The 72,089-nt window shown below is 35.2% G+C and overlaps 2 protein-coding genes across 4 annotated transcripts; one reads left to right on the forward strand and one right to left on the reverse strand.

Annotated features, from left to right (window-relative positions):
* Positions 1–23,699: 23,699 nt before the first annotated feature.
* LOC136210616 (SNARE-interacting protein KEULE) lies at positions 23,700–42,856 on the forward strand. Of its 3 annotated transcripts, XM_066001960.1 has the most exons (21): positions 23,702–23,995; positions 25,980–26,038; positions 28,568–28,649; positions 29,269–29,347; positions 31,498–31,548; positions 31,659–31,755; positions 31,894–31,926; positions 33,003–33,128; positions 33,207–33,398; positions 33,475–33,558; positions 33,655–33,753; positions 33,826–33,902; positions 37,942–38,035; positions 40,610–40,735; positions 40,820–40,915; positions 41,070–41,186; positions 41,268–41,348; positions 41,893–42,083; positions 42,164–42,254; positions 42,352–42,441; positions 42,528–42,856. In XM_066001960.1, the coding sequence occupies exons 1-21, from the start codon at positions 23,923–23,925 to the stop codon at positions 42,579–42,581; spliced, it is 1,992 nt and encodes a 663-aa protein (XP_065858032.1). In that variant the 5' UTR covers positions 23,702–23,922; the 3' UTR covers positions 42,582–42,856. The 3 variants fall into 3 exon arrangements, with proteins under 3 accessions (XP_065858033.1, XP_065858032.1, XP_065858034.1); XM_066001961.1 differs by lacking the exon at positions 31,498–31,548 and having other exon boundaries at positions 23,700–23,995; XM_066001962.1 differs by lacking the exon at positions 23,702–23,995 and having other exon boundaries at positions 26,007–26,038; positions 28,546–28,649.
* Positions 42,857–43,594: 738 nt separating this feature from the next.
* On the reverse strand, positions 43,595–47,314 carry LOC136210617 (deoxyribodipyrimidine photo-lyase). The gene is made up of 9 exons (XM_066001963.1): positions 46,851–47,314; positions 46,156–46,499; positions 45,833–46,073; positions 45,441–45,598; positions 45,288–45,324; positions 45,001–45,059; positions 44,496–44,577; positions 44,336–44,407; positions 43,595–44,077 (listed from the first exon to the last, which is right to left on the reverse strand). Exons 1-9 carry the CDS (start codon positions 47,169–47,171, stop codon positions 43,904–43,906), a joined length of 1,488 nt encoding a protein of 495 aa, XP_065858035.1. The 5' UTR covers positions 47,172–47,314; the 3' UTR covers positions 43,595–43,903.
* Between the last annotated feature and the right edge of the window lie 24,775 nt (positions 47,315–72,089).

Raw genomic sequence — 72,089 nt, forward strand, 5'->3', positions numbered from 1 at the left:
ATTTATAAATATTAATCCTAATTCTATTATTAAATTATAAAAAACATGAAATCTTTTTTTTAGAATGAATTGATATGCAATTGGTGCAGAATAAGGAACAAAAATATCTATGTTTTATAATATTGTCTGAAATTGATCCAAGTTATCAATGTTATGGGTAAAATTCCTATTGGCTACCAACGTTAGAGGTAAAATTGCACCATTTTAGACGTTAGGGGTAAAATTGCTCCTGATGTAAAATGTTAGAAGTATTTTTACATCTTAATCTTTTTTTTGGTAGACGGTCAAGCCGCCCGACCTTTAGGTCCTGGCTCCGCCACTGGCTACCTTGTCATGTATGGATACATACTTTATACTAGCTTCTTTACGTGCAATTAGATCTCTTACAAAATGATACTTAATCTTTATGTGTTTAGTCTTGCTATGAAATCTCCGATCCTTAAAGAAGGCTATAACATATTGACTAGCACTATTTATTACACCTGGGCCTTTAGAGGTATAACTTTTAGGTGTTCTAAGAACCTATTTAACCAAATTGCCTCTTGTACTACTGACGAGTAAGATATGTATTCTGCTTCCATGGTGGATAGAGCTACACATGTTTGTTTCTTGCTTCTCCAAGATATTGCACCATTTCTTAGCAAGAACACATATCCAGACGTGGATTTCTTTTCATCCGAGTCTCCAGCCCAATCAGCGTCCGTGTATCCTCTATGATTCAAGTCATTACCTCTGTAACACAAAGAATAATCAGTTGTTCCATGGAGATATTTCATTATTTGCTTAACAACGGTCTAATGTGCTTGCCTAGGGTTGGATTGATATCTACTCACTATTCCTATAACATGACAAATATTCGGTATTGTACACATTATTACATATATTAGACTTCCAATGACAGTTGAGTAGGGTACATTTTTCATTTAGTCCATTTATGTTTGTGTTTTAGGTCACATTTCTAAGCTCATGGAATTTCCTTTAGACATATGGCTAAATATGGGTTTACATCCTTGCATATTGAATCATTCGAGAATATTGTTAATATAAGTCTGATGAGACAAAGACAACATTTTCTTAAAACAGTCTCTTGAAATTTTCACTCCAATAATATATGTAGCCCCATGCATATCCTTCATTTCAGAACTTGAGTTCAACAAGCTTTTATTTGATTGCATATCCAATGTCATTCCCTGCTATGAGATTATCATTTACATACAATGATAAAATGACAAACCTTTTTTCAGAATGCTTAGTATAGACACAATTATCCTGTCACGTCCGTGTCTAAATTTCTAAAATTTATATTTTGATATCAGTATATATTATAATTATTGAGTGTGTGAAGTTAATTCTGGTGCTATAAAAAAAGGTTGGAGTTAATTCGATGGATTTATGTGTAAATTAAAAGTTTAGGATAATTTTTAAAGATTATAGAAAGATGGAGGATTAAATGTGATATTTACCAAATTTGGATATATATTCCAAATCTTTCCGGAATCATCGTGATCTTCTTATATATATATATATATATATATAGGGATCAAGTGAGAACCCTCCCCTAGGTGAGAACCACCCAAAAATACGTAGTTTTGGGTGTGAAATTTAATAAAAAATTGCTGCTGTTTGGGGGGTCGAACCCTGGCCTCTTGATTTCCACTCCACACTGCTTACCACTGAGTCATTTACTTTCCTTGTGTAATTTGCCGAGCGCTAATTAATATACCAATGCCCTTGTAGCTTCTATTGTTTAATATTTAATGCATGCACTTATTAATATTGATTAAATTCGCATAATAATTATTAATAGAAAAAAACAAATGTGCATAATAATTAATTATTAAAAGAAAAAAACCAAGAACATGCTCTAATTTCTTATTTATTTAATTTCTCTATATTTTTGTAATTTATATTTTAAATTGTTAAAGACGATGTTCTAAATATTGTTACATATGTTCTAAACTTTATAATTTGTGTTCTAAAAATTAAGATAATGTCTTAAAAAAATAGTAATTATATGGGCCATTTTTTTGTTCAAAAAAAAAACTCACATTCTAAATAACATAACGTATGTTCTAAAAAACATAACATATGTTCTAAAGTTTATAGTTTGTGTTCCAAAAATTAAGTATAATTTTCTAAAAAAAGCAGTAGATATCTGGATCGTTTTTTCACTTGTTCTATAATATAATTTATAACTCATGTTCGAAAAAACATAACACGTGTTCTAAAAAAACATAACGTATGTTCTAAAAAATATGTCGTACGTTCTAACTTCATAGTTCGTGTTTTAAAAGTTAAAATATATGTTATAACGTATGTTTTAAAAAATATATAGTTTGTGTTGTAAAAATTAAGTATAATGTTCTAAAAAATCAGTAGATATCTGGATCGTTTTTTCATTTGTTCTATAATATAATTTATAACTCATGTTCGAAAAAACATAACGCATGTTCTAAAAAACATAACGTATGTTCTAAAAAATATGTTGTACGTTTTAAACTTCATAGTTCGTGTTTTAAAAGTTTAAAATATATGTTCTAACGTATGTTTTAAAAAATATATTTTCTTATATAACATAAATTACAAAAATATAAAGGAATTAAATAAATAAGAAATTGGAGCATGTTTTTGGATTTTTTTTCTATTAATAATTTATTATTATGGACATTTTATTTCTATTAATAATTCATTATTATGCAAATTTCTTTTTTTTCTATTAATAATTTATTATTATGCACATTTAATCAATATTAATAAGTGAATGCATCAAATATTAAATAATAGAAGCTAAAAGGGCATTGGTTTATTAAGCAGTGCACAACATAATACACAAGAAAAGCAAATGGCTCAATGGTAAGGAGTGTGGAGTGTAAGGGAGGAGGCTAGGGTTTGACCCCCCTAAGTAGCAGCGTTTTTTGGCGTTTTTTTTTTAATTTTCTACCCAAAACGACGTAGTTTTGGGTAGTTCTCACCTAAGGTGAGTTCTCACCTAGGAAAGGGTTCTCACAAGAGCCCTCTCCTATATATATATATATATATATTTATATATTCTTTTCTTTTTCCTTTTAAAATTCATCAGTTTTCTCTGAACCGTTTTTTTGATTTACGAAGTTTCGACCGTCCAAATCACTTGAAATTTAAACTATAGTATCCTTATACATAGATCTAAGTCCTAACCGAAGAGTTTTTGAGTTTCGGAAGTGTTTGGAGGGGAAACGTCTTAGACAGAATTTAGAGGAGAATTGAACGGGTGTATTTTCTTCAATTAATAGCCTAGGTAAGTAACTATCAACTATATTTTGAGTTTTATGTATATAGATAGATATATATATAATCAAAGAATTTTCAGAAATTGATATTTTAGGGTTATGCAGGAATTTTGTAAAATTGGGATTTTTCATGATTTTGCTTTTTATTTTGAAATTATGGTTTAAATGAAGCTATTGACTATGCTTCTATATGAATTTTAGATTTTACTTGAGTATGTTGATTTAAGGCTTAATTTGGTTGATTTACATATATACATATATGTTTTTGGTTTCAATGTATATATAGTGAATAAAATGAATTTGATGATTTTTTACGAATTCTTTTTGGATTGAGAAATCTGTTGCGGTTATTATTGTTATTATTTTGGATTGAAGTCCAAATATGATTTTTATGAGTTGTGATATTTTGAAAGATAAAATGGTTTTGTCCATCTAGGATTGCCCGAGGTAGAAGTTGTATTTGTAAGACCATATCTAATGGCGGTATAGCCAGAGTGCACGGCTGGTAGTCTTAACTGTTAGGCAAGGAACGAGATATAAATGAGATATCTCGATATTGTTATGATTGATGTTATGATCTACACGGGTGGAATTCGAGGATGGATATACATACACAAATTTTATTTTACGAACTTAAGTTTTGAGAATATTTTACAAGGTTTTGATGACTATCTTATAAGCTTAAGTTTTGAGTATATTTTATAAGGTTTTGATTAAATCCCTTTATAACCGTATATATGTAGCTATGTTAAATAAAGCTAGTTTTTATGGCTGATAGTTTCTTACTGAGATTTTTGTCTCGCGTTTTTAAATGTTTTAATGTTTTTAGGTGAGAAAGTACAGGATATAGAGAAGGTTACCGACCGCTTAGGCGAGATTTGGAAGTTGGTTGCTTATTGTTAGAATTATGGTTAGAACTTTGGTATTTCAAGTGTAATATAATGGAGGGTTGTAAATATATGTTGAGGTCCTCGAATGACTAATGTCGTAGGACTATGAATTATTTTAGAATATATATTGAAGAGGAAGGCCAAAATAAATAAATAAATATGATATAATGATTTTTGGATAAATTGGAGACTCTTAAGTATTGATTATGATCTTTCTATTTCACGTCTGATACCGATTGAGGTCATCTAGGGTCGGGTGTGACATATCCTCTTCAATTGTCTTGAAGTTGTTTGATATCATCTCGGTATGATATTAAATGTACTATTGTCTAGAATAATGTTTAAGGCTATAGATCAACTTGATCAATTTACAAACCTTTTGTTCGCTGCCTTTTTCGATAAAACCTATAGGTTGATCTATATAGATTTCTTCGTTCAATTCTCCATTGAGAAAAGCAGTCTTTACATCCATTTGGTGTAATTCTAGGTCTAAACTTGTTATGATTGTTAGAATAAAAGAATTGATGTAAATCTCACAACATAAGAGAAGGTTTCCTCTAAGTCGATTCCTTCTTGTTGTGTGTAACCTTTAGCAACAAGACGATCTTGTAGCTTTTGATAATTTCGCCGACCTTTCATTTTATCTTAAGGACCCATTTATTCCTGATTGTCTTTCTCCCTTTAGGAAGATTAACTAGTTCATAGACTTGATTCTTTCTCATAGAAGGCATCTCTTCTTCTATTGCTCCCATCCATTTATCCTTATCAGGACATGATAATTCTTCTTTCATATTATTGGGCTCCACATCATCCCTAAGGGATACTAAAAGAGTTGTGCCTTCGATACTGAATCTCCAACATTCAACTTTCTATTTATAGTATGCCACAATTTCTAATATTCATCATAGTTTGGAATGCTCCTACTAGGACCAAGTTTCATATCTTCAAAAGATTCAGAAATACTCCCGCTTAAGATCGGATCTGGATCATTTGAAACGTTCAAAGGATTTTGAACATTCTCTTGTTCTTCCTCTAAATTTCTCCCACTCGAATGATGAGATCCATTCGATTCTAGTTCCTCAAATAAAGTGAGATTTTGGTATATGTCTCCTAACTTTGGAACTTCATTTCCAAGAAAACAACATCACGTGATTCGAACTTTGTAATTCTACCATCTTCAGTTTCTCCCACTAGAACATATCCCTTAGATAGTTTAGGATATCTTAGAAAGATACTCTTTCTACCTCTTAAACCACAAGTTTCCCAAACTTGCTCAAGGTTTCGTGAGCGAAAATGGTGCAACACCATGGTTTAAGTTCACTTAAATCAGGTTTACAAACTTTCCATAATTCATATGGGGTAGTAGCTACAAATTTGGAAGGTACTCGGTTTAGGACATAATCTGTTGTGAGCAAAGCATCACCCCAATACGAAATTAGTAGATTTTCAACAGCCATAATTGACCTAACTATGTGAAGAAGAGTTATTTTTCTTCTTTCAACAACACCATTTTGTTGCGGAGTACCCGTTATTAATAACTGATGTTCAATTCCCTTTTCATCACATAAAGTTTGGAATTCATCTGAAAGGTATGTTGGTCCCTTATTTAGTTGCAAGTATAGTTCCAAGGGGGGGGGGGTTAGGAACTATTTAAACTTTTTCGCAATTTAGGCAGACTTCTTTTACTAAAGAAAAGGTTTGAACAGCGGCGCTGAGTAAACAGCAAGATACTAGCTTAGTCAACAGGTGACTAGGTCAGTTTCTTAGCTTGAGTCAGGAGATAGCGCTTAGAGTCTATTCTTGAGCTCTTACGTTTTAATGCGCACAACTCAACTTGACCTCTTAAATTGGTCAGTTTTGATTGTTTAAGCAAGCAATATAAATAAGGAGTCAAAGGTTTAGAAATACTTCACTCAGTAGATTTATCCAGGTTCGGCTTCTTCTAAGCCTACGTCCTGTCCCCGGAACACGTTCGAGATTTCAAATCCTCTACTGAGCTCTTTAAAGGTAGAGCCTCAAACCTTTTACAATATCAGCAATTGAGTATGACAAGAGTACCTTCCTCTATACTTCTACTCAATCCTAATCTCTCCGCTGAGTACTTAAAACCGAGTACTCAGCCTCTCCTTTCTATCTCTAGAAATGATAAGTGTTTTTGTCCTAATACAAAGATGTGCTAAGACACTTTAGACGATTTACAATCACTCTAAACTTTTACACAGATATGAAAATGTAGTGTAAGAATTTTGCTTTGCTTCTTGCTTGCAGAACTTGTAGAGATTTGGTCAGCGTAATGGCTTGATCAAGTTCTGTTATTAGTGAAGCTTGTGATGGCACTATTTATAGAGACGTCTGGTCATTCAGTCATTTCGAATTTCGAAATAACTGTTGGAGGGAAACGGCTATGTGTCGTTGTCATCCTGACTTGCACAGAGCTCTTAGCCAATCACAATCGTGTATCTTCTGTCCTCGGTCAGCACAGCAGATGGTCTCTCCTTTTATGGTAAAGTCAACTGGACAGCATACTGTGTCGTCTAAACTTTGCCAAAAGAGGAAACACTTTGTCTGGAAGTTTTCCTTTGCCAGCTGCTGTCTTGTACGCTTTGTCGAGACTACTCAGCAGCTTCATGGTGAAATTGTTCCTGAAGGTCTTCTAGATCCTTCTGATTGCTGAGTTGTGTTTTTGTTTAAAATGGCAACGTCTTGACATACGCGGGCCGAGTGTACTGAGTTGTTTGACTTGGGCCTTGGCTTCCGTATTGGGCTTGGGCCTTCCAATCCTTATGACTTATAACATTTATACTCAACATTGAACAAACACATTAGTAGAATAAATCAAAGCATTTAAACTTAGTGTGTTTAGAATATGTATTTTAATTTATACTTAAACAATTTTGTCAAATCAAAATTATGTAGAAAGGTGTTTCAACAAACTCCCCCATTTTGATGTTGGCAAAACTGTTCAGCAAGGAACTCAGTATGAGCTCCCCCATAACAATTGACCTAGTATAATTAAGCAAACTCCCCCGTAAGGGTTGAGCTACTGACTTAGTTTTTCTTAAGACATTTAAGGATTTAAATGAGTAAGTCTAAGGTCAGTTTTTAGATATAGGTCAGCTATATCACATATTCTATTTACTCAGTGTTAGGCGGAAGTTTTTAGACATATAGAGCGCGCTGAGTAATTTGTTGTTCAATGAGTTCTTATCAGAATATTTCATAAGTGTATAGGTTCATGTCAAACATGTTATCAGCATATCATTTAGTCAAATATTATAAGTGTTAAACAAAGCTGATATAAATGAAGATACATAATAACTCAGTACTTATTAGCATATATCATAACTCAGTATTTGAATAAGAAAAGTAAGTATGATATATAAGTTGAAAGAAGTCAGCAGTTACACAGCAAAAGAAATAAACATAGCACATAGATTACAAATGTTAAGACCTAGCCTATCTATTTCTTTTTCTTGCCCTGTGACTGACTTCGCTCGTACTGACGTCGCTCATGCTGAGCTCTGGCAGCTTGCGCTTTCTCCCCCGTTTTGTCAACTTCAGGGAGCTTGAACGCATCGGTTAAGACAGCACGAGAAAGTTCTTGTGAAAGCTCTTTTAGTTTGTCAGCACTTTCATTTACGCCATCAAAAATGGCAACTCCATCAATTGATACTTCTACTGGTATATGAAGATCGGCAGCACTGAGCATATTTACACTGAAAGCTTGAGCTTTGGCTTGCCAGATGAGAGCTTCGGAGAGGCCAATAAAGACTTGGTGGAAAGTTTTCAAGAGAGCTGAGTCATAATGATGACGCTGGATATTATTATGACGGATGTGATTGAAGGATTGCTGTGCGAGAGATAGCAACTCATTCTGTTTCAACGCGTCAGTATCCATCTCTTGTTTGTTGAGGTTAAGTAGCCTGATGGCCTCACCGATTTGCTCGACTGAGCACTGACTATAGGACACCATTTGCTCATTTGTCTTAAGTTGCTCAGTATAAAGCTGAGCAAAAAGCATCTTGAGTTCTGAGGAAGTGGCGTAGTCAGTGTTCACAGCAGATAACTTCTGAACTTGCTGATGGAGAGAGTTCAGATGTTGAATTGTTGACAGCTGTATCTCTGCCAACTTGGCAAGTGAATCCTGCTTAGCTTGCAGGGCTTGGAATGACAAGACTACATTCAGCAGATCCTTGAGTCCCTTGACTTCGTTGAGAAGTAGAGTGACCTGGGAGAGCTGAGTTGTCTCAGGAATTGAAGATCCAGCAGCAGGCGAAGCGGAATGTTGAAGATCGTGGATGAGTGCTTGCACTGAGTCAATGAGCTTTTTCCCGGACTCAGTGGCATCCCGATGTACATCAGTATGACCAGAAGAAAGTGGAGTGAAAGGAGTACCCTGGTCAGTGACTGGATGACTTGGCTCAATCTGCACTTGAGTTTGAGGTAAGGTTGATTGATCAGCAGAGAGGTTGGTGATGGAAGTCATAACCCGAACACTGTCTGTGCTGACGGCAAAAGGATGAGGAGTCAACACCATGCTTGAGGAAACAGCATGGACAGTGCTTGGTTCAACCTGAGTTGTTGAAGTGGTGGAAGTGGTATGCTCGGCATGTTCCTGTTGAGAAGAAACAGAGGCTTGTTTTTCCAACGGCGTTGTAGTAGAGGAAGTTGAGGGCCATTTGAAAAATTTTAATTGGACGGTAGAAGGATCCTTTGTTGTCTTGGAGAGGATAAGTTCAGGAATGGATGGTGATTGCACAGGGGGTTCACTGACCATTTTCTCACTGGCCTTAACCAGCTTTCGCCTTCTACGTGGTGGAGTGGTATGATGAGCAGGTTCTTCTGAGTGAGTAGGAGTAGGTTCCTTTTCCTCAGTATGGGTCTGGTCAGCTTGATCAACTTGCTCAACTCCAGCAGTTAACTCAGTGTCAGTCTACACAGCTCCACCAGCTAACCCAGTGTTAGCGTCCTCAGCTTCAATTTCGCTGTCATACTCTTCAGACTCCTCAGCGTCATCCTGACCGCTGGTTTCATCATCTTCTTCTTCCTCCTCAGTATTATCTCCATCAAGTTCTTCCTCAACTTGGGAGATGAAGTGGTCATCTAACTGGACCTCAGGTTCCTCAGCATCAGTACCTTGGCATTGAGTGAAATGAGAATCACCCGGTACAATAAAATCTGTCGGCATGACGTCGAGAGGTGCCAGTGTTGAAGACTTCTGCTTCTTCTGAGGTAGCTCAGCAGCTTCCTTAGTGTCAGGCTCATCTTGCCTGCTTCTCTTCTCAGCTGACTTTCCAGCTGACCTCTGCCTCTTTGCTGGAGACACAACATTGGTTGTTTCAGCAGATTTTCTCTTGCGAGAAGCTGGGGCCTTAGTTCTTCGCCCTTTCTTAGGCTCAGCAATAGTCTCCTCAGTCTGATCAGCTTGGCCAGCAGCGGCAGCTTTTCCTTTCTTCAAGGGCTGTCCAAATTTAAGTGCCCTCAGCGAGGCAGCTGTGATTTCGGTTCCTCTGAAAGATTCCTCACCTTCGAGGTCAATCTTGTGGTCGATGAGGATCCGGGTGATGATTGATCCCAACCTCATTGTACCCGTGCTGCGTAGGAACCCAGCAACTAAGAAAACCGGCATGTTGATGGGGGGTGTACATCAGCATGTGCCATATGAAGCACTGTTCAAAGTTGGTTACTGATGTAGTGCAGTTGATCTTTGGGTAAATGAAGTAGCTCAGCAGGTAGTGAGCCATCTTCTGATGTTGTCCCATCGAAGATGCTGAGATCTCTCCTGAGTGACCCTCAGGTTTGCAGAAGGTATGGACGTAGTCGGTTTTGTCCTGATCTCCTGACTTCCTCAGCCTTACTCCCTCAGTTTTGAGCTGGAGGAGATTTCCTATGTACAGAGGGTTGATGAAGATGGTTTTCCCTTTTACTTCAGTGCTTAGGTAGTCGGCGGAGTCACTGGCAACCTTGAGGTTGTGGTAAAATTCCCTCACTAGGTCAGGATATATCTCATTCCTGACCGAGAACAGCCCAGTCCATTCGTTCTTGAAAATCCACTCAGCAAATGGTTGTTCGTTCTGTACAAAGTGCTCCGAAACCCATCTGGAGGGTTCTACCTTCCATTCACGTACATTGTCGAAGACCTTGGAGTAGGTCCTGATCTTAACAGCTTTCCCTTGGCCAGAAGTTTGGCCAGTTTTACCCTTGCTTGGTGTAGAAGGGTTTCGTGAAGGTTTATCGGAGCTGGACTTTTGGTTGCCGGCACCGGAGACGTTGAAAGACAACTTAGTCATTCTTCGAATATGGAGGAATTAGAGGAATTTGAGAGAAAAGAAGTTCTAAGTGATTTCTTTGCCTTAAGAATTGATTAAGCGTAAAGAGTAAAAGATGGGAAAATACTCATAATTTATAGACGAAATGAACGGTGTGGATCTTAATCGAATCCATGTGTCAGTTTTGCCTTGGGATCATGTACCGACAATGATCCTGACATTCATGACACATTACGGCAAATACGTCATCCTAGGCTATACGCGTGCTTTGCATTTATGCTAACGGATTAATCACTCAGTATTTAGAATGTCAAGCGTTTGATATTCTGAGTGGTCAGTGCAGTATTTAAGGATGATTTTAAGTTCAAGTTCTAAACTAATTTACTCAGTATGCAAGTTTTACTCAGTTATTGTATATTCAGACAGTTCCGATGAGTAACTCAGCAAACAATAAATCATTCAGTATGTAATTCACTCAGCATTCATATTCATTTAGCACAGGAATTTACTGAAGAGGATTAAACATACCAATTGCTTCTCTCAGTATGCTGAACTGCTCACGAGCCAGTGGCTTCGTGAAGATATCCGCAAGCTGTTCGTCCGTTGGGACAAAGGTCAGCTTGATCTCACCCTTGAGTACATGGTCTCTAATGAAGTGATGTCTGATGCTGACATGCTTCATTCTGTTGTGTTGAATTGGGTTCTTGGATAGATCAATTGCATTTTTGTTGTCACATTTGACCTCAATTATCTTCGTTTGAACACCATAATCTTCAAGTTGTTGCTTGATCCATAGGACTTGAGCAACACAATGACCAGCAGCAATGTACTCAGCTTCAGTGATGGACAAGGCTACTGACGCCTGCTTTTTGCTGAACCAGGATACAAGACAGCTTCCTAAGAAGTGGCATCCTCCAGAGGTGCTTTTACGTTCCAGCTTATCTCGTCCATAGTCAGCGTCAGTGTATCCGATAAGTGTAAAATCATGAGTATTTGGATACCACAAACATGCATTCACTGAGCTTTGCAAATATCTAAGGATTCTTTTTACAGCAATGTAATGAGATTCCTTAGGGTTAAATTGATATCTAGCACAGTAGCATACTGAGAACTGAATGTTCGGTCTACTGGCTGTTAAGTAAAGTAGAGATCCTATCATACCTCGATATAACTTGCTGTCTACTGACTTACCATTCTCATCAGCGCAGAGGACAGTGTCAGTGCCCATAGGAGTGGATATTGGCTTGCAATTTTCCAAGTCATATTTCTTTAAGATCTCCTTGGCATATTTGGCTTGACTGATGAAGATGCCATTCTTTCCTTGTTTAATTTGAAGACCGAGGAAGAAGTTGAGTTTTCCATCATAGACATTTCAAACTCAGTCTGCATTTGTTTGCTAAACTCCTTGCACATTGATTCGTTAGTTGCACCAAATATTATATCATCAACATAAATTTGGGCCAGCAGGGTATCTTTACCCTTTTTCTTAATGAATAAGGTTGTATCAGCTTTGCCCCTGGTGTAATTTCTAGTCAGCAGGAAACTGGTCAGCCTCTCATACCAAGCACGTGGTGCTTGTTTGAGGCCGTAAAGAGCCTTTTTGAGTTTGTAAACATGGTTTGGGAACTTAGGGTCCTCAAAACCTGGAGCTTGATTTACATAAACCTCCTCGTTTATAACTCCATTAAGAAATGCACTTTTGACATCCATTTGGAATAATTTAAAATTCATGTAAGATGCATATGCACATAATATTCTAATTGCCTCTAGCCTCGCCACTGGGGCAAAGGTCTCACCGTAGTCTATACCTTCTTGCTGACTGTAGCCCTGAGCTACAAGCCTTGCTTTGTTCCTGACTACGTTTCCTTATTCGTCCATCTTGTTCTTGAAGACCCATCTTGTTCTGATGGTCTTTTGACTCTTTGGATGAGGCACTAACTCCCATACATCATTTCTTCAAAATTGATTGAGCTCCTCTTGCATTGCGTTCATCCAGAATTCATCGTACTCAGTTTTAGCGAAATTCTTCGGTTCTTGTACTGAGGTACTTTCTGAGTTGATTCCTCGTCATCAGGGTATTCCCAGCAGAATCAAGGATTGCACTTTCGGAGTGCCCTCTTGGAATCCTTATTTCTTTGGGTAGATTCATGTCTTGTGCTGTTCCTATTTCAACAATCTCTGCAGAAGTAGATGGGTCAGTAAAAGTAATCTTAGGTTCACTCTTACTCTTGGTCAGCCTTTTCGTGAATGACTCAGTAGCTGGTTCTGAGTCAGCGATGGTTACTGAGTTTGGATCATCTTCGGTCAGCGGCTGGTATCTACCTGCAGGGTCAGTTTCATCGAACTCTACATGTATTGACTCTTCTAAAACTTGAGTTCGCTTATTAAAAACTCTGTATGTTTTGCTGTTTGTTGAGTAGCCCAGAAAGATAGCTTCATCAGCTTTTGAATCAAACTTTGCTAAGCTATCTTTGGTATTTAAAATAAAACATCTACAGCCAAAGGCACGAAAGTATCCAATATTGGGCTTCCATCCTTTCCAAAGTTCATAGGGGGTTTTCTTGAGTATAGGTCTAACTAGAGCCCTATTAAGAATGTAGCATGCTGTGTTAACAACCTCTCCCCAAAAATACTTTGGAAGCCTATGCTCATCCAGCATTGTCCTGGCTATTTCAACCAGAGTTCTGTTCTTCCTTTCTACAACCCCATTTTGCTGAGGTGTTCTAGGAGCAGAAAAATTATGGTCAATGCCGCTGGCTTCACAGAATTCAACAAACTTTTGGTTTTTGAATTCTCCACCGTTATCACTACGGATATGAGCTAATTTTAGGTCTTTTTCATTTTCAATTTTCCTAACCAAATTTGAGAATGTCTCAAAGGTCTCATCCTTGCTGGTCAGCAAGATAACCCATGTATACCGAGAGAAATCATCTACAATGACCAAGGAAAATCTTCTTCCACCCAGACTCAGCGGCTGGACTGGACCAAAGAGATCCAAGTGTAGTAATTATAACGGACGTTTAGTTGAGACAATGTTTTTACCGTGAAAAGATTGTTTGGTTTGTTTTCCAGCTTGGCAAGCGTGGCATAATTGATCTTTTTGAAATTTAAGTTCAGGCAGTCCCTCAACCAATTGCTTTCTTGCTAGTTTGGCCAGGAGGTCCATGCTTACATGACCAAGTCTCCTGTGCCATAACCAGGAATTTTCTTCCTTTGTTACTAAGCACACAGTTTTTGAAAACTTTTTCTCTAAGTCTAGCATAAAGACATTATCTATCCGAGGGGCAGTTAAAATTAACTCATTAGTTTTACCCTCGTATATTTTACATCCAGTAGCATCAAATATAACTTTTCTCCCATTGTCACATAGCTGAGCTACGCTGAGTAAGTTATATTTGAGTCCGCTGACTAGGGAGACAGATTCAATAGTAGGATTACCTCCGATGGTTCCTGAGCCTACTATCTTACCCTTCTTGTTGTCTCCAAAACTTACACTCCCTCCTCGTTTATGTTCAAACGTGATGAACTGAGTTTCATCACCCGTCATATGCCTTGAGCATGCGCTGTCAATATACCACATCTTTGACTTCTCGGCACATCTCAGGCTTACCTGCATTGTAACTAGTTACTTTTAGGTACCCAATTCTTTTTGGGTCCTGACTTGTTAGGTGCAACAGGTATAACATCATATTTTATTTTATGGCGACATACATGGACAGTATGGCCATTCTTTCCACAGAAGTCACAACTGACCTTCTGTTTAGAATTTTTTACTGACTTGTCAGCACCACAGTGCTGAGCGTGCCAGCACACTTTAGTAGTGTGTCCTAACTTCCCACAAAAGTCACACTGGATTTTTCGCTGGGGATTCCATCTCTGCTGAGTACCTTGGTACTGAGTTCTCAGAGGAATGTTATTTTTCTTAGGAACCTTTAGTTGGTTCTGGATGGTTGTGACGTCCTTCCTCAGTTTCTTTGAAACTGACTGGACTTCAGACACATACTCATGCATGATCTTCATCTTATCATGCAGAGTTGAATTGTCCTGAAGAAGGTATCTGAGGTCACTCAGTTTGACCTCTTCCACTTCGTCACAGCGCCTGCTGAGTGCTCTAACCTTTTTATTACACTTCTTAACAAGTGTATAGAGATCACTCAGGGCATTAACCATATCGTTTCTGAGCTGGGGAAGAGAAATTACCTCATTTGATTGCTCTTCATCATCTGATGCGATGGATGGGTCAGCATGCTCAAAGACGCATGGCTCAGCAAGTTCGTCAGCCATAAAGCATATCTTCGCTGACTCGGTGGCCTCAGTTTCTGTTGATGAGGATTCATCACTGTCACTCCAAGTAGCCACCATTGCCTTCTTCCCACTCTTCTTGTCTTTGCTCAGCGTGGGGCAGTTCGATTTAATATGGCCAGCTTGATGGCACTCAAAGCATGTAATGGGCTTTGATCTGTCCTTTCTGTATTTGCTGTCGCTTGAGTCAGCCTTATACTTATCAAACTTTTTGTAAGGCTTTTTAGAATATTTGTCGTTCTTCCTGAACAGCCTCTTCATCTTTCTTGTGAACATGGCCATCTCCTCATCATCAGTTGAACTCCCGTCAGTGGAGTCAGCCTTCATGACAAGTGACCTCTGCTTCTTGTCATCAGATTTTTCCTTCACCTTAAAGTTTTTCATGGATATCTCATGGGTCAGCAATGAACCGATGAGTTCGTCATATTTGTAGGTGGTTAAATCCTGAGCTTCCTCAACTGCTGTCTTCTTTGCTTGCCAGTCTTTTGGAAGACTCCTGAGTATCTTTTTAACTTGTTCTTCCTCAGTGAAGATTTTCCCAAGTCTCTTGAGCTCATTAATGATGTTGGTGAACCTTGCGTTCATGTCTGAAATGCCCTCATCATTGTTCATCTCGAACAGCTCGTACAGTCTCATCTGCTGATTCACCTTGGATTCTTTTACTTTGTTTGTTCCCTCGTAGGTGACTTCTAGCTTCTTCCAGATCTCTTGTGCCGACTCACAACCTGAGATTTTGTTATATTCTGCAGCATCGAGCGCACAGTGAAGCATATTGATAGCCGAAGCATGGTTTTGAAGCTTCTTGAGATCATCCTCTGTCCATTTGGCCTCAGCTTTTATAACTGTTTGGCCAGCCACAACCTCAACAGGTACAAACGGCCCTTGGACTATAGATAGCCAGGCACTCATGTTTGTAGCCTGAATGAAATTTTCATCCTATTCTTCCAGAAGGTATAGTTTGACCCGAAGAATAGGGGAGGCCTAGTAATGGACAGCCCCTCAGGCAGTATTTGAGTTGTTTGGTTTCCAGGGAGAAACCGAGTGCTGTTTTCGCCCATGGTAGGGATCAGCTCAAGGTTGTTAGACCTTTTACAGTGAGCTTTTAAGCTCTGATACCATTTGTTGGTCCCTTATTTAGTTGCAAATATAGTTCCAGGGGGGGTTAGGAACTATTTAAACTTTTTCGCAATTTAGGCAGACTTCTTTTACTAAAGAAAAGGTTTGAACAGCGGCGCTGAGTAAACAGCAAGATACTGGCTTAGTCAACAGGTGACTAGGTCAGTTTCTTAGCTTGAGTCAGGAGATAGCGCTTAGAGTCTATTCCTGAGCTCTTACGTTTTAATGCGCACAATTCAACTTGACCTCTTAAATTGGTCAGTTTTGATTGTTTAAGCAAGCAATATAAATAAGGAGTCAAAGGTTTAGAAATACTTCACTCAGCAGATTTATCCAGGTTCGGCTTCTTCTAAGCCTACGTCCTGTCCCCGGAACACGTCCGAGATTTCAAATCCTCTACTGAGCTCTTTAAAGGTAGAGCCTCAAACCTTTTACAATATCAGCAATTGAGTATGACAAGAGTACCTTCCTCTATACTTCTACTCAATCCTAATCTCTCCGCTGAGTACTTAAAACCGAGTACTCAGCCTCTCCTTTCTATCTCTAGAAATGATAAGTGTTTTTGTCCTAATACAAAGATGTGCTAAGACACTTTAGACGATTTACAATCACTCTAGACTTTTACACAGATATGAAAATGTAGTGTAAGAATTTTGCTTTGCTTCTTGCTTGCAGAACTTGTAGAGATTTGGTCAGCGTAATGGCTTGATCAAGTTCTGTTATTAGTGAAGCTTGTGATGGCACTATTTATAGAGACGTCTGGTCATTCAGTCATTTCGAATTTCGAAATAACCGTTGGAGGGAAACGGCTATGTGTCGTTGTCATCCTGACTTGCACAGAGCTCTCGGCCAATCACAATCGTGTATCTTCTGTCCTCGGTCAGCACAGCAGATGGTCTCTCCTTTTATGGTAAAGTCAACTGGACAACATACTGTGTCGTCTGAACTTTGCCAAAAGAGGAAACACTTTGTCTGAAAGTTTTCCTTTGCCAGCTGCTGTCTTGTACGCTTTGTCGAGACTACTCAGCAGCTTCATGGTGAAGTTGTTCCTGAAGGTCTTCTAGATCCTTCCGATTGCTGAGTTGTGTTTTTGTTCAAAACGGCAACGTCTTGACATACGTGGGCCGAGTGTACTGAGTTGTTTGACTTGGGCCTTGGCTTCCGTATTGGGCTTGGGCCTTCCAATCCTTATGACTTATAACATTTATACTCAACATTGAACAAACACATTAGTAGAATAAATCAAAGCATTTAAACTTAGTGTGTTTAGAATATGTATTTTAATTTATACTTAAACAATTTTGTCAAATCAAAATTATGTAGAAAGGTGTTTCAACAAGGTATTCCCTATTGGTTCCAAATACGGTAGATTAGTTCTAAAGGGGGACGAATAGAACTAATGGATAATTTAAACCTTTAAAACTTTTCTTAACTAAGTTAATTGCAACACAGAGGGTAATTCTCAGAATCAGATGCAACTCTAGTCTACTGAGATTGATTCTGCTTCTGATAATTCCACTCCAATGAGAACTCTTTTAACTGAGGCTCTGAAGACCTTTAGACAAATGATATTTACGATATGCACAAAAATTTCAGAGTGAGTCCGTGTCTAAATTTCTAAAATGTATATTTTGATATTAGTATATATTATATACTATTGGATGTGTGAAGTTAATTTGGTGTTATAGGAAAAGTTTGGAGTTAATTTGAAGGTTTTATGTGTAAATTAAAAGTTTAGAATAATTTTTAAAGATTATATAAAGATGGAGGACCAAACGAGATCTTTGCCGAATTTAGATATGTATATGCGAAATGTTCCGGATGATGACCACATTCATTATTTTCTTTTCTCCTTTTTCTTTTTCTTTTTCTTCTTTCATCTTTATCAGTTCTTCATCGTTCTTCGATCGTTTCTCCACCGTTTCTTTGATTTACGGAGATTCGACCGTCCGAATCACTCGAAATTTGAAACATAGCATCCTTATGCATAGATCTAAGTCCTAACCGAAGAGTTTTTGAGTTCCGGCAATGTTTGGAGCGAAACGTCTTAAACAGGATTTAGACGAGAATTGAACGAGTGTATTTTAGCCGAGGTAAGTAACTATCAACTATATTTTGAGTTTTATATATATAGATATATATATATATATATATAATCAAAGAAGTTTCAGAAATTGATATTTTAAGGTTTATACAAGTATTTTGTAAAATTGGAGTTTTACATAATTTTGCTTTTTATTGTGAAATTACGGTTCAAATGAAGCTATTGATTATGCTTCTATGTGAATTTCAGATTTTACTTGATTATGTTGATTGAATGCTTAATTTGGTTGATTTACATATATACATATATGTTTTTGGTTTCAATATATATCTATATTGAACAAAATGAATTTGATGATTTCTTACGAATTGTTTTTGGATTGAGAAATCTGTTGCGGTTATTGTTGTTATTATTTTGGATTGAAGTCCAAATATGATTTTTATGATACAAAAGGGCTAATTGAAGCCAAATGATTTATGGTTATGAAATAGTTTGGAATTTGATTGTGAAAAGAAATTTGAGCACGTTATGATTTTATGATTTTATATCCATCGAGAGTTATCCAGATCGGTGGTTTTATATTTGAAGACCATGTTCAGTGAGGGATATGGCCTGTGTACACAGTTTGAAGACCTATTGGGTATGGCAACGAAGTGTTGGGTAAGACCATATGGGATAGGCAATGTTAAGAGACGTCTCGACTATATATGTGGTTATGGATTGATACTTCAGGGGAGAAACTCGAGGATGGATACAATGTTTTAAGTTCAATGGATTATATTTTCGGTTATGATTGATTTTGATCTAAGGTTTTACGTTTGATTAAATACGAGTTGGTTTGATAAAACATTTATTTGATTATGAATTAGTTGGATGAAACTTTTATTTGTTTTGGTTTATATGAACTTAAGTTTTGAGTATATTTTATAAGGTTTTGATTAAATCATTTATAAAGGTATATATGTAGCTATGTTAAGTAAAGTTGGTTTTTATAGCTGATAGTTTCTTACTGAGATTTTTGTCTCACATTTTTTAAATGTTTTAATGTTTTTAAGTACATGATATAGAGAAGGTTACCGACCGTTTAGGCGGGGTTTGGAAGTTGGCTGCTTATTGTGAGAATTATGGTTAGAACTTTGGTAGTTCAATTGTAATATAATGGCGTTAGATAATTTGGAGACTCTTAAGTATTGATTATGATCTTTCTATTTCACGCCCGATGCCGATTGAGGTCGTCTAGGGTCGGGTGTGACAATAAATGTGAGATAAAAGTTAGGGCATGCAATATTCAGAGGAAGTAAAAGGCAATAGAAGGGAAAAAAGTTACTTAGCAGATTTATACTGGTTCGGCCTTCTGCCTACGTTCAGTCCTCAGAATACCTTCTTTTGACCTTTAATCCACTATAGAACTCTTTCGGAGCTAGAGCACAAACCTTTTACAATATAGTATAAGCTTGAGTAAAGTACCGTCCTTTACTACAACACTCACAGCTCTTTGATGCCTATTAACCTAAGCAACAACAGAGCTTCTGAATTTACAATAGAAAGATTGATATCTAAAATATACTTGAACTAATCTCTCTCTCTAAATGATTACACGAATATAAAAGTGCTTTGTATATTTGCTTTTTGCTCTAGTTTTTCACTTTTGCAATGTACCGCTTTTAAGATCGATGATAATAATTAGGATAAATTTCAAAAAAAAAATCACATGGTTTCACTTTTTTACAGAAAAATGACTGTGGTTTTTTCTTTTCAAATACATGACTGTGGTTTATTCCGTTATGCTATTTACGGACTTGGTGAAGATGTCGTTTATTTACTGACGTGGCTGAAGGGTAAATATGAGTTTTTTAAAAAAATAAGATAAATTAAAAAAAACCTTGTGGTTTCACTTTTTTTTTTCAGAAAAAGGACTGTGTTTTTTTCTTTTCAAATACAGGACTGTGGTTTATTCCGTTACACTATTTACGGATTTGGTGAAGATGCCGTTTATTTGCTGACGTGACTAAAGGGAAAATATGGGTTTTTAAAAAATTGACCAATGGATTTTTTATAACTATTTTGGATCTACAACATTGACCCATGGATTTTTTATAACTATTTTAAAAAAAAAAATTAAGGGGGTTAATTCGTATAAGTGAATCATGTCAATTATAAAATTAATATCATATGAGTTAAATTAATCAAGTCTAGAAAAAACCGTGCAATAATTATATCAATATGATAAGTTTGTTTCGTTTTCGCTGATTACATGTAATTTTATTACATATAAATAATGATTTTTATTACATATCAATAAATTATATAACAATTTTTTTAAGTGGATTACTATACCCAGCCTCAATTTTCCACTCTCAGCCTTCAGAAAAAGACGATACTACCCCTTACCATATATTTCAAAAACTCTAAACTCTCTCAAACTCAATTCTTTCCGAAATCCTTGATTACACGTGTAATGGCGAGCAATCCGTCATCCCCAGGAAGAGACGAGAATGACCAATCCGTTGAAGTTGATGTATATTTCCGTTTAAATTTTTTTGATTACGTTTTAAAATTTGAGAAAAAATTGGTTGTCGGGGTTCGGGGTGTATGAACATTGCGCCCCACCGCAAGGTGGAGCGTGATGTTCACATGCGCCCACCACAAGGTGGGGCGTGATGTTCACAAGCCCCACCTAGTGGAGGGGCGCAATGTGCACACGCCCCGTATCCAGAAAATAGAATTTTGGCACAGAGACTCGAAATATTGGCGAATTTGATCGTAATGGAATCTAATGTTCGTTAGTTAACATTTGCAGGTTCCGTTAGAAGACTTTGGAGGTGACGGTATCGATTATAGTGGAGAATTTGATCCTCTACAGACGTTTGAAATATACTAGGAAGCTGTTAAATGGACAAAACAGACGACGATTCGTCTTGGCTTCGAGTTAACTATATCTTCTCACAAGACCATGGGTAAATTAAAATGGATATTGGTTAAATGTGCATGTGGTATAAAAAATACCCAAAGGTATAGGGATATGGAGGAAGTAATACGGAGGAATACGAAAACAAAATATTGTGGTTGCAAATTCGAGGTGAAAGTTCTAGAAATCAGAGAATTAAGGGGTTGGGTGGTAAATGGTGTTGCTGGAGAGAGAGGACATCACAATCATGGATTGGTTGTATATCCTCAGGAATATCGACAGATGAGCGGACTAAATCCCGCTTCAAAAAAAAAATTGTGCGTCAAATGAGTACAACTCAAGTAAAGCTTTATGCTATTTTTGTAGCGATTGAAGAAAAACACCCTGAGAATAACCTGATCCAAAGACATGTATATAATTACAGGGAAAACATAAGGACTGAGGGTTTTGAGGGTCGGGATGTAATTAGTCAGTTTTATCCAATGTTATTAGAACCGAACCAGACATCAAACCGGATTTGTAACTGGGTCACGGGTCACTTGGTCGGATCGAATGACTCGAATTGGTAGGACCGGATGACGTAATAAATAAATAAATATATTTTTAATTTAATTTAAATTATTAAATTTATTAAGAGCTTTAAATTTTATTTTATGTATATTTAAAATTTAAATACCAAGTAAATTTTGTTTATATTGTAAAAATCAATTAAATTTTTAATAATATTTGTTAAAATATATATAAAAATAAATACTAAATAATATTTTAAGTTTTAAATTTTTAGTATTAGTATAATATATAATTACATAGTGTTGTTATTAAACATAGGTTGAAAGCTAGCTTAGTGGGAAGATGTTTATTGTCATACCTAATGGTTTAGGTTTGAATCCCTTCTTCTACACATTTATTTTTTTTTAACTAAATATGAATGAATGGTTAACCAGAATAAACCGCTCAACCGAATCGATTCACGGCCGAACCGGTTGACCCGGACGGTTCACACGGTTCAGTCCGGTTTATTCAGCCTCCTAATAACCAATCTCAACCCGTTTGCGGTCGAACTGGTCGAACCGATCGGTCCGGTCCGGTTTTCACAACATTGGTTTTATCAGCTTGCTCTAGATATGGATTACATACATTAAACGCAAGCGGATCCAGATAGCAATGTTCTCACTCGTCTTGGATTCAACATATAAAACAAACAAGTATAAAATGCCATTTTTTGAGATCATTGGAATGACGCCTTCTAACAAGAACTTCTTGATTGCCTATGCAATTATGAAGGATGAGACTGAGGGTAGTTATATGTGGGTTTTAGGAAATTGAGGCTTTTGCTCGAAGGTGATGTACATCCGACAGCCATTGCTACTGACCGGGAGTTAGGATTGATGAGATCGGTTAGTGAAGTTTTTCCAGAAACTCATCATTTATTATGTACATGACATATCAATAAAGATGTGGAGGATAGAGTAGGCAAATTGATTGGATTGAAGGAATTTAGAGAAATTTTTAAGAATAGCAAATGGAAAAAAATAATTGAAGCGCCGACAGTAGCCAAATATGAGGAGGCAGTGAGAATCATGAAAAATACTATTGTTAAATGGCCTCGTGTGATACAATATGTGGAGACCACATGACTAGTGCATAAGTAGAAGTTATGCCGAGCGTGGACGAACAATGTGTTGCACTTAGAAAACATAACAACATGCCGAGCGTGGACGAACAATGTGTTACACTTATATTATTGTTACGTGTTTTTATTTAAATTGTATTTTTTTTAAATTACGAGGGGCGTGGGGCGTGGGGACATGACGCCTCACCACTAGGTGAGGCATGTGGCTATCACGCCTCATGTGGTGAGGCGTGATGTCCTCACGTCCGCGTGTCGGGAGAGAAAAAAATAACTCCATTTCCCACCCCAACACCTGAAATGGCATTTTCGTCATTTCAGGGGCTAGGGATGGAAAAATTGGGTTAGGAATAACACCACCTTTTTTAATCGTATTATATGTGCACAATCTTGTGCAATTTTTTATTTATTGATAATGATGTGTAAAAATATAATAATAATTTTACATATTTATGTTATATCGGTTAATTCTAACGTAGACTCTGTTTGATAACGACTTTCAACACTTAAAATTAACACATTAAGTGCTTATAAAGTCACAATTTAAATATTTCAGCTAAGTGACATAATCATTTATTCTTATAAGTAAAAAAATTTAACTTAAAATTTTAAGTTCAACATTATTAGTTAATATTTTTAAATTCAGTATTTGTTGCTAGTATTTATCAAATAATTATATCATTTAATACTTTTGGCATTTATAAATATTCATTACTTATAATCCAGTACTTGTTTTTTCAGTACTTAATGTTAACTTTTGTCAAACACCACCTTAATCTAAATTTTGAAATATTAATTCGGTTAGGTTTTTTTGCTATCGTAGAAAAGTAGTTCAGTTGGCATCGCACGTTGAGTTTGCGAAAAAAAATCCAAGTTCGATTTTTACTATGTACAAGAGTGATGACCCTTAATAGTGTCTAAATCCGAACATAATTATCTCATTAAACATATATATGGTTTAACATTCGTTTGGTTCACATATTCTTATTTGCTATTACCAATAAATAGGAAATATTACTAATTGATTTTTTTTTTTTTTTTTTGTTAAGAGCAGTTGTTTTAAACTTAAAAACGAAAAATATTCCGAAAACAAACGGTTACTTAGAAAAAAAATAAAAAAGGAAAGGGTAGAAACGTAACTTATCCAAAGTCCATACAACCGCGCAGCCAAGCCAACAAAGACTTCCGGTCTAATTCTTCCGCGATTCTATTGTAAGACGAAACGCGAAATGGCAATTGGCCGGTTCAATCAGGCTAATGGTCAACACGTCATCACCAATTTGTTTGTCTTCCCCAAATTAATTAACAGCAAATTATCTTCAAATTAAACAAAATAAGAAAACCAGTTATAATTTGTTTTTCTCTCTCTTTTTCACGCTCCAATCCATTTCCCTTTCTGATCTCCCTTTCCCTGTCTCTCCAACCTCTTCTCTTTACTTACCATTACTAACCAGCGATCTACCTGTAATTTGCTGTGTTTTCCGATCCATCGACATGTCTTTCTCCGATTCTGACTCATCTTCTTATAATGGCGACTACAAGAATTTTAGACAAATTAGCCGTGAACGTTAGCTCTCTCTCTTCCCTATCTTTCTTCTTTCTGCGTCAATTTATAAATGCATATGCTATTCATTTCCAATTCAATTTCAGTTGCATGATCATTTGCTGTTCTGCTACTTGACTCAGTTGTTTGTTTGCTTGGTTGAAGAGTTTTAAGTTTTATTCGAGCTATTTGTTTTGGTGGATGACTATTTTATACTGGCTTCGGGGCTATACGGTTTACTAATATTTTCTCTCAACTAACTTGTTTCCTTTATATGTATATAAAAATTGTTTCCTTAATTGAATTTTTTGTTTGTCTTTTATATCATTTCCGAGTTTGCTAAGAGTTTGTAGTAGCCAAATGCAAAGATTAGGGACCTATTTTTATTTTCCAGGTTAGTTAGGCCATCCTATGGATTGATCATGACTATTGTAAGACATACCCTTACCTAAGTGATCGTGATCATACCAAAATGTCACGTTCTTTACCCGCTCCAAAATTGATGTCAGGGGTTATCATTGCATGAGGCAATTCAATAAGCTGTATTAATTTTTGGATACTGGGATTGCCGGAGTGGACATCTTTGCTGTGATTGAATTGATTTTCCTATAAAAATTTCCTCCGACTGGAACATAATTACTTGAAAAAGAATGGTTTTAATTGACAGACTAAAAGGCTTAAATAGCTTCAGTACTGTGAGTAAAATGTGTACTTACTGATGTTTCAGATGATGATGATGGTGCTCTATGAAATTGTGATGAGTAATATGTTTATTTGAAACCACTCTTGATGGTTAGATAAATTAGTCTCATGGTCTGAAGCTACTTCAAATTTTGTGCAGATACTTGCCTCCATTTTGTTGTTGTTTTTCATCTCTTTCTATAGAAATCGCTTATTTGTATATCTTTCCAGCACATGCCAACCGTACATGATCAAGTCACTTTGATGAGGGCTCATGAGCGCTGAAATTGACTGGATAAACTTAATATTTGTGCCATTTGTGAATTTTTAGACTTTTTCTGTATTTATACACCTTTCCTGTTTAATTGCTTCCCTCGTTCATAGCTTGGGGCCATCTTGATTGCTTGAAGATAGATTGGATCACTTTATATAAAGTGTCCCATGATGATTGGAATGGAACCAAATTACCAATCAACCAACCAATCACTTTGTGGTGTGGGTAGGGTGACGATATTGCACAATGTGCTTTCGAAATGTTTTGACATGAGATAGTGATATCTTGCAATTAAATGTATACAAATCTATTTATGCCTTCCGACACATTTATGACCTTGTTAAAAAATCACCTAACTCAAGCAAACTTTTTAGTCTTCGTGTCAATTTTGAGAGGATGTATCAAATTACAATACCTTTTTACTGGCTTTGTTTGGATGCTTGCCAATCTTACAATGAACTAATGCTACTTATGAATTTACTTGGTGTTGTATTACTTCCAAAACAACCATGTTACATTCTACTATAATATCTGTAAAGTCTTGCTGTGGCTTCTTTATGAATCAAATTGGTGAGATTAGTTAAAAAGTGGCTAGCATAAATCACCTGTTATCCATTCATAACCATTCTTGTGTGTTTCTCTGGCTGCTCAAACAATATTGAAGTTTGTAATTGCTCTTGCATGTGCATGGAAATAATTGGTGAACCATGGCTCAATGATGTGATAAGGCTGCATCTATGTGCCTGTCCTCCTCATTTTATCCTCTAGCAAAATGCTATATTTTGCTCAAGGAAGTTCATTATCATTATAGCATTTTTGTTTTCATTAGATTATTCATTTTTTCCCCTCAAAATAAAACGAGCCGTTAGACCAAAAGAGAACACTGGGAATCAGTTTGCTTGGTGTTTTATTATGCTAGAGAGTATATTATCACCATTTACTGATACTATCTGATTATTTTGGATTGGTACTCTTAGAAACTAGTTTTAGCCAGGCTGCTATTATCATGAATCAATGATTGATTATCTTTATATCTGAACTGGTTTCTGTCAGGTTTATTACATGAAATGCTTCGATCAGCCAAAACGGCGGACTCAAAATCAACATGGAAGGTACTTAAGTGGTAGTTGTTCAATTATTTTTCTCTGTCTTTTTTTTTCTTGAAAGCTTCAGATTTATTTGTACCTTATTTGCAAAGGAAAATTTGAAATTATCTGGCATATTTGCACATTGATGTGATTTATGAGTTCTGACGCACTGAATACATGTTGATGAACTCCTTGCCTTGACTCCTGCAGACTAAGTAGATGACCTAGCTTTTGATAGTGTTTTAGGATTATTTTTCTTTCAATGCAATGATGCAACACTAGGAAGCACCGGCACGTATGGGGCGGGTACAACATAAGGCATTTAAAAAAAATATGAGATGCGCCAAATTTTATATTTATATCTATATATATATATATATATATATCATTTGTAATGAAAAATTTAAAAGATATAATAAATATCTATGAAGCACCGACTCGGGTGCGGACACGGAAAATGGCATTTTTAGAAAATATGAGACACGGGTGTGGCAAGACACAACAAATTTTATATAATTAATTATATATATACATATATATATTAGATATAAAATATCTAAAAAAACTTGCTAAATCACAAATAAGTCATTCTCTAATCACGCAAGGATGAAATCGCAAGGATTTTGGTGCGGATGAAATCAGACAAGACAACGACAAGAAAGAAGATGAAGAAAGAAGATGAAATCGCAGGAGAATCGCTAAGAATCGTAAATCGCAAAACAAATCGAAGAAGGAAGAGAAAGAAGCCCTAAGCGTTTATAATCGCGATACACAGGTGAGAATTAGATGTAGTTTAGGTTTTTTTTGTCAAATTTTGTAATTGAACCATAGGTTTTAAAAGATTCAAAAAACCCTAAACTTTTACATATTTTCACCATTAGCCGTGTCCCTACCGTGTCACTGCCAAGTCCCATGTCACCGCCGCGTCCCCCGCCAAGTCCGACATGGCCACAGCGACCCCGGGGAAGAGTCCGTGCTTCATAGATAAATATATAAACCATAAATTACATTCATAAATAAGACATTAATTCATCAAAAGAAACATTTAATACTTCAAACTATTTAAACTACCAAGTCTAAAGGCTATTTTAACGGTTTGAATCGGAACCCACCTATTAATCATTGTCAAATGGCATGGCTGGTAAGGGTTTTAGATTTTAATGTGCAACTTGGGTTTTAGATTTGCCCTTAGCTAAATCTAAGGGCCTGGTAGTGGCTGATTTTGAGTTTTTGTTTTGCCATCTCATTGAAGACTATGTGTAATTAGGTTAGGGTTTTTATTTTTAGATTTTGATTTTTTTAACAAATAAAAGGGGCGGCGGATGCTGGGTTTATGTTCTTTTATTAGTTTATATATATATATATATATATATATATATGTAAACCCCTCTTTTTGTGAAGTTATTTGAAAAAAAACCCCTATATTTTATCTAATCAACTCAGAATCCGTGTCCCCGAAGTGTCCATGTGTCCCCATTTTCTTTTTCAAATGAAAAGAGGGGACACTTATTTGTTGTGTCCCGTACGTATCTCCGGCTTGTCCGTGTTCCCGGATTGTCAGACACTCGTACGTCAACCTCTTAGAAGTCTCGGTGCTTCATAGATTCAACAAAAGGCATCAATAATTTGCATTGGTTGCTATGCTTTCGCATCAATAATTTGCATTGGTTCCTATGCTTTCTGTTTGTGGCTTATACTTATAGGATTTCAATTGTGTCATGACCTACTATATAATGGTCAGATGTGAGGAGATCTGTGAGACATATCTATATCCAGTCAGTTTCTTAGGGGACTAAGATGTCAGTTTCTTAGGGGACTAAGATGTCATACCAAAGTGTTGCTGTGCTACCTCTTGTTTTGCTAGTGTTTTGTGTCTTCATTAGAGAGATTTTGTTTGCTTCTCTTGTCTCTCGGAAATTAGGGTGTAGCCTTTTAGTCACTAAAAGGATTTTGATTGAATATGTGAGCTCCATCCTTTCAATTTGTGTTGTATGAAATGGGGCATCTTAGTTTTCTCAAATATATAATATAGTACTATCATGGCTGCTCATCTTTAAATGTTGCTATATGTTTACAATAGTTTTGTTTTAAGCAAGTCAGTGACTTTAATCTCAAAGTGCATGCCATTTTTGTTGCTATCAATATATGACTAAAGTACAGGTGCGCCAGGAAGGTATACTGCTACTAGAATTAGGGTTATCCATGCACAACCTTGGATGACATGATTTTAGAGTTTTATGGAACAAATTAATTGCTATAGTGTCTTTCTGTAAAGATATTGGTATTGAAAGGCATATTTTAGTTTTGTTTTTCTTTTCGGCTTACTCTTTCTGATTGGAGATGTTTGCATCATACTATAGGACTAATGGAGATGATTTATACATGTCTATTTATATGAAAACATAATTGTGTGTCTGTTATTACTCTAACTTGCATATATTCTCCTCCACTATAGTTTATTTGCTTGGCTTGTTAACTTTTATCCTAACATATGTTTCATATTTTAGAATGTTCATCTAAAGTTATGCCAGTTATGGAATATCTTATGCCTAGGTACTCATCATGGACAAACTTACTGTAAAGGTCATGTCTTATTCGTGCAAGATGGCTGACATCACACAGGAAGGAGTTTCATGTAAGAATTACCTGGTGACTTCTGAAAACTGACAAAAAATGTCTCGTGTTCTTATAAAGTGATTTTTTGAACCTCCTTTAAACTGTGGTAATAGAAAATTTCCAATTTACAACGGCTTTGTCCAAAAGGTTGTTTTGGATCCTACTTTTTATTTTTGCTTGGTCAAAGTGATCCAGTTGAACAATTGTAAGTATGTTGTGCGAAAACTGTTCTTGAAAGAATTCTTCTGAACTTCAAAAGATATATTATCAATTTTCTTTGTAGAAATGTGTCCATATAATCTCTGGAAGCATTTAGTTCCACTGTTTCTTCTTCTACCCAATGATCCTGAGACTGGGATTTGCTGCTTCTGGTAGTAATTCTAAATTGCTAATGTCTTCTGATATAGGGTATTGGATATTCTATGCAATAGCTATTCTACACACAAAAACAAATCCCATGATGTATATTTTTGTCTACCAATTATTTATAAATTATATGTAAATGACTGCTTTTCTGCTGCAAGTAATTACTAATTATACAGTTTAGGGGAGGCAGTGAATTGCATCTATTGACTCTGATTGTTGTTTTTGCCATTCAAAGTTTTTCCTTATTTTTTTTTTTTGGCTTCTCTCTGCAGTGGTAGAAGATATATACAGACGAAGGCAGCCATTGCCCTCCATGCATGCAGTATACTTCATCCAGCCCACTAAAGAGAAGTAAAATATTTTCCTTTTGCTGGTCTCATCAATTATAATGTTTTATTCTGCTTCTAATCATGTTATTGTTGCTGAGGCACTTGTATTTCTTCTTTCTGTTCCTCACTTTTTTAACCTTCTAACACTGTTCTATTTGACTTTTTTTTTTCTTCTTCTAACTTCACGGTTTTTCTCCGATTCAAAATAACTTTTAGAAAGGAAAAAAATGAAAAAGTGAACTAACATTGTCTAAGCTGCTTATGCTGCCAATCTTGCTATGGTGTTGCAAAAAAACATTATGAACATTCCCCTCTTTGTGTTCCTAAGCCTAGAAGAAAAATGAATAATGTTTGTCTTTTTTACTGCATTTGAGGAGTGACTGGATTGCATTCCCCCCTGTCCGTAATTAACAAGTTAGTGATACTTTTTTCTTTCTCTTTTGGATACCTATTCAAGCCTAATGAATTATGCAATATTCTGAGGTGTACACTGAATCATTAGTAGGTAGACGATGTTTAGTTCAGATGAATTTTTTTTTATACAACAATTGGTTAAGATTTGCAATTTTAAGGCCGTTGTATAAACTTCAGATATGTTTATTATAGGAGTGAGGATATTATATTATTCTTAATGGGAAGGCCTAATGACCTTAAAAATGCACCTTCACTTATATCCAATACTTGCAAAAAAAAAAAAAAAAAAAAAAATTAAAATGTACCTGAAACTTTCTGTTTATATCGATTTTAATTATTATTGAAATTGGGTCATAAAAGCTGTGTTCACGCTCTTATTTGAGTTGGAGAATAAAATTATTCTTATTTTCTGAGACACAACCACAATGACAAGTCAACATTCATATCCAGCTCTTTACATGAAGTTGATCACCTTTGACTCCTTTTAATTGAAATCTCACCATTTCCATAAGTTGTCACATAACCTTTAGTACACGAGAAACACAGGTCCTGCTCTTGACTAGATTGTTGCACATCTGATTCTCACATATCTTTATTTTCTCCCGTCGGATCCAAAAATGAAGAAACTAAAATTTGTAGTTTCTGAATTAATAGAATCGAATACTAATGCATATTCAATTAGCAATAACCTTGATACCAAAGAAGAGTTTGACCCAATGCTTTATTTCTGTCCTAATTTATCCTAATTTGATATTAAAAGTATATTGCTTTTCCCGCAATAACCGAATGCCTTTTTCTGTAAATACTGCATATGTATTTGATTCCATCCATAAATCTGTTTTTCTTTTCTCTGTTCTTTTCCTATTCAACATCATCAATGCATAAATTGCAATCATTAGCAATCGAACACAAAGAAAAGACTGACGTGATGCGTAGATTTTGATGGAAATACCATATGGATCTGTGTTTGTGCAATCTGCACTAATTGCTAAAACTGATTTTTGTCCGTGTTTCTTCTTGTTGAATTAGAAATGGGTCTTTGACAATAAATCAACAAGGCTTGACCAAAGATTGGCGTGCTAGGCTTGACTAAAGCAGTTCTAGTGAAGATAGATCTGTTGAGAACCCCTAATAAAATGATGTTGTGAAGAATGATCCATTTCGTGGAATGACTTCCTCCATGGCTATGTGTGGTTTATGTCCCTCTCATGTAATAGGGAGGGGAAATGAGTTTTATGTTAGTAAGTCTTGAGTGAAAAAGATTCTGAGTAAACCTTAGTAAAATTGTACAGACTAACTATGCTTGCTGACTTGTCACTGTGATTGTTTTTAAGCAAAAAGACCTGATGACCTCATCTTAATAATGGTTGATACAAAAAAAAGTTACCAATTGCATACATTGCAAGGACTGGATATAAGTGAATGTAGTCAAGAAGTTCGTAACTAATAATGGCTTACATGATTTTGTGGTGATAAGAGTCACAATCTCACAAGTAAACTTGATCATTTGTAATGGTTTAAATGATTTCTTATATTATTGTTTTTTACTATATTCTTGCTAATCATTATTAGAAATTAGTTGTGCTTGCTTTGCTCAGGGGTCAAGTTTACTTTCATGTTGAAAATCAATAATATGTGAATTATTTTAGTAAAATTCAATTTGCAATAAAGCTCACAAAGGATAGGGACCTCTCTCTCTCTGACTTGTTAAAAATTTACTAAATTCAATTGCTTTTTCTAATTGTATTAATTTTGCAGCGTCGTCATGTTCATGTCAGATATGTCTGGGAGGTCACCTTTATATAAGAAGTGGGTGAAGATATTGTTATTTATTATTTGAAGTTTGCCTTTTTAAGTTTGTAGCTCTGGCATACTAATGGTTCTTGACATATTTTTGTTATTTTTCTATATGGATGAAGGGCATTTGTTTACTTCAGTTCTCCTATTCCAAGAGAACTGGTTGCTCATATCAAGAAAGATCCAAGTGTATTGCCTCGAATAGGAGCATTGAGAGAGGTACTTTTCTCATATATATACATGTGTGTGTGTATGTGCTGAAATTATTTAGCTAGTTGATATATTTTCTTGTGATCTGTCAGTACTAGTAGTATTACCAATGGATAGTGATATTTTTCTGATTTGTGTGAGATGCAGATGAATCTGGAGTATTTTGCGATAGACAGCCAGGTATGTTATAGCATCAGTCTGTTAGTTCAACATTGTATGCATTATACGGTCAATGACAACTTTTATTATTATTATTGTCCAATGAATTAATTTTTTTTTATTGAGTGAATTTTTCAAGTTTCTCATGCTTGCCTATGGAAATAAGTTTCTTGTCATATTGATTTGAGCACTTTTTCCTTGATTATTCATTATTTCTCTTCTAATAGAAAGTTCAGTTGAGTTGATTTTGAGAATTTTGATACTATCTTTTTTTTGTTTTTTTTATGCTAATGGCAAATGATTCTATTTCATCATAATGTAACAGAGAATTTTGCTTGTTTATTAATTAGGAGCTATCTTTCTGTTGTCAGTTTTTATGGAGCCTAGTGATATTCGCTCGTTTGTTTTTCCTTTCTTTAGGTTTTCCTTTAATTTTCATTGTACACTTTCAGTGTACCAGGTGTCTGTGTCAATCATTTTCATTTTGGCATTTCGAGTTATTGTAAATGAATACTCAAGCCTTTTGTTCTAAAGATGTATAATCCGGTGTAACTGTATGATCTCTTGAGTGCCTTCTCTCTAATACTCTTAGCTCCATTACTTCTTTTCCTGTGAGAAGAATGGGATGAATAGATAATGAGCCAAGTATAGCTAATGAAACAAACTGTAGTTGCAAGTTTGTTGTACATTGAAACTTCACCCAATGATGGCCACTTTTATGACAATACATCTGTATGCATACTTCATTAAGGATTGAAATATTAATTATTGAACTAATAGCTTAAGCTAATAGTTAAAGGCCCAATTCATATTAATATCTGACAGGTTGAAACTTAATTTGTGGTGGAAAGTTGTAGCTCTTACACGTAGATATAAATGCTAGAGAAAATGAAAGGACAGGTTGCACAATTATGCACGGGAAACTTGGTAATGACAATCTCCAAGCATATTCAGAATCTCTGACTTTTTGGTTGCACAAACTTTTCATTGTTTCCTTTCTTTTCAGAACTTTCTGCATTTCTTACAACTCTAAATTTTCCTTTAGCTTTCTTGATCTTTTCATTCTTTTTATTCACATCATGATATTCTTCAAACAGGGTTTTGTCACTGACCACGAGAGGGCTCTAGAGGAACTTTTTGCGGATGATGAGGATTCTCGCAAAGGTGATGCGTGTTTGAATGTGATGGCTAATCGCATTGCTACAGTTTTTGCTTCTTTAAGGGTATATATAATTATTTTTATATGGTAGTTTCATGCTATTCGGATGATATTCTGAGGCAAATATTTTTCTGATTTTTAGGAATTTCCTTATGTTCGTTATCGTGCGGCGAAGTCCCTTGATGTAACCACAATGACAACATTCCGTGATTTGATGCCCACGAAACTAGCTGCTAGAGTTTGGGACCGTGTAACTCATTATAAACAAAAGATTGAACATTTTCCTCAGATGGAAACATGTGAATTGCTCATCCTGGATAGATCTGTAGATCAGGTAATAACATATTGCTTATGGATTTATTATATGCTTATAGCATGGCTTGGTTAACATGCTCATTCTTCATTTCTAGATTGCTCCAATTATTCATGAGTGGACGTATGATGCCATGTGCCATGATTTACTGAATATGGAGGGAAATAAATATGTGCACGAGGTAATTTTATCTTTAAATCTAATTAAGCTCTTGTGTTTCCTTAGTTTCTGTTGAATAGCTATTGAATATTGTAAATCAAGAAATTCTGTTTTCCAGGTTCCAGGTAAAAATGGTGGTCCTCCTGAGAAAAAAGATGTTCTTTTGGAGGAACATGATCCAATCTGGCTTGAGCTTCGCCATGCACATATAGCAGATGTAAGTGTGATGCCTATACTTTTTGGATTGGTATATTCGCATACCCTCATAGTTCCTTTGCTGCTTTCTTAGGCTAGTGAACGGTTGCATGAGAAGATGACAAACTTTGTATCAAAGAATAAAGCTGCACAAATTCAGCAGGGTTCAAGGTTAGTATAAAGGTTTCATGATGAAAATTGATCATCTTATCCATTGATATGTAACATTGGAGGAGATAAATGCTCATATGTGATCCTAGAGTAGCCTGGTGCATTCAGTTTTGTCAACTTTGAATTGAGAGGGAAGGATCCAACAACAACAACAACAACAACAACAAAGCCTTAGTCCCGAAATGATTCGGGGTCGGCTAACATGAACCATCATATAAAACCGTCAAATCAAGTCGTGTCAGCGACACAAATTCGCTCCCTCCACTCCGTCCTATCCACTACCATATTTTCCTCAATTCCCAGTAAACTCATATCACTCTCGATCACCCTCCTCCAAGTTTGCTTAGGTCTTCCCCCTCACCACTACATCCCTTTGCCACTCTTCGGTTCTCCTAACCGGCGCATCAAGCGCTCTACGTCTCACATGGCCAAACCACCTTAGTCGGTTTTCTCTCATTTTATTCTCAATAGATGTGACCCCTACTTTTGTCCTAATTATTTCATTACTCACCCGATCCTTTCTCGTATGACCACACATCCATCTCAGCATACGCATCTCCGCCACCGACATCTTATGGATGTGGCAGTGTTTCACTGCCCAACACTCCGTACCATATAACAATGCTGGTCTAATTGCCGTCCGTAGAATTTTCCCTTCAATCTATTAGGCATGCCGGGGTCATAAAGGAAACCCGTAGCACTCTTCCACTTCGACCAACCAGCTTTAATCCTATGAGCAACATCTCCATCTACTTCTCCATCCGTTTGGATAATAGATCCTAAATACCGGAAGCAATCCGAGGCCTGAACAACTCTCCCATCTAGGGTGATTTTCCCTGCCTCCCTTCTCCTATGGCCGCTAAACTTACACTCCAAATATTCTGTCTTACTTCGGCTCAACTTAAAGCCTCTAGATTCTAGAGTTTGTCTCCATAGTTCCAACTTCCTCTCCACTCCTTCTTTCGTCTCATCAACCAACACAATATCATCTGCAAACAGCATGCACCATGGTATACCATCTTGAAGTGAACTTGTTAGTTCATCCATAACGATGGCAAAAAGAAATGGGCTTAGTGCGGAACCTTGATGCACTCCAATCGTAATAGGAAACTCTTCAGTCTTCCCAACACTAGTACGTACACTCGTGCATGCTCCCTCATACATGTCCTTTATGATGTCAATATATTTTCGCGAAATGCCTTTCCTTATCAAGGCCCACCAAAGTACTTCCATTGGTACCTTATCATATGCTTTCTCCAAGTCAATGAAAACCATATGCAAGTCTTTCTTCTTATTTCGATAGTGCTCCATTAATTGTCTCATTAGATGGATGGCTTCCATAGTTGATCTTCCCGGCATCACTCGCTCCCAAAGTTTCATAGTGTGACTCATTAATTTGATTCCCCGATAGTTGGCACAATCTTGGACATCGCCTTTGTTCTTATACAAAGGGATTAAGATACTTTTCCTCCATTCTGATGGCATCTTATTGTTTCTCCAAATTTTGTTGAAGAACGTCGTCAACCATTCGATTCCTCTTTCTCCCAAACATCTCCAAATCTCAATAGGGATGCCATCAGGTCCTACTGCTTTCTTCAACTTCATCTTACTTAATGCCATTTTGACTTCACCCTTTTGAATTCTCCGCAGGCATTCATGATTTATCATATCGTGATGGATACTTATATCTCCAACATCTTGTCTGCGATCTCCATTAAATAAGTCATCAAAATACGATAGCTTGCTGTAACAAATGATTTTCATCTCAAAAGTTGTGGTCTACTGAAGTTAATTAGCACTTTTATCAATATTTTTGGCAACTCTTTCCTGATACATCTTTAAGTTTATAAACCATCTTCTATTGTTTTGTTCGTCATCATTATTTCGATCTTTTCAATGTTTTAGCAATACTCTAATCTTAAATCATTTAATTCAGTATTCTTTGAACTTTTGATGGGGTACATAGCCGAAGTGTCATTGATGTCAATATTTTTTTCTCAAGCCAGCTACTATTACATGCTGAAAGAATAGGATTTAATGTAAATTGTTTGTGTAGATGAAAGGAAAACTAGGGAGATAATAATGAGTGCATAGAATGTATGGAAGTCTTGAATGAGTACGCATGTCTTCTTGTGGTGCCCCTGCATTTGAGGGCTCGCAATCGTCTCCTATGCCCACTCATTATGCATGGGAATAAGTCGAAATAGGTCTGTTATATTGGGTTTCGTACCCCTTCAACCTATTAACTAAAGTTGAATGAGCATATGCATGGGAATAAGTCGAAATAGGTCTGTTATATTGGGTTTCGTACCCTTCAACCTATTAACTAAAGTTGAATGAGCATATGCATGTTATTTAACAAATTCTTTTACACAATACCTTTTGGTTTAAATGGTTCAATTCTTATGCTCTCTCACAATACCTTTTGGTTTAAATGGTTCAATTCTTATGCTCTCTCTTTCTCTCTCTTTTTCCTGCATGAGAAATTTTCTTTCAAAACTTATTATTCACCATTCTTAAATTTACATGGTTAAGATGAATTTAAAATAGGCGTCTAACGGTTATTATTACATTGTTTAAATGTCATTTTTTAGGAAAATCACTGTATAATTGTAAAAATTTGAAACGAGAATACAAAATGCTAATAATAATAATAATAATATATAAATAGATCATAATTGGGTAATTTAGGTTATATACAATCCAATCCATATAGAAGTAGAACCAATCCGCTCCAACTGAACCCACCCATTTTCCAAACATACATTTTTTTTTTAATCTCTGTTGATAATTGAAGCGTTACTAGAAGGATTCCATCATATCTTTTTTATTCTAGTGTCATATATTAATGCGGGAAGGAATGGTGGAGGGAAATTGGTTGTGTCTGGAATTTGGGGATACTGGCTTTTGAACTATCTTGAGATTATGTGCTTTTTTCTTTTTGCATTTCACCCTAAATCATTTTGTGGTTGAGGTGATTATTGTTAGAGATTAATATAAGATAAGATATATGATTGGGCCTCAACTATCAGCTTGAGCTTTTAGTTCAATTGGTTCCATGACATGGTGTTAGAGCCTCTTGGACCAAACGGTCGAGAGTTCCAGTCCTGGCAACCTCATAATTTGTGGAATTAAAAACACACGGTGGGATGGGCCTGTGTTGTGCACGCTGCAAGCCCAATGGGCATTTGCGTGTGGGTGTGCGTCAGGATTAATATAAGATCTATAATTGGGCCTCAACTATTAGCTTGAGCTTTTAGTTCAATTGGTTCCACGAAGCTCAAGCTTATAGTTAAGGCCTAATCATAGATTTTATATTAATCTCTGACACCCCCCACTTGCAAATGCCCCATGGGCTTGCAGCGTGCACAGCACAGACCCATCCCTTCATGTGTTTTTAATTCCACGAATTAATGAGGTTGCCAGGATTTGAACCCTCGACCGTTTGGTCCAAGAGGCTCTGATACCATGTCATGGAACCGATTGAACTAAAAGCTCAAGCTTATAGTTAAGGCCCAATCATAGATGTTATATTAATCTCTGACAATTATGGTGACTAGGTCCAGTCACTAATATGTAGGACATTGCTTTATTATTAGAGACATTTGTTCTGACCTGGTCTTCTTCCCATCTCTTAGTGGGATTGCATCGGTGGTTTGAGGAGATTTAGTATTATTTTTGTAGGCATGTCGCTAGGTAAATTATCTAAATGGTCTACAGTGGCTGCAGCAGTCCTTAGCTGTGATTTCAATTAACAGTTGCCTTATGCCTGATAATGTAATGACAGGGCAAGAAACTATTGTATCGGTGGTCTACAGTTGCTGCCTTTTTTTTCCCCCTCTTATCTTTGGTTTTCCATGTAGGCTTGGTTTACGTTTCATATCGATATTGTGTTTGTGTTCCATTATTCTAGCAGATGAGCCAGCATGTCCCATATATTTCTGCTAGTCACTTAGTTGTCTGTTTCGTTAGTCTTTTATCTCTTGCTTGGGTAGTTGCTGTCATTATTTCTGACCTTGAAGTCTCACCTGTTGTTCAGAGATGGTGAACTTTCTACCCGGGACTTGCAAAAGATGGTTCAATCTTTGCCTCAATACAGTGAACAAATTGACAAGCTCTCACTCCATGTAGAGGTTGGTGTCTTGCTCCAACTACTTTTATTCCGGTAAAATAATTTGTAACAGATAACACACTGCCTCCTCTAAGTAACACCTAAAGTACTATTGCAAACATTTTAAGTCATAAAATCGTGAAGAAATTTGGCAGGATTGGTTCTCAGTTTTCGGAATTTGTATGAAATACTATTTGAATGTCGATGCAAGTTGTCATTCATTGTTTTTCTCAAGCTTATTGACATACGAAATTTGTGGTTTGCAACTATTTTCTGCATCTGCTTTATGAAAGGCCTATCTTAAGCCGGTGAAATAATATACCACCATCATCTCTGATTTCCATGACTTGTGCATTGTGATTGTCTTTCCTATGTTTAATGCCATAGACATTGATGTGAACGGCTCTATTTTGGTACTAGTTTAGTTCATGGTATCTGTTTTAAATGAATGACAACATTTTGGCTCTGAGTTTTAGTTCTTAATTTCTTTAAGATATGTATAATGTTCTTGGGTTCGAGTCTTAGGAGCAGCCTCTTGCCAAATAAATTGGCAGGGGAAGGCTTGCCCCCAGTACACTCTTGTGGTGGGACCTCTCCCCGGACCCTCGCTCAGCGGGGACGCGTAGTGCGACCGGGCCGCCCTTTTATGTATAATGTTCTTGGGCATCGAAATAAAGCAGATAGACTTTACGTTTGAATCACACCATAAGGATTATTTATTTATTTATTTTAAACGAAGAATCTCAATATGCATGGGACAAGATGTGTATAAGATGGATGAAATGTAGTTCTCTTAAAGAAAATTTGAAAAGGGGATAAAAGCGAAAAAAGATCGGTTAAGATTCTGATGTTTATGAGTTCAAGTTACTTTTCGCAGCTGGAGAGTTTCATAATATTTAAGAAACTTTTTGACTTCTGTAACATGATTCTATGATTGAAATTTCTCTTTATTCATTGGCCTTTCATATGTACAACAAGCCTTTTCTTAATAATTCTTACCTAATATATCCCTTAACCTCAAACTTTACATGATCGGCAGTTACTGGATGGAGTTTGTACTTGTCGAAGTTGTATTCTCTGTGGGGTTGGTTATGAACCGTGACTTTAGTAGTGGACCCAAATTGACTGATCTGTGAATATTCCGTTTAGCATATGGTGAATTCGGAAGTGGAGGAATTAGACCATTTTAAGGCCAGTAGACAAGACAATACAATACAGGCTGATTGTATTTGAGCTCAAACCAAATTAAACGTGCTTGGTGCATGGAGCTGGACTTCAATTATTGCAATAAATTTTTTATCATTGTTCAAATTTGATAAACCTAGTAGCAATGGTGCCGATAGTGGAAATCCTGGACATGCATATTAGGTGGTATGATGTTGAGATAGCAATATTATGGGGTGGTAAATTGTACTAATGGTCCTTGATGTTTGGGGTGTATTTCAAAAGGGTCAGTGAACTTCATTTTGTTTCAATACAGTCATTGAACTTTCCTTTTTATTTCTATAAAGTCATGTTGGCCAATTCAGAGAGAAAAAGACACGGAATAGTGACATGACTGCCATGTATGAAAGGATGATTTTTACGTAGGACATGGCAGTCATGTGACAGGAAAAAAATATAAAAAATTACATTTTTTATTTACTTAAAAACAAACTGCTCGAAACTGCCACGTGGCAGCCAAAAAATATAATTTTTATATTTTTAGCTGTCACGTGGTACACATGACTGTCGTGTCATACCTAAAAGATTTTTTTTTTCATATGTCAAGGTTTTCTTTTTTCAATGTGGCTACCATATCACTATTTCAGTAATTTTCCCGGTTTGAATTGGCCAGAAAGACTATTGAAATAAAAATGAAGTTCAATGATTTTATTATTACAACAATATGAAGTTCAGTGGCCCTTTTCAAACACGCCCTAAACTTCAGTATCATCAGTGCAATTTACCCCAATATTATGTATATAATCGTTTGCAAGAGATTTGGAGTAAACCTGGGAGAGAAAATGCAGGATGCTAGTGATAGGGATAACTCTCAAGTGGGTTCTGGATCTTTCTAAGAGCATGTTTTTGGGATGTGAACATCATGGGGAAGCATATGGAACATATGATTGGTTGGATAGTTCTTCCTTGATTTGGTCTTTACTTGTTGGAATGCATGTCGAATTCGTAGACATTTATCTACCTGTATTCATATTTGTACCTGAGTCTAATTAAGAGCTTAGAGTTTTGTTGAGCAGTGATTGTTTAAGATTGGCTGGCCTAGAACCATCAGAGGGTAGTGAGGACCTTACAATATAAAAAAATGGCATAGGCTTTGACAACTTTTAGAATGTCCTTTTCTTTTTCCTCTTTCATCTTTTTCAACATAGGATAGAAACATGACTACTAGAGGTGAAAGACTATCTACTTATAAAAAGAGTTTATATGACCAAGGCATATAGGCTTTGACAACTTTTAGAATGTCCTTTTCTTTTTCTTCTTTCATCTTTTTCAACATAGGACAGAAACATGACTACTACAGGTGAAAGACTATCTACTTATCAAAAGAGTTTATATGACCAAGGCATAATGCAAATTGCATTTATGGATGCAGATTGCTGGAAAAATTAACAGAATGATTAGAGAGTTGGAGCTTCGCGATATAGGGCAATTGGAACAGGACCTTGTCTTTGGAGACGCAGGAACAAAGGATGTAATTAAATTTTTGACTACACATGAGGTGATAATGAAACAGTACTTAATTGTGACAGAAATATTGCAACTTACTAATTGTACTTATAAAGGATGACTACCACTTGTGCAGGAAGCAAGTCGTGAAAGTAAGTTGCGCTTGTTAATGATTCTTGCTGCAATTTATCCCGAGAAGTTTGACAGTGAAAAGGGTCTTAATATAATGAAGGTTTGTCTACTTTGCCCTTTTTCCTTTTACATTAAAGTTTTTTATTTTTTTATTTTTTCAAGTTAACACTAATCACACATCTTTCTTGTCTTGATGCTACTGACAATATTTCCTCATACATATCATTCTGATTTCTGATTTTGAATTCCTGCAGTTAGCAAGATTACCTGAAGACGATATGAATGCTGTGAGAAATATGAGACTGCTTGGATCTCCGGAGTCCAAAAAAACTTCGACCGGAACTTTCTCTCTGAAGTTTGACATGCACAAGGTAAATATACATGTGGATCAAATGCTTCTTCTGTTTTATGGTTTCTGAGCCTGGTTTTTTCTCTTCCTTTTCAATTGCCAGAAGAAGCGTGCTGCCAGAAAAGACCGTGCTGATGCTGAAGAAACAACATGGCAGCTATCACGGTTTTATCCTATGATAGAGGTACACCCAATGTCTCGTTTCTACATATCATCTTGTTGCTTTCACTCTTCTTATGTTGATATTCAATTTCACATTACTATGAGGTGCCAAAATATTGCCATTCATTTTAAACAAGTTTTGCCATTTTGCTACAAAAACAAACAGTAATTGTTTTCATGTTATTTACTTCACTAGTTCTAATTCTTTCATTCACATGCAATTCATATATTAGCACCTCAATGGGCTGTTTTCTGTGATCCTGGTATTTATACATGTTTTCAGATTTAAAGTTTCTTCTCTGCTACTTTATTTATATGTTTCTGATTGAGTTAATATTCTTAGAAATTCAGTTGTAGGGTGAAGATTTTGTCACCAAATGTTGCATTGATTGAACTTGTGTTTGCTAGAAAGAATTTATAAGCATTGGTATGAATTTTTAGTATAGACCACATCGACATTTATTTACGTCATTTTGTTGTATCACAAGTAGGCCATGGACATATTCAAATTGCAACTTTTGCGAGGATTATGTTGACATAGAACTTGGTAAAATGCTGTCTTTCAGGAACTTATTGAAAAACTTAGCAAAGGAGAATTATCAAAGGATGAATATCCTTGTATGAATGACCCTAGTGTGTCTTTTCATGGGACATCTCATGCTGCATCACCAATGCATGCTCCGGCTGCCCATTCAATGAGATCTAGGAGGACTCCCACATGGGCTCGGCCTCGGAACTCTGATGATGGGTATTCAAGGTATTCTTCTGCTATTGATTGCAGGCTAGAAACTCCAGCAACCTTCTTGGTTATAACGTTTTGTTTTCCTGTTTTTACAGCGATTCAATACTGAGACATGCATCTAGTGATTTCAAGAAGATGGGCCGGCGTATTTTCATATTTATTGTCGGTGGTGCTACTAGATCGGAGGTATGAAGAGCTTGATATCAATTCCATTCCATTATAATGATTGTTCTCTCTGCACGTTCTTAAAATCTTTCTCTCCCTTTCTTTGTTACGTCCTTAGCTAAGGGCATGCCACAAGCTCACAAATAAGCTGCAGAGGGAAGTAGTCCTAGGCTCAACAAGTATCGATGATCCTCCACAATTTATCACGGTAAGCAGTTCTATCTCAAGGTTTCAACCATCTCTCTTCCATTATCAGCCAAGTGATATTTTCTTTGGATTTTGTTGTATATACAGAAAATAAAGCTATTGACAGCGGATGAACTCTCGTTGGATGATCTGCAGATATAAGAAGCCCAATATGAGATTTGATGGTTTCTAATCCCATTTGTATGCATAGATACGTACTTTTTGTATCCAATTTTTTTAAGTGTTCAGTGTAAAATGTTTGGTTTTTCTTGTTTGTGGTGGTCTCGGTTGCCTGGCATGTGGGTGGGCATTTTAAGTTGGCGGTTGTAATTGATGTGCTGGAACAGCTGAGAACTTGCCGCTGTGTATAATATTATTTTACTAACCAACATTAGTAAAGGAACAAACTGCAGTAAGAGTAACCATTTATTCTACCACACTGGTTTTTATCTACTCATATTTTTTCTTCTCGTCCGTTGTTTTTAAGAATTATCATGATTTAGAACGGAAGTAGAGGAACACTTCACTTGTATAGAGTAAAGGGAGTCTCTCCAAAACTGAACAAACATGATTAATAACTTCTTTATGGATACCGTTCAAATTTGTCTACTGTTTTTGAGGAAGTGTAGATGTACCTTTAACGTAAGAAATTGTAAAATTTTGTCCTTGACGTCACCAATATAGAATAATTTCAGGTCCAATTAGTGATAGAGTTAGCTTTTAATTGTTTGAAGTATAAAAAATAAACTTGCATAAGTGTTAAAGATTAAAATACTAATTTTCCTCTACCAAGATCAAAATGGTGCCGTTTTCATCTGTCAGAAAAGAAAAGATTGCAGGGATGATTTTCAAGTGTCTGTTGAAATCACTATGCTGCTTTTGGACTTATGTAATAGTTGTTCTTTAGGTTACATTATCAAAATTGTCCCATGTACAGTTATGTAGACTTAAAATTGCTTCAAGTTGAATACAATGAGCAAAATATTATCATTTTTTATGTTAAAAATATATACACACTTCCCCAAAAAAATATTAGAAGTAAATTTGGATCTTAAATTTATTAAACTTAAATAGCTACGAAGGTCAATCACATGTTCAGTTTTAAGAATGAGCAGTCAATTAAAATTTCAAGTAGAGTATCCGAACCTTTTATTAAACTTAAATAGCTACGGAGGTGAATCACATGTGCAGTTTTAAGGAGTAGTAGTCAATCAGAATTTCCAGTAGTGTCTTTCAACGAAACAACAATAATTTGTACAACCTATTGAACAAAAGGTACCTAAGGATTGTGCAGGACAGAGGATGAGTGAGACCTAATAGATAAGGCTAAAAGGCATCATAAGATGCTTAAATTAATAACACAGTCTACCAAAACCTCTATCTACTATCGATGGCTATCATTCATATTGTTAGATTAGGCATCCAGTAGAAGTAGAAGCCTATACTATACTTTTGTTACAGATTACATCAAAAAACTAGAATTTTCAACTGCAGTTCTCTTTTGGTTTTCTACCAAGCTGGGTCTCTGCTTTTCTCTTCTTTTTTCCGTTCACAATTCTTTTGACATATGCTATGTAACCATCAACATTAAACTTCCTTTTGCAACCTGCATAGTTCATGTAACGAATTTTCCCAAAAATGGGCCTCTCTTTCCACCCCTGCAAATGCATCCAGGAAGATCTCAATTAGATGTGTCAAAATATTGTATCATAATCGTGTCATGTGATTATATATGATATAAATGTGATAAACTAATAATATGTCAATGGGTTGACTCTGTAATCGTATTGTCATGCCAGATATTGACAGCTCTCCCAACCAGGGACCGAATCAAAACCAATAAACTAACTTTTCACAACATTTCATAACAAAATGATTCCATTTCCTAGAAGCTTGGAGAAGAATTTGAAACAAACCTGGTCATGCAAACCGCATATTGACCACATGCAGCCAACATATCCACTTGGATCCCTTCCATCTAGCTCGTACTGCATGTAAATTTTAGGTTAAGCAAATCTGTGGAGCTCTATACCAATCTTGATTGTGTTTGTGACACAATCTTACTCCCAAAATTACCTTATCATTTAAATAAATTGCTATTCTCAGGGCTTCTTCAGGCCCTCTTGTCCACTCCAGAATCTTTTTTGCCCAATACATCCTGCACAATTTTTTTTTTTAAATCTCACTACAATATTTGGAGACTAGATTTATAGTATACATTCCCAACCGTGAATAAAATGTAGCAGGATTTGCATCTCTGATGCAAATTGAAGAAACTGGTATCCACTACTGTAAATTAAAACATATAATATGTGCCAATATCCATTACAATAACTTCTTTAAGGGATTTCTATCTTTTGCTTGCAAATGCTTCAAAACAATACCAAATATTGTTCAAGCGGTGATATATGAAAATGTTTTGACATTTGATTCTTAGTATATGCTCAGCAAATTTTACAGGGTGGTACTTGTTAGTTGAGTCAACTGATATGCCCCATGTATGATATGTCAAACAAAAGTATTCCATATTCTGCCTAGCTTTCTATGAATCAAAATAGATCGAAAGCTATGAAGCACTTACCGCATAAAACCATGCATCTTCCCATAGTGAACCATCTCCAACTGAGAAGCATTCCAAAGCTGAAATTTGTGATTTCTAATTAATATTAGTGAGAAAATCTAAAACCCCAACAAGACGTATAAGCAATAGCATTAGCTAATGCATTAATTTTCATAACCTACAAGTGCAAAACAAGGAAAAATCAACCCGAGGGAAGAAAGGCCAACAAAATTGTATATTTATTTACGGTAAGTTTCCTTTATTTCCTTTACAATGGCCTTATACAGTATATCAAAAAGTAAGCCTACCGGATCAGCTGTTTGTGCCTTCTCCAGTTGCTCCATCCTGCAGAATTTTAATGGTCATTAATGAAATCTTATAAAACTCACTGAGCAAAATAAAAAAGAACTTCACGCTTTGAAGAATAAACAACCAAACCAAACCAACGAAATTACACTCACGAGTATATATATTCACGCTTGTCAGATGCATGAACCTTCAAAGTATTACGTGCCCATTCCCACGCCCCAAGGAGTGAATCATAATGAGGCTGGTAGAAACAAAAGTTGTCTGCAAGTTCTCTACGCACAATCAGCTCCTCTAAGAAACTGTCAACTGACTTCATAGTAACAGGTACATGCAAAAACATTATATTAAACGGTTAGATACAACGAGCCTCAAGCAAAGAGCCAGAGGAATTAGATAATTTATAACAGATCTAAGTGTTAATACATACATGGAACATGGGAAACAGAAAGAACTTGCATTGTGATCTCAACCATCCTCAAACATTCAAGCTTTTATATTTCAAACAAGAACAGAAAACGCGAATCTAAAATTTAGTTCAACAAACCTGAGGACAAAGATTCCGAACTTTACGAGCCTCTACGGCACATCTCTGTGCAGATATTTGCCCAAAATGAAGATAAGGGGAGAGACCAGAGAGTCCTTCAGGCTTCAGTGGGTTGTTCCTATCAGTAGAATAATTCTTCAACCTTTTGGTCAAAAATCCATTTTTATTTCCCATTAGTACTTCCATTGCTGCATCTTCTCCAGGAATGCACCATTCAATTTCAGGAACCTCTGCACCCTTCCTAGTCATGAGAAAACACAAAATCAAATTAACAATTATCATGAAGCTTGAAATGTCTCAAATTAAATAGCATGATATCTGACCTTAAAACATCATCAATAAGGCTATCCCAATCAATCAACTGATTTGTAGGAATAACCCATTTTCCACTAGGTCGTTGCAACTCAGGAAAATCAATGAGATATTCAGGCAGCTTTTTGTTTATCTTTCCCCTCAAAGTCTTAGCACTGTACTCCAGCTTTTCTGATGCTACCCAAAGGGGTACTACATTGTGAGCATCAACTTCATGTATAGTCACTGAATCACTCACCTCCGCACAAATTTCATTTTTCCATTTACGGACTTCCCTAAGAGGTGAAAAATCAGTAACTAAAAGTGAAGCTCCACAATCTTTTAGAAACCTCGGAATAGTCTCTTTAGCTTCTCCCTAAATGTTAAAAGGCCAGGGGAAAAAATTAAGAAAGTGAACAAATTTCTCATGATAATGCTTAACAAAACGGCTTTCCAGATGTATTTAATATTATGTTCGACTAAAAGAAGAAAAATCTCAAACACTACTTGGAAACAATACAACTTATTTGGTTATAGCAAGAAAAAATTCCAATATAGCACAGCAACCGAGTTTTATAATGCATATAGCATTTCCCCAATTTAACCTTTGAATTTTCATCAACAAATACTAACATTTCTCAGCATCCAAACAGAACATAATACAAACTAAACATTCCAACTGAAGAAAAATATACAAAAGAAAGTAAGAATCACATAAACGACTTACCTGAAATAAGAAAAATGGAATTTGAAGCTCCTCTTCAATTTTTGAATGAAGCTGTCGCAAACCTTTCAACATAAACCCTAATTGCCTAGCTTTGGCCCCGAGGAACTGATCAAACAAATTAAAAGCAACAGCAACAGGTACATTGGCCTTATTAGCCTGATCAATTGCGTGGATTAGAGCCCAATTGTCCCTTATCCGTTGATCTCTAAACATCCAATACACAACAGGACCCATTTGCTTGGTTGAAGCTTCTTTGAGGACCCGAAATCGATCAGGTTGCAAAGAAGCGGATTGAGCGACAGGACGTGACAAAGATGCCATTGAAGAGAGTAGAGTTCTCACGCTTGCTAACTTGCGCAGAGGGTGAAGGGAAGCGGATGGTAGCGTGGCCAGAGAGAAGTAACTGAAGAAGAGGAGAGAGTTTTTTGATGGACGGACAGTCAGGAAGGGAAGGAGGGAAAATGGAGGGAAATGGAAAGCCGTTGAAGTTGTGGTTTTCAGAGGGTATACGTGTATCAATGCACTTGTGACACGTGGATCGAATAGCAGTCTCCCGGCAAAAAATTAGTTGAAATTTCGGCCCACGTAATTGACAGACTCTAAAGAAATGGTCCTAGATTGTTATGTATAGGTCCATCTGTTTTTTCACCGACTTAAAATTTATAAAAGCCAATGACAAATCAACTAATTTTTTTCCTTCGGGGTAAGGAGTTTTAAGGTAAAATTAGAGATTGGAGCCACTTTAAAAAATTTTACGGGTCAATTTTTTAATAATGGTGTTTGGTGAATAGAGGTTTGAAATAGTTTATTATATCTAAAAACTAATTTTAAAAAAGTTGATTTTATTAGTTTTTTCAATTAGCTTATTGCTTATCTTTTTAAGAACACTTTTACCCCTAATTATTACCATTTAATCTCAAGTAAAGGTTTTATCATATCTTTATTAGTAATCAGCTAAGTTTTATCAAATAAATTTACATAATCAACTAATTAAATCAGTTAACCAAAAAAGGTAATCAGCTAACAGCTAACAACTATTTGCCAGTCCCTTCACCTTCACTGAATATGATCTTCCAAAACAAGGACAAATCAACGATCCCTACTTAATTTCTTAAGCTACCATATCCTTCACAATAAGGTCCTTATTTTTATTGTAATTTAGTTTCTTTAAATTTGTAAGTGACACTATTATTAGTGATTTTGTATATAGAAATGTTTGTACGAGCAATTGAATATTTTTATTAGATCCTTTATTATGTGCAATAAAAAAAGTCCCATTTTTAAGTATTTTTTAGTTTATATAATTGATTTTTTTACTTTACTTTTTATTTGTATTTATATATTAAGACACTCATTTGCTATTTCGCTCATAAGCTTCTAAAATCCCAAAATCGGTCCTAATTTCAAAAGCTGTTTAAATATTCCTATAGCACCTTAAGATGGATCAAAAGCCCCTTAATTTTCAATTGCGTTCTGGATAGTCAACCACCACATCTATCAAACCTTCAGCAGTCAATGTAAATGGATGGGTGTAATCATTCAAATTCACTTGTTTGGCTTTTTCAGGTAGCGCCTCTACAAGATTATGGGTTTTCTTGGAAGAAAAAGCTTTATGGGTTTTTGAAGATTTAGAAGACATAATAAAAAAAATGGGGAATAGGAAGAAGAAGATTCTTGAGAAGGTTCTTTAAAACAATGAATCATGAAAAAGTGCTTTTAGAGTCAAGGTAAAGTTTTTTAGAATTTTTATGGACTAAATCTTCCATGCAACTACAAACATAGGAAATAAGAAAAAAAAGGAAAACTTACAAAAACACGAAAAGGCAGGAAAGAAGACAATGCAAAAAAAAGCAACTAAAAAGACTCTTCAAATTTATACCTGATCTAAGAAATCCAAGAAGTATCAGGTTAATAATGACACCCTACCACTAGAGTAGCATCGAAAATCTCAAAATAGGCAATAAATGCCTCTGGAAGCAGCAACAGAAAGAGAAAACACAGTAAAAAGAAAATCACGACTTAACTCACGTGGCAAGTCAGTAGGGCTTGCAAACTTCAGATGAGACCTTATCATTTTCAATTAAAAAGGTCATCATCATATGATTTAGTAAAGACCAGAACAAACAAGACCCTAAAGAACTTCGCACAAAGATCACTAAGGAGGGATATCTGATACCATATCACAAAAACGAAAAACAAGAAGGACTACACGTAGATAGACTAATGAGGTTCATTTCCTCATAAAGCATAACTATTAATACACGTGTCTCAATCACAAAACGAGGTCCAAACACACGCCCTCCTTTCTCCATGATGCATCGGGACTTGCGAAAAGGGAAAGCATACCAAAAAGATATACAGAGTACGTGTACCATTTAAACATGGCCACGTGGAGACCTACTAAAACATAGGATACTATTCTAAACTACTATAAAGGACATCTAGACATCATGAGATACACACAACTATTTTTCATCACTCTTCCTCACTAGGAAAACTTACACATCTCAGTACCTCTACTAACTTAAACGTCGGACTCCAACCCATCCTCTAATCGTTTATTAGTCTTATTTCATATACTCAAAACAGCTTGTCAACTTATCTCGAAATAAGAAAACATCATAATATCATTTCAATTCTCGATTTTTTAAAAGCAAAATGAGAGTATCTCCTAATATAAACATTGCACTCATTTGGATTCTTAAACTAAAGCTTTAAAGTTAATTATGACTCTAAACTATCAAAATCATCAATCATATTCCTGAACTAAAAATCATCAATTGGGTCATCATCTTATCCTAAAATTAGAAACTGTGACTATTTCATATAAACTGTAATAATATTTGTGTTGCTTCAAAGTGAGTTTGGGAAAGACAGTCTGAAACTGTTCAACCGAATGATTTTCGACGAGGTCTCAATTGGTGATTTTTGTTTAGAATGTGGACTCAAGTGATGAGTTTTTTTATTAGTTCAAAAACTTAACTGATGATTTTGATAGTTTAAGGTCCTAATTCACTTTGAAATCTTAGTATATTATACCCCTAAATATATACAGTAAAACCTCTATAAATTAATACTCGATAAATTAATAAACTCTTTAAAATAATAATTTCTTCTGGTCCCGACTTGGGCTAGTACAAAAAATGGTTAATTTTAATAAATTAATAAGATAATAATTTTCTGGAACGAACCCTATATAAATACATTGTATTATTACCTCTATAAATTAATAATTTCTCAAATACATATGTGAAATATATATAGATCTACATATTTAAGATAATTTAGCAAAATATGAATCTATAGTATTTTGTTTTTTCTTGAAATTTAAATCTAGTTGACTTTCATCTCTAACTATTCCCCGTGCATTCAAAAGTTCTGATGTATCCTTATCAAATTGTAACAAATTTTTTTGTAAAGAGTGGATGATGCTATAATTGCTTCCTTTCTTGTGATCGGTTTCAAAGGTATCAGATCATCATTAGTTTCATCCTCGATTGAATTTTGCATAACGCTCGATAAAATTTCTTTTAAACTTTGGACTTGTGAACATTCATTGTTTTCACCTGGATAATCCAATATTTGATTGACATCCATTGAATTGCGGTAACCAAGATGTCAATCATTTCCTCTAAATTCGTTGTGACAGATTCATGAGAAGCCTATTTTTGGTATGATTTGAAACAACATTCCATATAAATTTATATAGTAATTCATTAGCTATGATACATTGAATATTCTTAACATACATAGAATGAACTTCCAAGTTCAATTAACTTATATAATGCACATTTAATTTTATTTGTTCATTGATTTTAGACAAAAACTTTATTTAAATTAGTAATTTAAAATTTATTTAAAAAAAATTAAAATCACTTTATAAATTAATAATTATTAATTTATCGATTAATTAATAACTCTCTAAATTAATAAAATTCAATGGTCTCAACATTATTAATTTATAGAGGTTTTAGTGTAACATGTCCAACTTGTATTTTTCAATTTTACTATAACATTTTTTGAATGGCTTTCGACCGTCATTCGTATCCAATCAAACTATCGCAAGTCCAAACTTTAAATAAAATAGCATCATTTTAAGTAATTTACATCGCAGTATAAAGTAAAATATAAATTAATCATATTTTTCAAATGTGCAATTGATAATAAAATAGTGATATTGTCGTATGAAGATGGTAGCAATGATTCGATTCGTTGCTTGTGAAAGCTGAGTTTGAACTGAACTATATATAGTCTTACTTAGTAGTTTGGTAATGAATTAATTATGGATTAACTAAATACAAATTAATTAATTAATTATGACCAATCTTACCCACCTCGTGCCATGAGTAATGTCGCAGGAGATCGCAGCTGTCCCGTCTCTGTTGCCCACACGTGACATTCACGTGAGTATTGACTAAATTTCCTAATTTCCATGTGAAAAATGAATTTTGTTTTTGTTTTTAGTAATGTTAGTAATTTGTTAATTATCTCATAAAGATTGGTTAATGAGCCTGCTTAAGCTTCAAGATTTATTATATATAGATTAAACATCATTATGTTGAGATCCTTTTAATTTTGGAATATCAATTGAGTTAGAATGCCTTTTAATGGAATCATGATTAATGCTAACTACCAAAAATTAAAGAAAACCTTGATTAAGGGGCACCTAACTAATTATTTGTTCAATTCAAAGACTAAAACGAATATGTGTGCCCTAAATTCACACATAATCATTACATTTTTTATACATAAATATAATTTATTTGTTTACAAAGTTTGAGAATTATCTCCAATTAAAATAGAGTTGAGATATATTTTTCTTTACAATACTAAAATTACGAGCTATAGAGATATTGTCCATAGTTTGGTGGTAAGAAGCTCTCCCTCAACATTGTCTTCATCTGTAGCCAAGACTGAATCAGTTCCCGACCTCATCTTTTTCGCTCTTCCCTGATATGATCTCACCATATTGATGCTTTGCCCTTCAACATATAGACATCCAATCTAACTTTTCATTGATCAGAAATTCCCGCATATTCAAAGAACTTGTCAACGTTCGATAACCAATCAAGAAAATCTTTTATATCCAATTCGCTCTAAAGGCGACAAATCCACTTTCAACTTAAATGCATCATCTCTATCAAAATTAGCTTTATGTAGATTTCTAACATGCGCATTCCCACAAATTGGATTTCTACCAACAAATCCTATATTTCTATCATCAATGTGCCCATAATTTTCATCCTCATGCTCATCAACTAGCAATTAGTTAGGTCACCTTACCTCTTGTTGCCTCAGACCCCTTGGACTTGGATGTGGGGTCCTATGTGGAGGTAAAGGTGATGGTGGCGGTAGTGGTTGTGGGATCGAACCAATATCGTTTCTCCTTAGATTCCCTCCCAAGGCTTGTTGGAGCATGCCATAAAAGTCTATCTTCATTTGTTCTATGGTATCTCTCATTTTCTCATTCGACTTCGTTCGTTGCTCATTTGCAATCCTTAATTTCTCCCTCACTTCAAGCTTTAACTCATCTATCTTATATCATAAGTCTCCATACTATCTTGTGGGATTCTTGGTTCAACCATGCGAAAAGAAGTATTGGATTAGGAAACGATTGGCTTTGATATCAACTGATACGGGTCGTTATCAAGGTAATAATTTTAATTGTAAACTAACAAAGATTGATACTCTTCCCAAGCTAAAACTTGAAGGAAATAATCCTAAAAGGGTTGAACCAAGCCTCCTAAGGAAATAAACTTTCATTTAGATTGATAAAAGATACACACATTATAAAAAGAAGGGTTTATATACCCCTTAAACTCCAGGCTAGAAAATACTTAAAATCCCCTGAGGCATAAATAACATATCCTAAAACATTAGGGCAAAAACGGTTACAAAGTAACTTAACGGAAAACTAGTAAAGAGATTAATCATAGGAATTGTAAATAAGTAATAGTAGATTCATAATTAGGACAAAAGTATAAATGGGAAGAACTTGCTGATAAAGCCAGTCACACGCCATATGGGTTGAAAATCCGATAATCCACACTACGTGTTGGGATATTCACACGATGTGTGAATTAAATAAAAAAAGAAGTACAACCTCCCCTTTTATGGCCATACGACATGTGGTAAAGTGACACATCACATGGTTTCTTTTCCTTCTCCTCTACGATTGCCTTTCGAACCACACGACGTGTTGTTGTCTGACACGGTGTATGGACATGTTTCATTACATTCCTATTCTCTTTAGTGATGCCCTCATCATTTATGCTCTAAGTTTTCTAGACCTGGATGGCGCGTGACACAAAGAGAAACAATCACAATGCAAAAAATACATGGGATTGGACTTCGGGAGAGATTAGGATATTGTGTGATATATAGACAAAGAGAGAGTGAAAGAGAATAGTGTTATTCCAAATAGATTAGAATATATTTTAAAGGGGTGGATTAGATATTATCAAAATAAAATTCTTTTTTATAAATAAAAATATTTTCTAAATATTTTTTTGGTGAAAATATTTTTTCCCCTTAAAAACAGTTTTACAATAATTGTAGAATTTAATATTTATAAAACTTGAACAGCTTAGTAAAATATCAACTCAACTAAAAGTTTAAATTTCTGTAAGCGAAAATGTTATAAATAAAGTAAGAAAATACAATAATAAATAGAGCAAGGATAAAAGAGATTTGAACACAGAATTTTTATAGAGGTTCGGCAAAACTAGACATCTCCTCCCCAAGAATACTTCTTGAGAATTTATAACCAGACTAAGCCTCTTGTTGGTGCTTAAAAACCGTACAACACTTTTTAACAAGATTTAGTGTCAAACTTATCAAGTCTTGCGGGTACTTGACTAAACATTTTCTTACTTTTTACAAGTAATAGTAAGAAACTTATTGCTTATGGGTGATTGATGAACTGTTATAATTATTTTTTCTGGTAAGAATCACACTCACACACTCCTCAACGTGTTTACAACCTTATTTTTAGAGATTAACTAAGAAACTTTTCACAAGATGATTATATTTTGTAAACTAAAAAAAGGAGAATATTCAATCTTGAATCTATTTGAAGAATGTTAAAAAGACTTTGTGCAATCTCAATATGAATAAAAGTGGTAAGTCTTCGAAGTTGAACTGAAGCTTGAATCCTCCTTTTTTAAATGTAGAAAATCTATATGTTTAGACTCAGAAAGTAGCCATTAGACACTATTGAAGAATGATTCAAAGTTAGTTTTTATTATTATTGTTAATGCATAAAGCTCCAATGTGACTGGTTGGAAATTGCAGTTAAGAAATCCCAAAATAGAAATTCCAGTTAAGAATGGATTGTTGAGCTTCTTTGGGGTCATGAAAGAGGCAAGCTTCCTCTCAAAGGACTCATTTACAGAAAAAATGGGCAAGGCAAAAAAAGAGTGAGAGAGGGAGAGTCATGCTAAGACAAATTATCATTATATTATAATGTTGTTCCAAGCAACGATGTGGGGCTATCAAATGTAAGAGTGAGAGAGAGAGAGAAAAGTTAGTCAAACTCGCATTGACCTGTCACTGACGGGTCAAATGTACTAAATTGTCTAGTCATCTTTATTTGAGGTATATTTTTGGAACAAAATGAAATGTAGGTACCAAAGGATGAACTGGTAAAGTTCAGATATCATTGGTGTAATTTATTCTAACTTATGAAACAGGAAAAATTGATTAGGATAAATTGAAAGAACTTTGTAAGGGCAATGAAAGAACAAGGAGAATGCAAAATTTCAAAATGGATTTTGAAACTCTAAGCATGAAAGAAAAAGAGCCGATACATAAGTATTATGACAGATTAATGGCGGTGGTGAATAAAATCTGGGTGATGGTAGAAGATCTACCCAACAGAATTGTAGAGAAATTGTTCACGAGCTTTTCTAAAAAGTTTGAGGAAAAACTTTCATCTCTTGAAGATTCAAAAGATATAAGTTAATTAGCATTATCTTAATTAATTAATGCTTTGCAAGTTTAAGAACAAAGAAGAGCAATGAGAAATTGGCAAATGAATAAGAGATTGAAGGAGATTACTTAGCTAAAAGTTCAAAAGAAAAAATAAAAATTTCTTAGTGTGATCATTATAATATTATTTGGTCCACATCCTTCACACATTTAACTTTTTCAAGATCTCGCGTCTTCCTATCTCTCATCCGAGCAATTTTATATATGTCTCTTTCCCCTTCATTCGTTTCCAATCTTGTGTACAGATCCCGATTCACATTTGCTCTAGCATCTCGTATGACCTTCTTTACTTCCCTTTTAGCCTCTTTGTACTTTTCGTAGTTCTCATCACTCCTGCACTTCCCTAGGATTCTCGCTTACTCTGTACTGCTTGTCGTACTTCTTCTGTCCACCAAGATGTGTCCTTACCCGGTGGCATGTTACCTTTAGATTCCCCTAGAACTTCTTTCGCTACTTCCCTTATACTATGCTCCATCTTAGTCCATATCGAATCTATATCTTAGTCCGAAGACCTCAAATGGGTATAGGTCCATCAAAGTCCGCTACAATATTCATTTTGGCCAAAGCTTGACCGAAATCATGGTTTCGGACACCTTGATTAGCCGAAGGATGTCTTTGGAGATGTATTTGAAAACACGTGTGTTGAAACACATTTCCATACTAATTTTGATTTGACAAATCTATTTAAAATTAGAATTAAATCTCTTAATATAAATTCCCAATAAATTAAATTTAAATGCTTTGAGTTTATTATCACTAATGTGTTTATTGAGTATTTTTGGAGTAATTAAAATTACAAGTGAAAAAGATATTAAAGACAAAGCTCAAGTCCAATAAGCCAAATCAAGGGTCAAACAAAGCCAAGAAGAAAGTCAAACGGATCAAAAGGCTTTTGATCCACTCAGTCCAGCATGAAGAAGGATCCAGAAGAATGGTCAACTTCTTCACAACGAAGCTGCTGAGTTCAAAGGACATGCAGACAAGGCGAAAGTTGACTTGATAACTTGGGGACAAAGGTTATCCAATTGAGGAAAGTTTCAGGCGCAACAGAGAAGCTGTCGATGTGCTGTCTAGGAATCTTTGTCTAAAATGGAGAGACAATCTGACGGTTATTGAGTAAAGCATATGAAGCTCTGATCAACGACAGAGAAGACTTCGTTCTTATTGGCCGTGACACTGAGCACTGAGGACGAAAGGGACAGCAGAGACGTTTCCCTCCAACGGTTATTTCGAAATTTGAAATGACCGATGACTTCAAGTGTCACTATAAAAGGCATGTCATTTGCTTCAATCAAACTTGATCTTCAACAAGCCAAAACTCTGAGCAAATCCATACTTGAAGTTCCCAATTGAAAGCAAAGCAAAGACATTTACACAAATTCCTATTTTTCGGTGTAAACAAATAGATTAGATCTTTCAAGTATTCTTTGTTAATAGAACAAAACTTTATCAATCATTAAATTGTTAGGAGACTCTGAGTTGCTCAGTATTTAGCACTCAAAGTTAGATAGTGTTGAGTAAAAGTTTATAGAGAACGATACTCTGTAACTGCTCGCTGACTATTGTAAGGGTTTGTGCTCTACCCAAAAGAGCTCAATAGTGGATTAAAGCTCGGAAAGGAATTCCGGGAACTGGATGTAGGCAGGAGGCCGAACCAGGATAAAGGTGCTGAGTAACATTTTCTATCTCTTATCTCCTTTTATCTGCTTGCTTTTATTTTGGCCAAATAAACGCTTAACTTAAGTCTATTGAGTTGTGTGATATGGTGTTGAGTTCAGGAATAGACTTCTAAGTGCTATTTCCTGAATCAACGTTAGAAACAACTTTAGTTGTTGACCAACTAAAGTTGTCTCTGACCATACTCAATATCATTGTGCTATTAATGTAAGTGAAAAATTATAACTGACATAGGTAACAAGTCAGCCTCTATACGTAAAATTTTAAATAGTTCCTAAACCCCCCTTAGGAACTTATTCTCATATCATAAGAGACCAACAACATGAACCAATGAGCATGCTGGATTCCAAATACACGCTCCTCATGTTTAGAAGTACAGTGGCACGGAAAGATAAAGTCCAAAGACCTTTAGGTGCTGCCATGTGTCCAAGTACACTTTATTTAATCTATAAATAGCTGAGACATTCTACAATCTCAAATATCGTACGTCAACTAATCATTATTTTATTTTCTTGTTATACGTTAGCTAGATATTATTTCTAATATCTTCTAACTTTAGCATTGGAGAGAGTTTATCATAGCTTTGGTCTATTTTCTGACATTTTCCGTGATCTGTGAAGTTAATGGAAAAGCATTTAACAACAAGTGTGATATCATTTGGGAGTATGGAAAAATGATATGGATAACTATGAGTGTTTAAAGTTGAATTTATATATTACCTATTCAGAGTGAATAATAGTCATTGGTTATTATTTTTGAGAGATTCATTCATTATTATTGTGGTGTTGGGTCCCACAACTCATTAAATATATCCTTATAAAAGGTCATGATTGTGACACGTTTTTTGGTTTGGTTGGTCAATTTATATTATAATTTTACAATTAATACATCCTTTAAACTCTAAGTTCAGAAAATCTCAATCCATACTTCAACTTAATCGTCCCCCATTAATTTTTTTACATAAACTATATTCAAATACATCTCCCACTTTTAATAGTATTGAAGTGGGAAAGCAATATTCTGAAAGGGAATCACCAAACTTTTATAAACAAAAATAAATAAAATCTCTCAACTAATTGAATTAATATATCAAATATTAAGTCAATTTTTATTAATTAAAACACAATCTTAATTATTTGATTGGTTCTTCGTATTATTGGTGATTGATTTAGATAATACAACTAATGATCTCTATATACCTTGACAAGAAATTTTAGGTAAAAAACCTAATTTACTTTACCCTCTAATTAATTGAAGTCTCAATTGCTTGAATTTTAAACTCATGTAAAAACTCATCTTTCACTATAATTAGTTCCATCACTTGAAAATGACCATACATATATAGTTTTTTTGATAATGACCATACATATATAGTTAGTTGCTTCAAAATCACAAAAATGATTTTTAGCATCGTTTTCTTTAATTTATTTTCAAGGTAACTTAAGTCATCAAAGTATTAATTAGTTAAGTCTAACTATATGTTGGAAATATCAATTCCAAAACGAAAACTAATATGATAATTGTTATTAATAATTTAAAATTATAACGAAACAATATTTACAACCTTCTTGTTGGGATGAAAAATAGACAGAGAAAACATTAAGGTCTTTATTGGATAAATTTTTTAAAATAGAATTTGTCTGCTATGAAGTAATCGTCTCTTATGATATAATAACGAACTTGATCAAACTCCACTATGTACGCATAATTGTCACTCCAACAAAAAGACCAATAGAAGATATGTAGATTATTTCTCTATGTACTTGATTCTATATTTTCTCATATATTTCTGTATGGAGAGATTATGCCTGTAATATAGGCATATTGAAATCCATTCATTAATTCTTACATAATAATAGTGGACATTTATTTAATTACAAAGGAGAACTTATTACTTCAACCCTCCAAAAATCACATGGCATATTAGACCATGAAAGGTGGATCACCATATATTTCACTGTATTTCATTTTGTTTTTCAACAATTCCCCGTATAAATGAAAATGAAAGAAAAAATAATTTGATGTGGTAATAACTCTCTACAATTGATACTTGTATAGGATAGGTAGACAACAACTCTTGATGTCTATTGGGGTAATTTAATAAATAAAAAAACGTGCAAAAGCAATAAAAATAAATTAAATAGAGTTCAGTTACTCAGATTAATACCTTTTTGGAGGTATTTCGATAAAAAAAATCAGTCAAATTCCTTAGTTTGGGTGTTTTGAAGCGTGTTTCGGGTTCGTTTTTAATCCGATAGAGGTTCGGTAACTCCCTAAAAAGTCCCCCCTCGTTGCATTGGGCTCCGTGCCTTTTATAGGCACGGAGCCCGAGGGCTGGGCTCGGGCGACCCCGCTCGGGCCCATGACATTTTTTTGACGGGCCCACTCGCGTGGGCCCGCGCCGATTTTAAAAAAATAGAATTTTATTTTTCTAACCTTTATCCTTTTTTTAATTTTTTTTAGTATTTCATTTTCGATTTTTATTCGCGTTATTATTTTTCGTTTAATTAATTAACTAATTAATTGGTTAATTAATCAATCAAAAAGAATTTTGGTTCAATTAATTAACTAATTAATTGCTTAATGAGTTAATCAGAAAATCTCAGTTTACATATCGTTTCTATTTCTTACTATTATATTTTATCATCGTTGTTTTTCGACGTTCTGACTGTATATTAGACTTGGTTAAATTGACGTTTTTTTTTATCGTTTTATCAGAGATTCTCATCATAGGTCCTCCAACTCCAGCTAGAAGTGGAGACATGAGTGTGTCTTGGGGTTGAATTGCAGACAATAGGATTGCGGTTTATTTTTGAAAAATGTTAGGAGAAATAATGTCGAGTTTATGAGGGTCAATAATTTTCTTTTGAAACCCAGAACTGAGATTCTAATTAAATGGCATCCTCCCGAGGATGGGTGGGTGAAAGTAAACTGTGACAGTTCTTGCAAGGGTAGCCCTGCTCCTGCTTCTGTCGGTGACGTTATTCGTGACTCACACGGCTTATAGGGAGGTGGTTTCATAGAGAACCTGGGGGTTTGTTCCTCGATGTTAAAAGAAATTTGGGGTCAATCTCTAGGCTACAACTTGTCTGGGATAAAGGCTCTTATTCTTTGGGCTTTTACGAGTGTGTTGTGCTTCCTGCAGACATTCAGTCTATTCTTTTAGATGATCAGTGTGGGACTTTGTTTCCTAGATTGGTAACTAGCTAGCGCTCTTGTTCTTGTTTTCCTACTTTCGGACGTGTTTAACCTTCCTTTGTTTACTTAAAAAAACCAACATTTTAAACATTGATAATTATCCGATTTGGAAAAGAAGTTTAACCAGACCTTAATTAAATAATTTTCCTAAAAAAATGATTTTGAGAAAAAAAGATCAAATTGTCAAGGGTGAGAGAGTAATGAAAATTAGGTAAGTTTTATTTAATTTGACATAATTTTAATTAGTTAATGTATAAAAAAAAATGATGCATGTTAGGGTGATATAAGCAGGAGGTAGGACCATAAGGAAATTTAAAAAAAGGAAAAAGAAGAGTGAATAAAATTGTTAGATTAGGTGGAAAAAACATAAAGAGATTAGACTTTTTGTTGGAATGTTGTAATAAGATAAGTAAAATTAGCTAAACAAAATTATAGGATAGCATGTGAAGAATATAACGTTTCTTCTTCCTTTCCCTAAAGGGATCTAATTTTGTATCTTCTCTTTTGACAAAACATACATTTGTGGTCCATTTCCTCATCATTTCCATATTCGTATATATATATATATATGTACATGCATCTTCATTTTCATTTTGTAAAGGAATTATTTCAACCCAAAACTTAAATGAATAGTCGAGGATTTCTACTCAATTAATCATACGGATTCAAACACAGATTATCGAGATATTTCTTATAAAGCAGATTAACATTGAATAGACAGTGGAAGAACTCGAACCATGAATTTGTATTACCCGTCATAATGTTCCCACATCAAAGTTATTCGGAAGGAAGAACAACTAATATATGATATAAGAAACGAGTCTGCTTGTAGAGAGAGAGAGAGAAAAGGGGCGCTGATTTCTAGAGAGAGGGAGAGAAAATTTGTTCTCTTATTTTTTATAATGTTTATAAGACTAAAATTTTCTTGTTCCATAAGGACTAGACAATATTAATTCTAGACCAACTAGTATTCTAACTTCCTTGTTAGACTAGTATTCTCATTAAATATTTACTAAATTAGATATGAAATGCATCTAGGATTTCTAATTATCTAATAACACAATTAGATAAAACCAGAATCCATAATCCACCTGAATCTGAATTAGTACGTGCGGATAATTCCTACATCTCTCTCTCGCAGGTAATAATTTCACGCTTCTATTCTATTTTCATATTCGCAAATAGATCGTGTGACCAATATAAGAGAGCATCATTGTTATACACTTGTTAGAGATATATATCGTGTCGATAACATAGTATTATACACATGCTAAGGATATACATGTTGCTGTAAAAGTATCAAAAAAATTTGTATGCCATTATCCCAGATTTCACATAACATTCCCTATAACTTTACTTAGATCTCTATAGTATTTTATTTTTATAACTATCCATCTCAGTACAACTGTCCGGACTGTGAAACATAGAAACTTGAAATGTATAAATAATAATTGTTCCATTCAGCTTCATTCCCTTCATCATAATTTGAATTCGCTTATCTAGTCGGTCCTTTCCGAGTTGTATTATCACCTAGCCCATGAGAGAATCCTTCTAAGGCTGCCACATCCAAATTTAACTTCTAGAATAAGTTAAGATTCAAAGGATAAGTTTTTGTAACACATAATAATTTAATTATGAAATGAGTCTTACATTAGGAAAATTTAAGATCGGTCTTTCCCATTTGAGGGGCGCTCAACTCACATGATATGAACTCATGTGTTATGGTGTTGTTTCTTATCTATAAAGAGAGTGAATGTTTCAAACACCATACGAAAGAATTTGTTCAGATGTTCTCATCATCTAACCTTAAGTTCCCTTACCTTCAGAACTACTTTCGATAAAAGGACAAATATGTTTAAGTTATTCCAGAACTTTACCCAACAAATCAAGCCATGATCTCTTTATATACTAATGTGTATATAGGAATCTTGTACTTTAATGAATTACCTTCATAGTTATTTACAAGACAGCTTCAATTATTGAGCAAGGTCTTGTTTGATTAAAAAAAAACAACCTCATTCTTATATTTGTCAATGCAGGACAAATAAGTAAACACTCATGTAAGCTTGTTACTTCTTTATCCCACATGCAACATTATATAACACTAAATATTTCAACACATAAATAATTACATTTATGTATTGATAATATCTAAAAGGCTTTTATTGAATACTCATGTTCTCAAATTACATGGCAAGAAGTATGTCTAGACCCTACATAAATTTTGGAATCTTACATGTTTCTCATGAACATCTTTAGTACAGGTTCCGTAAGAGCATCATCAACCATATCACGAGTCGATACACCCTTCATGCTAACTTCCTTATGTGCAATTATATCTCTTATAAAATGGTATTTAATCTCTATATGCTTTGACTTGCTATGAAATTTCTGGTCTTTTGCAAAAGGTGTAGCAGGTTGACTATCATTATTTGTTACTATTGGACTATGAGAGGTAGTAATGTTTAGGTGTTCCATAAACATATTCAACCAAACTGCCTCTTATACTATAGACGAGTACGACGTGTATCAAGTTTCATAGTGGATAATGTTATATATGTTTGTTTCTTGATTCTCTATGATATAGTGCCATTTCCAAGCAAGAAAACATATCCAAACATGGATTTTGTCTCATCCAAGTCTCCTTCCTAGTATGCATTCGTGTATCCTATTAATTGCAGATTTGTACCTTGATAACACAAAGAATAATCGGCTGTACCTTTGAGATATTTCATAATTCTCTTGACAGAGGTCCAATGTGTTGGTCTAGGGTTGGACTGGTATCTGACCACCATGCCAATGACATGATAGATATCAGATCTACTACACATTATTGCATACATCAGACTTCCAACAAACTTGAGTAGGGACATTCTTCGTATGTTCCATTTCTTTTTGTCTTTTAGGACACTTGTCTAAACTCAAGGAATTTCCTTTGCACATAGGGCTATGGATGGGTTTATAACCTTGCATATTGAATTGTTCGAGAATGTTATTAATATATGTCTTTTGAGACCAGGACATCATTTTTTTATAACGATCTCTTGAAATTTTAACTCTAAGAATATATGTAACTTCACTCATGTCTTTCATTTCAAAACTTGAATTCATGCAAGCTTTTACTTTATTTGCAAATCCAATGATATTTCCTGCTATAAGAATATCATCGACATACAATAATAAAATGACAAACCTTTTTGTAGAGTGATTAGTATAGACACAATGGTCTTATTAAATTAGCTTGAAGCTAGCCGATATCATTTATTATAAAATTGAATACGCCATTCTCTAGAAGACTGTTTAAAGCTATAAATCGATTTGATCAGCTTGCAAACCTTTTGTTCGATTCCTTACATGATGAAACTTACAGGTTGATCCATGTAGATCTCTTTAGTCAATTCTCCATTGAAAAAAGAAGTCTTCACATCCATTTGGTGTAATTCTATGTCTGAACTTTCCACCACTGCTATTATTGTAAATTTCACAATAAGGGAGAAGGTTTCCTCTAAATCAATTCCTTCTTATTGTGTTTAACCCTTAGCTACAAGGAGAGCTTTGTACCTTTCAATACTTCTGTCATCCATTCGCTTTATCTTAAGGACCCATTTATTCCCAATTATTTTATGTCCTTTAGGAAGATACGTACACTAGTTTCTAGACCTGATTCGGTCTCATAGAACACATCTCTTCTTCCATTGCTTTCACCCATTTATCATTATCAGGATATGGTAGTGCTTCTTTGATGTTTTTGGGGTTCCACGTCATCTCGAGGGGATACTAAAAGAGATGTGCCTTCGATACAGAATCTCCAGCGTTCGACTTTCTGTCTCTTAGTACGATGTGGTGGTTTTGAATCTTGGTAGACAAATTTCTGATATTCATCGTAGTTCGGAATGTGCACAACTTGGACCAAGTTCCATATCTTCATAAGATTTAAGAACACTCCCACTTAAGATTGGATCTAGACTATTCTTAACGTTATGAGGATTTGGAACATTCTCATATTCTTTCTTTAAATTTCTCCCACTCGAATGGAGAGATTTGTTCGATTCTAGTTCCTCAAATAAAGTGAGATTTTGGTCTATGTCTCCTAACTTGGAAATTCATTTTCTAAGAAACAACATGTGATTCAAATTCTCTAATTCTACCATCATTGGTTTCACCCTCTAAGACATATCCATTGGATAAGTTAGGATATCTTATAAAGATACTCTTTTTACCTCTCAGACCAAGTTTCTGAACTTGCTTGGGATGATGTGAGCAAACACTATACAACCACATAGTTCAAGTTCACTTAAATTAGGTTTACATCTTGTCCATAACTCACATGGAGTGGAAGTTACAAATTTTAAGGGTACTCAGTTTAAGACATAAGTTGTTGTGAGCAAAAGCATCGCTCTATTATGAAATTGGAAGATTTGTTGCATCCGTCAACCATATTAAGAAGAGTTATATTTCTTCTTTTAGCAACTCCATATTTTTGTGGAGTGTGAGGTATTGACAACTATGTTCAATTCCTATTTCATCACACAAAGCTTAAAATTCATCGGAAAGGTATTCCCGGCCTCGATTAGTTCTTAAAGCTTTGATCTTTCTATCTAATTGGTTTTAAGCAAGATTCATAAACTTTTTGAAATAGCTCAAAGCCTCTAACTGATCTTTCTACTAATGAATGATCTCTACTCAATTAATCATACAGGTTCAAACACGGGTTATCAGGTTACATCTTGAAGGGCAGATTAACATTGAGTAGGGAGGGGAAGAACTTGACCCACAAACTTGTATTACCAGTCACGTTGTTCATACACTAAAGTTATTCGGGAGGAAGAATGATTAATCCATAATCTAATAATAGAGTCTTCTTATATTGAGAGAGAGAGAGAGAGAGAGAGAGAGAGTGTGTGTGTGTGTGTGTGTAAGAGAGAGAGGCACCAATTTCTAGAGAGAGGGAGAGAAAATTTGTGCTCTTAATTCTTATGATGTTTATGTCTAACCTAGGCCCCTTTATATAGGCTAAGGTTTCCTTGTTCCATAAGGATTAGACAATATTAATCCTAGGTCAACTAGTATTCTAACTTCCTTGTTAGACTAGTATTCCGACTAAATAATTACTAAATTAGATAGGATTAATGCAACAAGGATGCCTAACTATTTAATAACACAATTATATAAAATCTGACTTCGTAATCCACCTCGAACCAAATTAGTACGTGCGAATAAAGTAATAATCATTAGTCTAGAGTCAAAGTATGTTCAACATTGAACTTTGACCACTAATAGGAAAAGAGAACTATTACATACACATAATAATCCAAGTGTTAAATTTGAGCTTAATAGTCAGCAAGTTACAATCTTGTGCTTTCCTGGTTTTTATGAGTGTTTTTTTAGAATAAACCTTAATTCTCATAGAAAGCAGCCCCACTTTCACACTCATATATGTGAAATCTATCAAGACTATTCCTGTAATTATTAACAATCCAGTCATAATGAGCAACAAATTATAATTCAGAGTATAACTCAACCCTCCAATCGTTTTAGGATAATGCACTTACATTATAGGAATGGTTATCAAAATATTGTGCATTTTCTTAAGCCCGCCATATGATTCGTTCTTTCTATTGAACCCAATTACAAAATCTCTAGACCTTGGGTTGGGTATCCTCATACATGGATCATAAACTTTTAGGCTTCAAACTCGTTACTCTTGATGTGCTCTAGACCTTTTCTCTTATCAATGCCTTGGTTAATGGATCTGCAAGATTATCATGAGACCTAATAAATCAGTGTTGATAACTCCACTACTCAAATATGATAATATCATATTATTTTTTGTTTTATAGTTCTGAATTTTCCATTAAGTAATGGCCTTTTACTCGGCCAATTGTAGTAATGTTATTATAGTGAATTAACATAGATGGAACTCACTTATCATAAAATATCATATAATAAGTCATAAAGGTAATTAGCTTCCTCACTTGCTGATGCTAGTGCAATTAGCTCCGCCTAGTTGAACCTGCTATTATGGTTTGTTTCTTTGATTGCCAACATATAGCAACACCACCTATTATAAAAAAAAATACAACCACTACTACAAAAAGAATCATTTACCATTGTATTCCAATCAACATCACAATATCCTTCCATTGAAATAGTTCAGAATCCTGTCATCCAAAGAAAATGCGCGTTTTTGTTAAATTTCACTTGCTCATCAGATGACACCTGTAATAAATGATTGTCATTGTATGAGGAAAACAAAAAAAAAACAGCAAATGAAATTTCACTTACGCGGCCATATACCAAATTTAGACGCTCGATCGTTTGACTGAAATTTTAGCTCATATATAAACCCTTTCTCTCATCCAAAACCCCATTTTAGGTTACGCAATCTTCATCCCTCGCATCCCTCTCTATCTCCATGGTTGATTTCTACATGCAATCAGTGAGCTCAAAACACGGTATTGGTAAGACATCTTTTCTTCGTTCCTGGATGTATTAGAGTTTCATCGTTCCTTACTCTATCTTTTCCTCATCTGATTTACTTTTGTGTATGTTGATTTCAGCAGCTGGAATAACGATCTATTGATTTTCATACCTATCGTTGAAAGGGTTAGATCTCTCGCTTAGATACACTGATTTTATTGTATTCATGGTTAGATTCACTGCTGAAAAGCTTGAGTCTTTATCTTTTTTTAACCTAGGGCAATACAGTGTCTGATGCTGAAGATGTTCTGATTCCTTTTTATTTGAAAATAATATTTGCAGGGATAGTAAGAATGCTACATGGGAAGACTGACTGAAGAGATTGCCAATCAGTTCATGCATTTAACATATGGAAAAATTTCTTTAACTTATTGAGTATATATTATTGTTATGTTGGTTTGAACTGATTGGTTGCATGTATGATGTTGTTGTGGGTGGTGCTGCTGAGATATGTTTACAATATATCTTCCACATGGCTTGTTATCTGATTGAGTATGTGTATGTGTATGAAGCATGTTGGCTTGTTTATGCTTGATGTTCTGTTTAGGAAGCTAAAACTGATTGAGTATGTGTATGAAGCATGTTTATGTTTGATGTTCTGTTTAGGAAACTAGAACTCATTGAGTATATGTATGATGTTATGGGTGATGCTGAAATATGTTTACTATATATCTTCCACTTGACTTGTTATCTGATTGAAACCATCCAGAATGGTGATGGGTTTTCGATGCCATCAACATAAATTATGCACTTGTGGTTAGAGCATCGCAAACTTCATCACCGTGTTCACTTTTCATTGAGTACAACCCCAAGTGGCAAGTATATTGTAAAGGGTTTTATATGTGCATTGCTATTAACTGATTGGTTGAATACCTTAACCATACATGAAGTGATTGGTATGTGAGTTATATTGCTATGAAATGATTGGTATGAACTAATTGGTTAGATATAACTGTTTAGGAAGCTAGAACTTATTGAGTTTGTGTATGAATGATCATTGAGCATGTGGCTGATTAGGCATACTATTAATCGTTGAATGTTCATTGTGATTGGCAATATTCTTATACCTATGAGTTATACTGCTAGAACTGATTGTGTATATGTATGAAGCATGTTGGCTTGTTTTATGTTCTATTTAGGAAGCTAGAACTGATTGAGTTTGTGTATGAATGTTCATTGGGCATGTAGCTGATTAGTTATAGTCTAAAGCTGAAAATGTTATGAACTCACCTGATTCCTTTTTATTTGAACATGAGTTATGCTGTTGAGATAGGTTTATAGTATACCTTCCACTTGGCTTGTTATCTGATTGAAACCATTCAGAATGGTGATGGGTTTTCGGTGCTATCAGCATAAGTTATGAACTTGTGGTTAGAGCATCGCAAACTTCATCACCGTGCTCACTTTTCAATGAGTACAATCCAAGTGGCAAGTATATTGTTAAGGGTTATGTATGTGAATTGCTATTAACTGATTGGTTGAATACCTTAACCATGCATGAAGTGATTGGTATGTGAGTTATACTACTATGAAATGATTGGTATGAACTGATTGATTAGATAGAACTGTTTAGGAAGCTAAAACTCAATGAGTTTGTGTATGAATGATCATTGATCATGTGGCTGATTAGGCATACTCTTAAGCTTTGAATGTTCATTGTGATTGGCAATACTCTTATACCTATGAGTTATACTGCTAGAACTAATTGTGTATGTGTATGAAGCATGTTGACTTGTTTTATGTTCTGTTTAGGAATCTAGGACTGATTGGGTTTGTGTATGAATGTTCATAGGGCATGTAGCTGATTAGGCATAGTCTAAAGCTATGAATGTTCTTAAATGATATGGGAATACTCTTGTACCTACGAGCTATACTGCTAGAACTGATTGAGTATGTGTATGTGTATGAAACATGTTGGTTTGTTTTATGTTCTGTTTAGGAAGCTAGACTGATTGAGTATGTGTATGAATGTTTATTGGGCATGTAGCTAATTAGGCATAGTCTAACAATATGAATGTTCATTGTGATATGGGAATACTCTTATAATGTTTCTTTTCACTTGGCTTGTTAACATACAAAAAAAGCATTCAGCATGATGATAGGTTTATGATGCATTCAGCATAAAGAGAGTCCCTTATAGTGACAGCATCATAAACCTCATTACCAAGTTCATTGTTCAACGAGTACAATCCAAGTGGGAGGAACATTGTAAAATGGTCAATTTAGGCTACTTGTATGTTCTCATATGCCTTGCAAACGATAAGATGTCTTTTGATATGACTTGAATATACATATACATATACATACGAACTGAATAGCAAGCTCTACGTTATATTACAAAAGGGGGCGATGAGTATTGCCTTTCGGTTATAATTGAAGTTCCAAAGCTGCTTTACTATCTGATAGTAAAAGAAATTTGAAATTTGAAGGAGAACCACATTTGGAGCTCATATCCACATTGCCTTTCGATTCTCCTTCAAATTCGAAATCTCCTTTCTCCTAGTCAAGATAGTTTAGGAAATTTGGAATTTAAAGGAGAACCAATTTGGAGCCCCTCATATCCACATTTCATACTCCTGATGAGAGTCCGGTAGAGTGATAATAATATGATGATAAGTGTGTGCTAGGGTTATGGATATGATCTTTCTAAACTCTCTAATTCTACTAGATGCTACTACGTAGGGGCAAGTGTACCCCGTCGTATCAAGTAATAATCCGGTTAAGACCGGGTATCGAATCCACGGAATTTATAACTACAAGTATTAAACTACTCGGTTTTATATGTTATCTAAGCGGTGAATACTTCAGATTGGGTTTTGGTGACAACTATAAACTACTCCTAAACTACGGGTGAGACAATTTCCGTGTATTTCAAGCCCTCTTAGAATGATACGGGTGGTGCTAAGTTATAACCTATGATAAACAACACGAAATATATACAATTAATGATTTACTCTTGCAAAGATGACTATTTATAGACCGAACAACTTCGTGAGGTTCTAGAGTCGTGATTTCCCCTCAAGGCGACTCTAATTCTTAGGATCAAAAACTAGGGCCTGTAAGTTCCGTGGCTCGTCAATTCCCACGGTTTTCGGTTTGTCAACTCCGGTGAGGCAACACCTATGTGATTCCTAATAGATTTCGGAGCTCGTAAACGACCTACACAATAATCAATTATAAGTATCAAAGCAAGCAATAAACATTAACACGTATAATGAAAACGGAATCGTAAATCATGTATTATAAATATGGAATATGAAAATACGGGATACAACCAAGCCTAGTACATAGAAAGAGTACAAGCTAATTAACAAGTAGAAAGGGAAGAAAAATCGGCCCTTAAGACTAGCTAACCGGACTCAAAGTCGTCTCTTCGGACTTGGAGGTGGAACTCTCGAGCTTGGTGAGTGCGGATGGAATGGAACTTCGGCGAAGTAACGGGAGGATTATACAAGCTCTCAAGGTGTGAGGAACTCTAATACATGGAAAATTGAATACTGAAATGAGTGCTAATCACTCTTACTTATACATCAAGCTCGGGGGTAAAATCGTAAATACACAAGTTGCATTATTTCTGCATTTTTCCCAGGACACGCCCCGCGTGGGCAGGCAGGCGCCCCGCGTGTTTGCCCATTCCGTTGACAATTTCCTGCATGAGGATCAGATTCAGGCCTGATGTCATGAACACGCCCCGCGTGGACAGACAAACGCCCCGCGTGTTTACCCATTCCGTTGATAATTGACTATATGTGGATCAGAATCAGACTGGTTGTCATAACCACACCCCGCGTAGATTGGAGTACGCCCCACGTGATTGAGCCTCTGGGGTTTAATCGCTTGAATCATGTCTTTGGCGCCCCGCGTGGCTTGGAACACGCCCCGCGTACTTGAGCTTTTGAAACTTAGTTTGAAGAATTGCTCATGTACGCCCCGCGCATTAATAGAGACGCCCCGCGTGTGTCGGTGGGTTTTTACTCATTTTCTTGTACCTGCGAAATACAATTCTCGACAGCCGAGTTAGCTTGCCGCTTATTTTTCCGAAATTAATTGAAAACAAAGGAAATTGATCAAAAGCACAAAATTTATTTTTATTTTATTATTTTATTAAAAACACATTATTTTTGTAATTAAACTCACTTATTTAGTCCATAATTAAACCATAATTCACGCTAAAAGATAGGGACAAAATGCCCCTATCAACCTCCTCGGACTTTAAAGTTTTACTTGTCCTTAAGTAAAAGAAATCGAAAGACAAGGGATTGAGACAATTAAGAAACAAACTTCCGCAAGCGAATGAGTGACCAAAACTTATTTGGAATCTCCATGATCAAACTTAATAGGCAATATTAACGGGGATCGATTATCTTTTGAGAACTCGATTGTACCTCACCAAGGGATTTCACAGTTACGCTCAAATTTTGGTGGGTCGATGTTTTTGCGCTCTCCTTTGTACTTACTCGAAGTCACTTTGAGTTTGCATTTTCATCCGGGTTTTTCCTCCTATGTTATGGTTTAGGCAATATTAAAAATGAACCCGGAGGGGGGTTGTAATGTGGGTGGCTTTTTTAGTGGTTAATCTTTAGAAACTTGAGTCCAAATACCATTTTGATGATCGCATCGCTTTTTCATTTTGGCCTTAGCAAGCTTGTAAAATAAAACTTGAAATTGCTCGGGTGGAGCTTGAGAATGCCTTTTTTGCTCTTTATTTCCGCTTCATTTGTTCTTTTTATTTGAGAGCGGCACAAAAACGATTTCGGAGATTTATTGTGCTTACTTGTTAAGGCCGTTTCGGGTGATTCTGATGTGATTGATTTTATTGGTATTTGAACAAGACGAAAAAGGGTTAAATGTTAAAAGGGTTTTAGCAAAGAAGTCGGTTAATAAGCTCGAGGGGGCTTCCTAAAGGTTTATGAAAACGAGAAAAATAATTACGAAAGGAATTAGCCTAAGTGGGTTCGTTTTATCATCTATTACCCTTCTTACCAAAATAAGTGTACTTAACCCGGTATTAGATGCAAACTCTATGAGTCGAGTGAAGTCAAAGCTCTCGAAAAATTGTGAAAGAAATAGAGTTCTCGTACGAACTCTTTCAGGCTCAAAAATACCTCACAAGAATTTCAGGTTAAATTGTGTACTTTCAAGTTCTCGTAAAATTTTCAAAAATCCCGTTTTTATTACCTTTTTAAATTTCATTATGGAGATAACTTGTGGGTTAGGACTCAATGCTTTTTGTTTAATACGAACCTTGGCTTTGCATAAATTCCATAACTTCGAAATCAAGACTTAAATTTCTTAATTAAACTGATCCTTTATGTTTCGATGTATTTACTTTTGACGACAAATAACAGAACTTTTGATTATTGTCCGTAGAAGGTAGTGTGTTGGGTAATTTATGAGCCAATAAATGAGTTCAATTATTTTTATTTTTTTTATTTTTATTTTTTTTTGTTAGTGCAAAACAAACTGTAAGTGCGGGGTTGCACGACCCTCCACGTGATTAAAATGACGTGTATTCCAAAGAGGTCGCAAAAGAAATGGAAACAAAAACAAAATGAAAAGTAAAGATGGAATCGAAGAAAAACAAGGACCTTAGAGGTCTGTTCTTATGCGAGGCGTACCCAAGGGGGCGCTCCGCGTAAGAGAGGTATTTTGTGTGATTTTTGGGCAGAGACTTGGATACGCGAGGCGTGGACAGGGGTACGCTCCGCGTAAGAGGTGTATGTTGTGTGCTTTTTGGGCAGAGACTCGGATACACGGGGCATGCCCAGAGGGGCACTCCGCGTGATCTGAGCTTCCTGCCACTATGTAAAATAGAAGGTGGTTCATGCGGGGCTGGCCGAAAGATGCGCTCCGCGTGAACCTTATTTTTGGTTTTAAATGAGCAAAAACTTGAAA

The sequence above is a fragment of the Euphorbia lathyris genome, chromosome 1 (assembly GCF_963576675.1).
Source record: "Euphorbia lathyris chromosome 1, ddEupLath1.1, whole genome shotgun sequence".
Taxonomy (NCBI): domain Eukaryota; kingdom Viridiplantae; phylum Streptophyta; class Magnoliopsida; order Malpighiales; family Euphorbiaceae; genus Euphorbia; species Euphorbia lathyris.

Coding starts and splice junctions, on each gene's coding strand:
- LOC136210617 (XM_066001963.1), bottom strand. CDS start 47,171: ATGGCATCTTTGTCACGTCCTGTCGCTCAATCCGCTTCTTTGCAACCT. Junction 46,074..46,155: donor CTTATTGATGATGTTTTAAG/GTCAGATATCAT, acceptor TCTCATGACTAG/GAAGGGTGCAGAGGTTCCTG. Junction 45,060..45,287: donor AGGCACAAACAGCTGATCCG/GTAGGCTTACTT, acceptor CACAAATTTCAG/CTTTGGAATGCTTCTCAGTT.
- LOC136210616 (XM_066001960.1), top strand. CDS start 23,923: ATGTCTTTCTCCGATTCTGACTCATCTTCTTATAATGGCGACTACAAG. Junction 33,129..33,206: donor CAGTTTTTGCTTCTTTAAGG/GTATATATAATT, acceptor TCTGATTTTTAG/GAATTTCCTTATGTTCGTTA. Junction 40,736..40,819: donor AATTTTTGACTACACATGAG/GTGATAATGAAA, acceptor CCACTTGTGCAG/GAAGCAAGTCGTGAAAGTAA.